A 72,089-nucleotide genomic window follows, 5' to 3' on the forward strand; every position below is an offset into this window, starting at 1 on the left:
TCTTATTGTAAAACAAAAACTAAACTAGAGAGATTATTCTAGAGTCATATCTCTGACATCACTCTACAGAAGCTTAAAGTCCTAAAATCATAAAAGACAATTAAGCAGACATAATTGAACACATGCAGGGAAAGTAGGAGACATTTTATAGAGGGAAGGATGCCCCCTTGGGAAATCCACTGTCTTGCTCACCTTTGTTATGGTGTCAACATGTGTCATATGCTGGAGATGCCATCTCAACTCTAAAAACTTCATGGGACATTAACACTAGTCTCGAGTAGGGCCCACTCCTGATCCGCCATCTAAGCTTTCATATCAACATGTGTGACTCTCATGTTGATTGTGCTATCCACCTCAGCACTGGATCTGGGGCACCATCTGGATCTGGATTGTTTACAGGACCTTGATCTATACAAACCCAACTCTCTTCTTTAAAATTAAATAGATTAAATACTAACATCTAAACCCAATGACCTGCTACACCACCTCCATTAGAGAGAAAAATTAAAATCCAAAGAATGCCAAAGTAAATTGGGGTTGATTCTGGATTGTAACAAACCCTAACCCTTTTCTCTCTCCCCCTCTCTCCTTTGTGGTGATTCTTGTGAAATTATCTTCCATCATTTTGGCAAGGCTACAGTATCGTGTTTGTCAACTTCTCAGTGTTTGTCAACTTCTCGATCTTTCAGTTAGGTCAAAAAATGAGTTCCATATACATTGTTTCTTACCATTTTAAGTTTTTTTAGATATTATATTTAATATGGCTTTATAGTTTTTGTGTTTGGTTGTTGTCGTGGAACTTTTAAGTATGTTTAAATGTATTTTATTTAATATTTGGCACTAGATTTTGTTTAAGGTTAACTATTTTTAGGGTATATATATATATATATATATATATATATATATATATATATATATATATATATATATATATATATATATATATATATATATGTTGGTATTATAGATGACTTATGTTTGTTTTGTTGTCCTTTAATTAATATTTGGTGGTTTTGTCTTGAGGCAATGGGGTTGGGGTCTACTCTGAACAAGAATTCAATTAGTATGATAAGATTGGGGTTGATTGTGCATCAACATTCAATAGGTGTTAGGGTTTTTGTAGCTAATTGGTTTTAAGAGTGAAGTGGTTGTTGTAGGTAGTTCTATTAATTGATTGTACGAAGGATATATGGATGGCCTTTTTATCACATGCTATTTTCATTAGATGAATGATAAAATGTGTGGTTGGTGTAGGTAGTCAATGATGATATCTGAAACAGTTAAAGTACACTACCATAGCACTGATCACACTAATTGGAGATCTGTAGTGATCTTCAAAATAATAGCTTTAAAAAATTTGTGGCTTTGATTTCTCGTAAAACCAGATATGTGAAATAGTTATTATGCCTTTGGTATAGTTATCCTCCAAACGTAGATAACCAACAAATATGAATAGATGTTTTAGATGATAATAATGCATAATCAATATTATTTAGTGGTGATATTTACTTGGAGACTCACAAATTTAAATAAGGAGAAATTGCTTATGTATCTAAAGAAACAATAGTTGAAAATGATGTACAAGTAATTGACAATGAGAATGATGAAAATCCTGTGGAGAATGTGCATCTATCTCAGACACCATCTATTGAGCTCAATCCATTGACAAACATCCAACTATCCCAAACAGTGAACAATATTGATGTTCTTATGCAATCGCCCAAACCAAACAGGTATATAAATATTCGACATGAAGGAAATAAAGAGCTTTCACGAATCCTATTGTCCAAAAAATATTTTTTCATGTAGTGGATATGCCACCCTCATGCAACTTGTTAATAGGGAGGCCTTGGATAAATGACATCAAGGTTGTCCCTTCCACATTCCACCAATGCGTCAAAATACCATAGCAAAATCAGATTGTGATGGTGTATGTTGATGACTGTACCATTAAGACAGTACAACCCATGTTGTCTAAACCTAAGGGAAAAATTGGCATGTCAACCGTTTGGTCAAAGGAAGCAATGACTCCCTCATTAAGCTCACTCATGAGTGTGACATCATTTAGTTTAGGCTAAGTATCAATTGTAGACCTCTGCGAAAACCTCAAGATCTTTAGTCTCAGAGGAAGGATAGATGATTTTCATATCAAGTGGCACCCCCAATATCAATAGGTTTTAAAGTATATTAACGAATGGAGAATGGACCAATACATGGGGTATGAGTCTTTTAAGAAATTGAGGAAAAACTAAAAAGGGTTAAGAGTACCTCTCACAATAGCACCCAAGGTGAGAACTCATGGTCTTGATTATGAAAGGCCTAGAGGAAAGGAAGACCAAGAAGAGCTTACATGGGTCTTAATTGATCACTTTAAAAAGAGGGCTACCATCATCAACTCAGTAAAGGGTCTAGTTACATTAGATGACATATGATTGACATCCTCTATGCATGAACTCAACCTTGAATATAAGAAGTTGAGTGGTAATATGAACCCTCATATCTCTCATTCTGCAGCACACTCAGAGCAAGACAATAACAATTCAAGGCATAACTGCAACAATATGGACGAGAAAAGATGTCTGACATGGGTCATCATTCCATGGCCCCAGGTTAGCCTTCAAAACCTAGATTATATCAATAGTCTTTTAAAAAAACTCAAAAAATAAAAGATAATAAAATTCCTAAAAAAAACAAAATCTAAAAAGATAAAAATATTCTAAAAAATCTAAAAAAATAAAAAAAAAAACTAAGAAAATCCAAAAGATTTCTCTTTATTTGGGTTCAAGTTATTCTCTTTGTTACAGATGTATATTATTCCTATTGACAAGACTAAGAAAGCTTTTATCAAATCTCCTATTTTTATTTTCTCTAACCTATTCAATGATGTCTTTTTATCAAAATCACATTGGGGCGAGTCAACAGAGCCTGAACCTAAGTGTGAAATCGAGGATGCGGGTATCATAGAGTTACTTGAATTTAAGTCTCTTTTTGAAAGGTAGGAAAACCCTTCTCTATTGGCCAAAAATGATAACCTTGAGGTAAATTTAGGGGCTCGTGAGAACCCCAAGATGATCTAGATTGGAAGTTGCTTGACTGAAGAAGATAGAAAGAAAATTATACAAATCCTAAGTCAATATACTGATGTTTTTGCTTGGACATTTGAAAATATGCCTGGGTTGGATTTTGATCTAGTAGAACATTGCTTCATATTGCACCAGAATACAAAGTCGAACAAGTAGAAATTGAGGAAAAATTATCAAAAGGTGAAATGGCAGATCATGCAGAGCCTAGAAGATATGCTCAAGGTTGGCTTTATTCGACCAATTGACTACCCTGATTAGTAAACATAGTGGCTATTATGAAGGCCAATGAAAATGTTAGAGCGTGTATAGACATTAGAGACCTGAACAGAGTCACTCCCAAGGATGACTTCCCACTGCCTAACATCAACCTCATAGTTGATAGCACCGTAGGCTATGAAATATTGTCTTTCATGGATGGGTTTTCTGGATATATCCTAATTAAGCTTGCTATAGTGGATTAGCCTAAGACAATATTTACCACTCCATGGGGCATGTTTTGTTACACGATCATGCCTTTTAGATTAAAAAATGCATGGACAACATACCAAAGGCTCATAGTTGTTTTCTATGATCAAATCCATGATTGCCTGGAGGTATATATTGATGACATTTTGGTGAAAACTAAAGCCTAGGAAGGTCATTTTGAGTCATTAACCAAATTCTTCAAGTGCCTTCAAAAGTAAAAACCTAGGATGAACCCCCAAAAGTGTGTCTTTGGAGTTGAGTCAGGTAAGCTTTTATGATTCATAGTCACTAAGAGGGGCATAGAAATCGACCCGACCAAGGTTAAAGTCATCATTGACATGTGTCTTCTGCAAAACCTCAAACAACTTAGGAGTTTTCAGGATAAGATTCAAGCCATTAGGAGATTCATCTCGAACCTAGCAACCCGTTGTGAACCCTTCAACAATCTCTTTAGGAAAGGTACCATGTTTGAGTGAAACCAAGAATGTCAAAAATCTTTTAATCACCTAAAGCAATACATTCTCAACCTTCCTGTCCGATATAGATACTGACAACATTGCTTTCTCCCACTCGGGTAGGAATGGTAACCAGTAAGTTTTTTTTCTTGTTAAACATTTTTCATTTGTTTCACAAGACATTTCCCATTTTCATTTCTCTATCTGGCAACCTTGGGAAGAATAGATGGTCAGCGGTTTCCTCTGACTCTTAAAACGAAGGACATTGATTGTCTACATTAGATCCCAAAAGTTGTAATTTTTCCTAGGTAAATAGTCTCTAGCCAATGCAAGTTCACATGATAGCTACCTGAGGAATAAGAAACTTGGGCAAATCAAGTCTTAAGATTCATCCCGATTACCTTTTCTTTTATTACATATGATGCTTTCTTTGCCAAAACATTGGGCTGATAAACGAGATGAGCACCTTGTGGCTCGGCTTGAAATAGGTTTGGCAAAATTGAACATGATCAACAAGTGTTTGGTTAGGCTCCATTTGTATAGTCTCACTGACCAGTAATAAAAATATTTTACTTTTATTTTATGCAATGGAGTGTAGGTGTTGAAGTGTTTGGCTTGCAAGTAATAAGCTTAGAGTTTAAAACCTTCTATGCTTATAACTTTAAAAGAATGCAATTATTCTATAAATGAGTTGGTTCGAGCTTCAATAAATAAGTTTAGAGTCTAAACTCTATGATTTTACATTTGAAAAAAAAAAGTATTTTATTCACAAATGAGCCAGCTCAAGCTCGACTGGGATCACATAAGCTTGAACCCCTCTATTTGGTTCGTTCAGCTCGCTTTTCAGCCCTGTTAAAAAGAATATTGATCCAAACTAAGTAAATTTATCTTCTACTAGCTCCAATAAAGGTTGATTATGGATATTATTGATCATGTATGCTATCTTCTAACGCCGACAACACTTGACTATCAACATTAGGGTTATCAAAGATAAGCCTGGGGTAATTATCCACCACCCATTGCACTAATTGAAACCTCTGCTCTTTGTACAAAGTTCTAGTGTGCATTTTGGACCAAACTAGACTTATGTGTTCACCTATACAATTTTCAACTAGCAGATCTTCCGAGATTATTTCAAGGAAACCAAATCAACTCAAGAACCATATACTTAATCAGAACCAGATACATCCAAGGATTAATTGTTTTAGAGGCTGATAGCCATCCCATCTTTGTCAAAACTGCAACATTGGTCTCATGAAGTTTGTGAATGCCTAAACTTTCCTCTGAGTAGGTTTCACATGCATCTTCCCAATTTAGCAGATGCAGTTTCTCACCACCTAGAAAAATCCTCATAATAGTTTTCAAGATAGGAATGTGAAATAAAGCATTATGAAGAGGTAAATTGAGGCCAGAGAGAGATTTACGTGGTTTGTCCATGAAGGCCTACATCCAGGGAAGGCAAGCAGTCAAACTCCATTACTAGAACATACCAAGGGACATGGGTTACAAGGCATACATAAGAGTGCCAGGTGATAGGGATTGGGATATCCCTATCGCATCTCCAAAGAATAAAAAATTGAACTCTTATCTAAATACAGTTGAGCAGCTACAAGTCCTGATCATTGAGCCACCAGCCTCTAGCTAATATAGGAAACATCTATGAGGCTTATGACTTATGTGCTGGAGCTGACTTATCGGCTGAGTAGCCTCCAATGTCCCGCTAATGTAGGCAACATCCCACAAATGGAGGAGGAACGGTTGCCTTATCCAACACTCCCCTCAAGTTGGAGCTAATATAGTCATCAAGCCTAGCTTGTCGAGAACACTAAAAATTTGGACTTTGGTGATGGGCTTCATGAAGATATCAACAAGTTGTTCTGAACTTTAGGTATATGGCATGAAGATTTCTTTTGATTGCACTTTTTCTCAGATAAAGTGGCATTCAAGCTTGATGTGTTTTGTCCTTTCATGAAAAATGGGGTTGGCAGCAATGCGAATGGTGGCTTGATTGTCACAGTGCATCTTAATAGGAGTGTTAACCTTGAATCTGACCTATGTGAGTTTGCAGGTTGTGGATGCCATGACTTTATACTCGGCTTTGACACTGAATTGAGGAATAATGCCCTTCTTCTTGCTTTTTCAAGAGATTAAATTTTTTCCCAACAAAAATGCAATATCCCATGGTGGATTTTCTGTCGATTTTGCTTCTTGTCCAGTCAGTGTCGAAGTATCCCACTATATTATGATGTATATTCCTTTTTAATCAGATGCCCCTTACGGGAGTTTTCTTTATGTATCTTAGGATACGATCCACTGCTAGCATATGCTAATGTATTGGGGCGTGCATAAATTGACTGACTAGACTCATGACATATATGATGTCGGGTTGGGTGACCGTGAGATAAATGAGATTTAGTACTAACCTTTGGTATCAATGTCCTTGATGACTTTTCTTTTGTCATTGAACTTGCTGTTTTGTTTGATGGGGGTATCGGTGGGTTTGGCCCCCAATTTTTTAGTCTCTGAGGAGATCTAGAGAGTATTTCTTTTGGGACAGAAATATACCCTTTTTGGAGTGATCAACCTTTATCCCGAGAAAGTATCTGAGCTTTCCTAGGTCTTTTAAGTCGAAGACCTAATTGAGGTAGTCTTTATGATTTTGAATTATTGTTTTAACATTCTCAATTATAACGATATCATCAACATAAACTAATAGAAAAACTTTCCTATTCCCAAAGATTTTATAGAACATAGTGTTGTTTGCCGAGGAACATTTATGTCCCTTTCTTAGGAGGATTGACTGAAGCTTTGAGTACCAAGTCCAAGGAGATTGTTTTAATTCATAGATTGCTTTTCTGAGCCTACACGCCAGATTGGGGTTTCTCTCTTGAGGGTGTCTGGGAGGGAGGTAGGTGAATATAAACCTCTTCTTTGAGGTCTCCTTATAGGAATGCATTTTTGATATCGAGTTGGTAGAGATCCCAATTATAATTGCTAGTGATAGAAAGAAGAATTCTGATGAAACTCATCTTAGCCAGTAGTGCGAACGTTTCAAAGTAGTCGATGCCCTGGGTTTGGGTGTACCCTTTGGCCACAAGTCTAGCTTTGTGTCGTTCTATAGACCCATAGCTGTTGAACTTTATTTTGAAGGTTCATCTGCACTAGACAACCTTTTTCCCATTTGAAAGGAGATAATATCCCAAGTGTGGTTTCTGTCAAGAGCACTTATCTCCTCATCCATGGCTTTTTTTCAAGAAACAAATTCATTGACCTCCTTGAAGTTTTTTGGTTCTTGATAGGCAGATAAACAACTGAGAAAGGACACATATTGACTGGGAAGTTGATCATATGAGATCCACTCTTCTATAGGGTCTATGCACGCTTTGTAAGTCACAAAATCATCGAGATGTTAAGGAGGTTGAGTGTTCTCTCGGATCATCGAGGAGGAATTTGAGGAGTTTCGAGGACCTCTGCTTTGGTTTTTCGAGATCTATTACCCCCTTTGTAGTTGGCTGGAACAGGGGGTTGAGTAGACAAAGTCTCTTAGAAATTGTTAAGATTCGTTAGAGACTTCCAAATTGTTAAGATTAGGTAGAGGAAAGTGACACGGGCTCTCTCCCTGACCGTTGCCACTAGTAATCTCGGAAAACAGGAAGAGAGGCATTTCCTCATCAAATCGGACATCCCGAGAGATAATTAGTTTTTTGTTTTTGACATCAAAGCACATATATCCCTTTTTGTTGGCAGAGTATCCCAGGAACACACATTTTATGGCCCTGGAGCTAAGTTTGTCTCTCTTTTGTGGTAGAACAAAAGTGTACACAACACATCCAAATGTTCAAGTATGTAAAGCCTGCGAACCTCTTTGCCTTCACCAATCGACATCCCTGTCATGCAGTCCTGGAAGGTCACGTTATGGGAAGAAAAGACAATGTTGCAGTTATAAGACTTTGGTGATTTTACCGACGGACATGAGGTTGGATGTGAGTTTAGGCATACAGAGGGTGTTTTCCTCTTGTCCATAAATGAAAATTTTCATTTTTCCAAATCCATCGAGAGAAATGTGAGATCCATTGTTAATGATAACTGGGCTCCTGTAGAAGCTAATTTCCATGTGTGCCATATTGTTCACCACACTCATCATATGATCAGTGGCTTCAGAGTCTATCATCTAAGCATTATTAGGAACGACAGATAGAAATGAGAGGGATTTACTTGACTTACCCAGGGACGATTCAATGAGACCCCTATTTGCAGCAATGCCTGCGAAGCTGAGTTTGAGAACACTTTGCAGAATTTAAGCGAGCTTTTCCATCGCTAGAGGTGTCCCCTCCAAGTTGTCGTTAGCAGTGTTGGCTGCGGGCTTGGGCTTGTCTTTGTCATTCCTAAATGCTCCTGGTTTCCTGATGAGCTTCCAGCATTGGTCTTTGATATGTCTGTCCTTTTTGCAGTACGAGCATGTTAGTCTCTTCCCTTTGTATTTTGGACGGTCGAGGAGAGGTCCTTCTAGACGACTGTCTCTGCTCTTGTCGGCAATGAAATCTGACTTATCTGGTAGGTCTTGTCTCAGGATTGTTTATAACCATTAATCAAGTTTCCTCCTTCAGGTTGAGTGAGCAGACAGAGTTAAAAGAAGGGGTCTCTTGAGACATCAAAATGTGGTTGCGGGTGGCCCTGTAATCGGGTCTAAGCCCGACGAACATTTAGAAAATTTTGGTTTGCTCCCGCCACTTGAGAATAGTTACAGGGTCATAGGAGGTGGTTGCCTAGGAGTCCATTTCATCCCATATGGCTCTAAGAGTTCCCACGTATTTGCTGAAGGGATGGTTCATCTTCTTGAACTCGTTGATCTCTTGAGACAGTTGATATTGGTGGGCAAGGTTGTTCTGCTCCCCCGTACAGTTCCTTGGCAGAGGACCAGATATCTCCGTCAGTGTTTTAAAAAAAAAGTCCTTCGACAATGCGAGGCTCCATTGAGTTGAGCAGCCAAGACATCACGAGACAATTCCCATTCGTCGAACCATGGGTCACATGCTGTAGGGCAGGGCTTGTGACCGTTGATGTGTCCCAGCTTGCCCTTTATGCTTAAGTACAGAGTGATCTTGAGAGCAGGATTGAGTTGCACTTGGACAACCAACTTGGGTGTGGTTGGCTGGGGATGGATTTCTGAGGCCATGGTTAGGAGTCAAAGTCCATGAAAGCCTACCCACGGAAGGCAAGCGGGCATACATAAGACGAGAGTGCCAGGCGACAGAGATTGGGATATCCCTATCTCATCTCTAAAGAATCCAAAAATGAACTCTTATCCAAATGCAATTGATCAGCTGCAAGTCCTGATAGTTGAGCCTCCGACATCCCGCTAATATAGGAAACGTCTGTGAGGCTTATCTACTGGAGCTGACCTAGCTGCTGAGATGCCTCCAACGTCCCGCTAATGTAGGCAACGTCCCACAATTGGAGGAGGAACGGTTGCTTTATCCAACACATTCAATAGATAGGGATAAAAGCTAGAACATAGTTAATAAGCATAACCGGCTTGCCATTGAAAGGAATTGACCAGTTCAACTCTATAATTTAGCTTGAAAATTGGTAATCACAGGTTGACAATAGTGAGATCTAAAGCTGCCATGAAAAGTACAACCCCCAAATGTTTAATAGAAAATGTATCAATTTTCTAGAGTAATCTTTTCTACCTTTATAAGGCAAGCTTGAGAAATATTAAAGCACGTTAAGAAGTAAGAAAAATGTAGACAGCGTGGGTGAGAAAGACATTTTTCTAAATCAATTGTTTCATTCTTGTGTAAAGGTAAGTCATTTTATGGTAATGAGCACAAATTTCTAAAAATTCCTCTTCGCTCAGCCTTCCCATGTGAAAACTTTCTTTAAGGGTAGGGTTGGTTGGAATCAAGTGATGGAAAATCACCATCCATGGAGATTTTTTCAATAATCACCACACATCACGGTGGTATGGAGATGACCTCGTGCCGGGATGTGATAGATAATGGTGATTTTCAATATCATCTGAACCCAAGATAGGAGAGGTATGAAAAAATTTACATAAAAAAATTGATAAGTGGTGGAAAAAACTGGGGCCTACCTGTGCTTGGCACTTTTTTACCTTGATGATTTGATGTTTGTTTTATCATGATGAGAAAGGATTATATTAGGATTGCCAGCTTAGTAATTTTCCAAGTAAGTTGCATCAAACAAACTATGTAAATGTCTAGTCTTTACAAAATGAGCTTTTTTTTTTCAAAAATCATAAGTTTTTCATTTGAAAATCTCCTCCACTAGAGGTGGCTATCGAACGGAAGAAAGCGAGTCAAGAACGATCTCATCCCTTGCTCAGTCAGTAGTCGGTTCAAAGGAATGGAGTAGTTCGATTGACGTAGCCGGTTATAGACACGGAAGGAAGATAGGAACTTTCCCACCTGCCCCAACTGCATGCACTTGGCTCATCGCATCTCTCACCCGGGTTCCTAGGAGCCGGGAATCTGACACACCTATAATGATGGAAATCTCTCTCTCTCTCTCTCTCTCTCTCTCTCTCTCTCTCTCTCTCTCTCTCACACACACACACATACACACACACCAACAACAAGACCATCATCGGACATCCTCTTCTCCCCCGGCCCTACGGCTGTGACAGCACCACCACCACTGCTACTGCAATTAACACTACGACTCACACCGCTCATGTCCTATGCTTGAAAGACTTCTCTATTTCCCTCTTCTGTTTTTTATTAAAACCAATTTCATATAAGCAAACGAAAATCTTTCAAAAAGAGAAGTTTCACTACAAGAAAATTGTTAATTAGCGATGGAAATTAGCGACGAATTTTTTCCGTCGCTAATTAGCGACAGATTAGCTAGAGATAGAATCTGTCGCTAATTCGCGACGGATTAGCGAGGAAACAAATTTTATCGCTAATCTGTCGCTACTTAGCGACGGATTAGCGACTAAATTTTTTGTCGCTACTTTTTATTACAAGAACACCATTTTAGCGATGGATTTAGAGAGGGAACTCTGTCGTCGCTAATCCGTCGCTAATTAGCGACGGAGTAGCGACAGAATATATTTCGTCGCGGTTTTTGTATTTTGATTTAGCGACGGCTTAGCGACGGAATGTTTCCGTCGCTAAGCCGTCGCTAAATATCGCGTAAATCCCTAATCTCATCCCTCTTTCTCTTTTTCCTGTTTCGCTGTATTGCTCCCGCCCGCCGCCCTCTCCCTCCCGCCGCTCGTCGGCTCTCGCCACCGTCCGGCCGCCGCCGCCTCGCCGACGATCCTCGTTGCCGACCTCCCTGCTTGGCTAGCGGCTGCGCCAGGGACCCCGAGCACCGGCGACCCGCCGCCGACCTCTTCCTCCTCCCTGCTGTTCCTCCCTGTGGCTGCTGCCGGGAGGTGTTGTCTCCCCTTCGCCGGCGACTCGCAACCGGCGTCCTCAGCCGCCGACGACCGACGATCCTCCCTGCAGCCACCTCTTCGCCTCCGCTCTGAGTTCCGGCGACCCAGTGGCCCCCGAGCTTCGCTCCAGGTCTCCCCCTCTCTGCTGTCGACTACGCCGGCCACCGGCAACCTCGCCAGCCGCCGCTCCCCGTGCTTTCCGGCAGGGGGGTCGACCCCCTGCGTTTCCGGCAGGGGTGGTTGACCCCCTGCCGGAAAGGCATGGGGGGTCGACCCCCTGCCGAAAACGCAGGGGGTCGACCCCCCCTGCCGTAAAGGCACGGCAGGGGGTCAACCCCCCTTGCCGGAACTGCCTTTCCGGCAGGGGGTTTAACCCCCTTCCCTGCCGGAAAGGCAGGTGGTTTAACTGGCTAGGTTGAGATTTAAAATTCAAAAAAAAATTTAATTATAAAAAAAAAATTCAAATCGAAATCAACTGGCTAGGTTGAGATTTAATCAACTGTGGTTAGTTAGAGTATTTCATAAATTTTTATCAATTTGTTAGTTTGTTCTAGTTAGAGTAGTTCATAAATTTTTATCAATTTGTTAGTTTGTTAATGTCTACTGGTAGTTAGTTTTACTTCAATTTGTTTTCTTGAAATCTGGTTAGTTAGAGTATTTCAATCTATTAGTCTTTTATAATTATATTTTTCTTAGATAGATTGGTATTTAATGTTCTCACAATCAGTTAGTTAGATTAGGGCTATTTGAATTCTTTATGATAGTGGTGGTTAAACGGAGTTCACATCTTTTCTAGTAAACTAATTGATTGATTTACTATTCCTTTGCTAAGTAGTTCAGATTAGAAATTGTCTATGACTTTATGTTAGTCGACTGGTTCAACATGTTATAGCTGGTTTGTTAAATTAGCATCTTCTAGTTAGATTTGGCTTAACATATATACTATTTTTCTTTTCTCTTCTTTCAATTAGTTAGAGTTGTTTTAATTTGTTTTAATTTTTTTAGTTAGTGTTTCATCTTGTTTTATGATTAGTTAGTTTGTTACTTAATTTGTTTTGTTTTTGTGCAGATTTTTCAACGGAACCAACTCGTGCTCGGCCACCTGTGGTAAGTAAATGACAAAAACAATGCAAATCGGGTAAATACCCGTGGTGAGTAAGTGATGCAAACGTATCACATGTTATTTAATTTATTGAATGCAGCACTTTATTGTTCACACACTCACTTAGTTGTTGATATCTAGGACTGCTTTGTTGGAGTTCGAAGATCATGCTGAGCATGATTTTAATGTAGAAATATGGAAGTGTTCTTATTTTTGGAGTATGGAGTCCATGCTAAGCATGGTAGTAGTTAGTGAGATATTGAAGTGTGTTTGCTGCAGGTACATGTTTGCCATTTATTTGATATGAATGATTATGATGTATTGCAATGTTTGATGTAATTGTATCCATGCTTGCATGTAGTTACTTTCAATTTGATTTTGACTTCCATGTGAAATTTTATAATAAAAGCATGCTTCAAATGATTGTATCATGTCATTAATAGTTTGCACATGAAAATATTAAGTTATCAATGCATGCATCAAAATTCTTGTTATTGTTTGACATAGTATATTGCATGATAAATTTGATATTTTCTTCATCGTAGCATTCTGATTGTTTTTTTCTTAATTCGTTAGGATACTATTCGTAACATCATACGACAGAATGACTGCAAACCGTGAATGGATGTACCGTAGGATAGTGGACAATGAGTTATCGCATGAATATATGGATGGTGTCGATAGTTTTATTGAATTTGCAACGGCGAGTGTCAGTACGGTAGATCCCACAGGTCGGATTAGGTGTCCCTGCAAGATTTGTAAGAATAATCGATTTGTAGAACCTCATGGCGTTAGACATCACCTATACAGGAAGGGTTTTGTGAGTGATTATCAGAACTGGACGTTTCATGGAGAAGAATTTAGAAACAATTTTGATGCACGGGTGAATGTGGTGCACGATAATCCATATACGAATTTGATATTTGATGCTGCAGGAACAGAACTGGGTTCTGCTATGAGTTCTAGTGATGTAAGAACTGCCGTAGATGAAGAATCACCAAATGATGCAGCTAGTAGATTTTATGATTTACTTAAAGATGCTGATGAGCCACTTTGGAACGGTTGTGAGAGTCACACTATCTTGTCTGCAGTTCTTCAACTAATGAATTTGAAGTCCGAGTATAATTTGAGTCAATCATGTTTTGACCGTTTGTGCATGATTGTGAAGAGTATGTTGCCTAAAGATGAGAAATTGCCACAAAATTTCTATCGTGCGAAAGTTATGGTCAACGCTCTAGGTATGGGTTACAAAAAGATTGATGCTTGTCCAAATCACTGCATGTTGTATTTCAAGGAGCAGGAAAACGACATATCATGCCCGTCATGTGGGCATCCTCGGTTCAAGCCAAAGACAAGAGGCAATGGTAGCACGAGATCAAAGGAAGTTTCATACAAGTCGCTCCGCTACTTTCCTATCACTCCTAGATTGCAGCGATTGTATATGTCTTCAAAGACAGCTAAACACATGAGATGGCATGCAAATAAAGTTCGACACGATGAAAACAAGATCACGCATCCTGTTAACGCTGAAGCTTGGAAGCACTTTGATCGTACTCATCAGAACTTCGCAATGGAAGTGCGAAATGTTAGACTCGGTCTATATACAGATGGATTTAATCCATTTGGGGGTAGATCAACTCCATACTCATGCTGGCCAGTATTTGTAACTCCATACAACCTTCCACCAAGCTTGTGTATGAAACGTCCAAATCTTTTCTTGTCTCTGTTGATCCCTGGTCCGACCTCACCTGGCCAAAATCTTGATGTATATCTAAGGTCATTGATTGATGAATTAAAAGTACTGTGGGATGACGGTGTTACCACGTATGATGCCCACAAAAAACAAAATTTCAACATGAAGGTCGTTGTTCTATGGACAATCAGTGACTTCCCTGCATATGGTATGTTATCTGGTTGGAGCACACATGGGAGGTTGGCTTGTCCGTACTGCATGGAGGATTCCAAAGCTTTTAGATTGAGGCATGGAAGGAAGCCTTGCTGGTTTGATTGCCATCGTCGATTTCTACCCAGCGATTATCCGTTCCGACGTCAAAAGAATGCATTTACAGCAGGCACAACTGAAATGGAAGGTCCATCCTCAAGATTGTCTGGCATAGAGATTTTAAGAAGATTGTGATACTTTCCAGATGTATTAACAGATGCCCGCAGTCCTACACCCTTCCGTGGATTTGGGAAGGAACACAATTGGACGAAAAAATTTATTTTTTGGGAACTACCGTATTGGCCGACCCTATTGATACGACATAATTTGGATGTGATGCATGTAGAGAAAAATGTGTTTGATAATGTGTTCAATACAGTAATGAATATTAAAGGAAAAACGAAGGATAATCTGAAGGCCCGTATGGATTTAAAATTAATATGTAAAAGACCAGAATTGGAACTCAAAGAGTATAATGGCAAAGTACTGAAACCAAAGGCGAAGTACGTGCTCGGACCTGATCAAATAAAACATGTATGTCAATGGTTGAGACAACTAAGATTTCCAGATGGATATGTCTCTAACATTGCTCGGGCTGTGAAGATTGACGATGGACAGTTATATGGGTTGAAGAGCCATGATTGTCATATCTTTATGCAACGATTGATACCCCTAGCATTCCATGATATGTTAGACAAACCTATATGGGGGGTATTGTCTGAGTTGAGCGGATTTTTCAGAACATTGTGCGCATCGGAGGTCATTGTATCAGATGTAAAGAATCTCGAGGACTCTGTCATCACCACTATTTGTCTGTTAGAAAAGATATTTACGCCAGCATTTTTCGATGTTATGGAACATTTGATCATACATTTGCTATATGAACTAAGGGTTGGTGGCCCTATGCAATATCGATGGATGTACCCATTTGAAAGGTATATGTTTTTTTATATTTGTCTCTTTAATGACAGATATTTAAAATTTGAAATGTATATTCTTGTCAGATGCATGTTCGACCTAAAAAAAAAGGTTCGTAATAAAGCAAGAGTAGAAGGCTCTATTTGTGAGGCGTACACTTTAGAAGAGATTTCAAATTTCTCATCTATGTACTTCGAACCTCATATTTCAACACGTTACACATGCCCGCCCCGTAACGATGATGGAGAACAAGTAACTGTAGCTGACAAGCTGTCGATATTTCAACGACTTGGGCATGCATTTGGTAGTTGCCGATCAAGGCTATTGACAGATCGAGAGCAAGATGCAGCACACATCTATATTCTTTTTAATTGTTCAGCGATCGACCCATACATCGAGTAAGTATATGTATATGCAACTCAATTATAAATCCTTTTATGTTCTATATGTGGATACATGGCTCGGTAATATAAGTATTTGTGGTTTGCAGACGATTTGATCTGGAGTTGCAAAACAAAGTTTCACATCTCACTAATGCAGAAGTACAAAAAGAACGTGAAACTAAGTTTGTGGAGTGGTTGAAACAGTTGGTAAAGAAGCTAACATAAATTTTGTACTTATAAACAACACTAAGTTACTTAATTGATCGTGATCACAATAATTGTTTATGTCTGTGCGTAGGTTTGCCATGGTGATGTTAAAGATCAAGGAATATGTGATTTAGAAAATGGTCCGACCAAAGTTGTGCAATGCTACAACGGGTATATCGTAAATGGTTATCGATTCCATACAAAAGACTACGGTATAAACAAATCAACGATAAATAGTGGCGTGTGTGTCAAGGGTAGCAGCTACGGTGAAAATGAACATGATTACTACGGTGTTATAGAGGAAATAATGGAGTTGACTTACTTAGGCATGAATAACAGGGTTACGGTATTCAAGTGTCATTGGTTTGATCCAACTGCAACAAGACTCGACAAAGCTTCAGGCATTGTGGAGGTGAATCATAAATCCAGGTTTGGAACATATGAACCATTCATATTAGCCTCGCAAGCTCAACAAGTTTATTATACTTCATATCCGAGTATAAAAAAGTCAGATAGAAATGAATGGTGGGCAGTTTGCAAGGTGAAATCCAAACTATACCCCGAGTATGATCAGTTACAGGAAGATGAGTTAGCTGAAGACAGTGATTACTATCAATCAGATGATGTCTGTGACTTCGCTTATGGTCACGATGTTGCGCATGATATGCATGTCATATCTCCATTGGTTGATGAAACATTCATAGAGGAATGTGATCCAAATGATGTATCAAGTGGATGGGCAAACAATGAAGAAGAAGAATAAAAGAAGAAGAAGAAAGTCAAACTAGTGACGAGGAAGAATTCTCAAGCTAGTGAGCAAAATCTTATACTACAAACCTCTATTTAAATGCATTGTAATACTTGATGTGAGTTGTATTGCAATACTTGGTGTGAATGATTAAAAATTTTATTTCAATGTATTGTAATACTTGATACGAATGATTCGAATGCATTGTAATACTTGATGTGAATGATTTCAATTATCTGAATGTATTATAATTTATGCAATTAACGAATGATTTGAATTAGTGCAATACTTGATGTCAATGATTTGAATTATTTGAATGCATTGCAATGCTTGATGTGAATGACTTGAATGCATTGTAATACTTGATGTGAATTATTTGAATGTATTGTATGACATATGTTATTTGTTAGAATATGGTTCGTGGAGGTTATAGTGGTCGCTCATCCAGTAGTAGCCAGGCTCAACCTTCATCTTCACGGGCTCCTGTGATAGGTATATCATATAACTAATTAGATGCTTGATTAGTTCAAATGCACATTCTGAGAACTTGGTGTGTATTTTTTTACAGATGATGTTGCGCCTGTACACGACCCACCTACACCAGTTGATCGCACAAGTCAACAGCCAACACAGGAAACAGGGTCTTCTCAGGCTGGCACAAGAAGACTCATTCGAATAGTGTATATCGATAATCGACCGTAAGTATTTTGTTTTCAATTATTGCATATCTTTTAAATATTTTATATTGATATTTACTGTGTAACAATTCATGTGCAGCACGAGGTTTGAGCCACAAGAAGTAGTACGGGAGATTAGGAATTCACTTCTTCAACATCTACCAGGACCAGTTGCTCAATGAAAAGAGTACCCAAAGGAGGTGTTAGACAGATTGTGGTCCTCATTCATGGTATACAGTTGTTCCTCATAGTTAATGTGTTTCATATATTAATTTATTTAAGCAATGTCTACTAATTTTCTGAAAATATTTGTAGGCTTCGAATCGCTTTGCAACTACGGTGGAAGAAAATGATGCAAGGAAGGTGTGGCAGAAGGTGGCTGCCAATCGACTTGCAGACATGCTGCACACTATGAAGACTGCAGCAAAAAAAGCATCTGGCGTAGTAGATGATCCATTACTGTGGAAGGGCCATGGTCCTATTACTACCAGGAGAGATTACTGGGATGAAATGTGCGATATGTGGGCGGGAGATGCATTTAAAAATCGCTCTGCGAAGGCTTCACAAAATCGATCGAAGATGCTCGAAGCCCATCTACACACAGGTGGATCTAAGACATTTGGGAGCCACCTAAAGAAAATGGTAACTCATCAATATATAATATTAATTTTATAAGTATTGTTGCAAATTTGTGTACTAAATCTTTTGTCATTTAACTTCGCAGGAAGCAGAAAAAGGAGGCAGTGTACCATATAAGGATGTGTTTGTAGAAACACATAAACGGAAGACCACGGGAGTCTTCGTATCAGAGAAGGCGAGAACGACAACGGTATGTATTAATTCTATTAATAATCATTGCAATATATATGCAAGTCATCATAATGTTATCATTAATTATTAATGAATACTTTAAACATTATTTTGTAGGAGGCATATGAGCAACAGATGGTAGAGCGATATGGCGAAGACGCTACTCAGCATCCATCATTTGATCCTACAGCATGGGTGACTGCAGCAGGTGAACCCAAAAAAGGTCGCGTGTTCGGGTTTGGGAGTAATATGAACACTTCACCAGTTATTGGTTCTTCCAGTTACGGCTCACCGACTTCTTGCGCCGACATAAGCTCCAAGCAGCCGACTATTCTTTCCGGTGATGATGTACGCGAGATCATTAATGAATCACTGAATAACTACTTTCAATACACCGTCGCCCCCTTTCTCCGAAATGAGATCAAGGCCGCTGTTCAGGATAGGGGATCTTCGATTCCAGGTCCCTCTCAGGTATAATCACATATATAGTTTTTTTGACTGTCTTAAAGCACATCTGAGCATGGTAGAATCACATATAGAGTTTTTCTAGATGCCTTAGAACATATATGAACATGCTATAATCACATATTCAATTTTTTTACTGCCTTAGCACACATATGAGCATGATAGAATCACATATAAAGTTGTTTTGCCTGCCTTAGAGCACATATGAGCATGCTATATTCACATATTCAATTTTTTTACTGCCTTAGCACACATACGAGCATGATCGAATCACATATATAGTTTTTTGCCTGCCTTAAAGCACATCTGAGCATGGTAGAATCACATATAGAGTTTTTTTATATGCCTTAGAACACATATGAACATGCTATAATCACATATTCAATTTTTTGACTGCCTTAGCACACATATGAGCATGATAGAATCACATATATATATATATATATATATATATATATATATATATATATATATATATATATTTAACTTTTTGTCTGTCTTAGAGCATATATGAGCATGATAGAATCACATATAAAGTTTTTTTGATTGCATTAGAACACATAAGCATGCTATAATCACATATTCAGTTTTTTTACTGCCTAAGAACACATATGAGCATATTATAATCACATATTTTGTTTTTTGACTACCTTAGCACACATATGAGCATGCTATAATAACATATAGAGTTTTTTAACTGCCTTAGAACACATATGAACATGTTATATATCATTTATGATAGAATCACATATAAAATTTTTGGCTTTGCCTGCCTTAGAGCACATATGAGCATGCTATATTCACATATTCAATTTTTTTACTGCCTTAGCACACATACGAGCATGATCGAATCACATATATAGTTTTTTGCCTGCCTTAAAGCACATCTGAGCATGGTAGAATCACATATAGAGTTTTTTTATATGCCTTAGAACACATATGAACATGCTATAATCACATATTCAATTTTTTGACTGCCTTAGCACACATATGAGCATGATAGAATCACATATAGAGTTTTTTTATTGCCTTAGATCACACATGAGCACATGATAGAATCACATATAGTGTGTAATTTATTTCATTATATTTTGTTTATCAATACTGATTGTTCTTTTCTTGTGTAGGCTGCTAGCGATAATCAGGGTAGTGGAGCTGAAGGGACAGATAAAGACAATGAACAAGAAGACGCACAAAATCTTGGCGATGATTAGAGGACTGTGTTGAAGAAGTTCTATTTTTTTTATTTTTCCTAATTGTAATTGTTGAATTGTAAATAATTAAATTTCTTAGTTTTAAGGTGGAACGATTAATTATTATAAATACTTGTTATATGAATTTTTTTGTATGGTTTGTTTTTTATTTACAGGAAATATAAATTGTACAGTTCTCGGTAATTAATTTTTAAATAATTTTTTTTTTATTTTTTTTCGTTTTTGCGATGGATTAGCGACGGATGATTCCGTCGCTATTCATATTAATCTAGCGACGGAATTAAATCCGTCGCCACTCCTGGTCGCCGTTTAGTACCGGCGGATTGGCGACGGAATATAGCGCTCGTTATTCCGTCGCAATTAGCGACGGACTTGGCGACGGAATAATTCCGTCGCCAGTTAGCGTCGAAATATTCGCGACGTAAGCATATTGTCGCCGCGTTGTCGCTAACCATGTTAGCAACGGATTAGCGACGGAATGTGGTCGTCGCTAATCTACTGCTTTGTTGTAGTGTTTTCGTATGAGAACATCTCATATGTAGAAGTTTCTCTTCCCATGAGATCTTTCTCATTTTACAACATGCCTTAAAAAGAAATAGGTTTTCCTTACTTTTTAGCTCAGACTTGCTTTAAAAATCGTGAATGGTGGCATGGAAAAAGCCAACTTAACTCGCTTTGCCTTTAATTAAAAACAAGACATCATATGCATAGAAGGCATTGTTCCATCTAAAAGATCTGATAGCACCAAGAATAGTGTGGCCTGGTTCTTCCTCAAGCTGAAGTTTTCCAATAAATAAGGAGATAACAGGTCTCCTTGCTTAGTTCCTCAACTACTATGGAACATGTCTCCTAGTTAGAAGAGTTTCATGTGAGGAAAAAAAAAGCTTCGATACGTAAAAAATTTCACATTTTTTAGTGATTTCACCAACCGTACATAAACAAGTTTCATCAGCTATAGATGCAGAGAAATGATGGTGAAATTTCTCATAGTTGTGCGTTTCATGCTTTTTTTGTTGTACAAATACTCACAATTTTTAAGAAGAATTTGATCACTTGGCTCTAAGGAGGGCCAAGTAGTTGGAGCCAGGATCCATTAAGCCATCAGGCCTGACTTCGAGTGAACCGCTGAAAGAAAATATGAAATCCATGCACAGGCTAAGCCACTATTCTGGGCGTATTTCAGTTGAGGTCCTACTCATACCATCATGGACTGACTAGGCATTCAAGCGTGTCTTACTTTTAGACCTCTATAAAGCGGACCTAATGCTCACCACCAGCAGGCACTTAGCTCAGCCTACAAGCGCCAAATGGGTTCGAGTCATCTCTATCTTCATACCCGATTTCATTAATGCAAGTTGTTTTGATCAAATCTGACTCCACGGATGTGATCTACATTATTCATTAGGGAAGATCAATATTTAAATCGCCAAAAACCAACTTGTGTTCATGATCTTTTGGTGATTCAAAAAAACAACCGTTGGCAAAACACAAAATTTTGTGGTTTAAAAAATCTTTTTTTTGTTTGTTAAAAAAATATGATCTAAGGGTTGATTCTTATGAAATCCGCCATGTTGAATCTACAGGTTCAGATTTGATCAGAACAACTGGCATCCTAAGATTTAAGAGGGGCAAGGGCTCTGCCTTCTTGGTTAGGGACAACCGTGACCTGTCATCTGACATGGGACACCCATGGAAAGTGTCCCTGGTTGAAGCTGAGTGTACTCTCCAGTAAGCAGGAGGGACCTTAAGGGTCTTTTTTTTTTCTGAAAGGCAAGCTGGGGTTAGGTGGACCCCTACCAGAACAACAGCCACCCCATGTGGCAGAGGGATTCGATCCTGGGCCTTCAGCTTGACACATGACCTTAAGGGTTTTACCTAACAGAGACCTGCCAAAGTGCTGTCAGCGTTTTCCCTTGGCCCAGCCCCCCCAAAAAAAAGAAATTTAGCTTACTATGGCTAAGACCTACTTGACTTAGGTTGGGACACAACTGCATGAATGAAGTCCCCATGAGCCTCCTAATCCAAGCCTCAGCCAAAGCCCATGTCTAAGTAAGGGTCCAAGCCGATGTAGAGAGGTGAATACTTGTCCCATTGAATCAACTCCCTTGTAGCACCCCACCAAATGCTAGTTACGTTTACCAACTCTCTTAGGCTCTGTTTGAAAGCCAGCATTGGGAGGGATATGGGAAGGGTGACGAGAACAGTCATGGATAGGGGACGATGGGATTGGATTTCACAACAGCCTTGAAGGGATGAAGTTGAGATCCGAAAATGAGAAGGGATTTGACTTGCCAAATCTCCTCTGATCTCCTATTTCCTTCCTTCCAAATATGTAGAATAGCGGCAGGAATTCCCAAAATCTGCATCTTCCCTGCCAACACCAGTAACAACCATATCTCAATCGTGAGTTGGACCTAATTACTCGGTCACGAAAAAATTGAACTTAGTCCATGAACAACCTAGCTGAAACTATTAGAAATGGTGTCTTCTAAGATGAGATCAGTAGTGGAAGACACCATATGCAATTTGCAACTGGACTTTACGACTTACTCACCAGAAGGGTGTGGCCAAAGACTCAACATGCGCCCCACCTCATCACCACACCCGTATCTGATTCATCGGTGAACCGAATTAAGAAAAAGCCCTTCTCCGTGATGGAGAAACACAGTCCTTGCATATTCGGCCAGAAGGATCAGAGGCAATAAAAAACATAGCTAAACTCCATTTGTTTCGAGCTACATCCTGCTGCAAAGCATGCCAGGAGGGTACGTACATCTGAAGGGATCGGCCTTATGCGCATGCTCCTCTGCTTAAAACAACGGATGCCCAGGACTGGGTGCATGGCTGGCTGGCCGGATGGGTGTCATGACTCTGTTGCACCATAGGAGGCGACAACTGGGGCTCCTGATTTGAGGAAGAGCCCGCACCAATCCCACGATCTGCTCCATCAGGAAAAGGACTAGGAGAACCAGGCCCTACCAGCCCTCCGTGATGGTTTGGCAATGGTGGAGGGGGTCGGGGAGGACGGCCCCCCGAACGAGCTAGGGTTTCATGGTGGGAAAGAGAAAAGGGGATTTCGTCGGAGTTCATTTTTTCTAGGTGACGGGGATATTAGATCCATTTTGCATGCAAGAGTTAGATAGCTTATACCTGGTTCGTACAAAATCGTCAAACCGGTGCACTGAGCTCAATGGGATTGATGAACCACAAATCGTATACACTCACATTGAGCATATTTCAAACGACCAGTTCTTGAAGAAGACCCAGCCATTACCATCAAAAGGGTGCCCCTCAGAACATTCTCTATCTCTCTCTCTCTCTCTCTCTCTCCAAGGATCCTTGGACAAAGTTACAAACCTGTGCATACCCTCTCTAAATTCTGATAAGGACCCGGCGACAGAAAGAGCAACCATGTGCACCCCATGGCATCGAATTGACCAACACCCAAAAAATCAAACAAGAGAAATAAGACAACCAAAAGGTTTAGCATAACGCCAAAGGCCATGAAGCGATAGTTACTAGAGATAACCAGCAACCATCAGCACAAATGGAACCAAAAGTATTTAGAACGCAACAGAAATAGTATTATCAAAATTCAAACAGTACCAAGCAGATTGTAAAAGTGACAGCTCGGATCCAGATGCACCCTAAAAAGTAGCCTTTTACATACAGACTGTATAGACCGTTGCAGGAGACCTGTCAACCCAAGTTTCCTAGGAGACTTTCACGAGTTAATTTACGTGCAGCTTTTCGACAACTAAGGTCAAAATAGCTATGTGTAGCTTGTATCTAATCAATTTTCACGGATGAGAAGAGGTAATGGACAAAGTAGGAGGAGGTAAGGAATCCAATGGTGCCTGTAGAAAGCATGATGGCGAACGCCATGATCATAGAATACCCGAGGTACAACATGGCAGAAACAGGACCGCTGAGGCTGTTGAGATCAAAAACTAGGTAGTTAATGGAGTAAAGGAGCATGTAGAGCGAGACAGAGCCAGATGCAAAGAAGGCCTTCCACCACCATCTCCAATCCTCCACGCATAGGTGCATATAGGTGAGCACCAATGATACCTCGGCACAGACTATCACGAGCAAGATTAGTACAATGAGGAGGAATCCAAAGACATAGTAGAACCTGCCAAGCCAAATGCTAGACATGATGAAGAAGAGTTCAATGAAGAGGGTCCCAAATGGAAGAGTGCCAGCTCCAAGGACAAGGAGCCAAGATGGGTATTTCCTTGCGGGGATTTCTCTGGGAATCTGGTTCGTCCTCACAGGGAATTGGATGTGCTCAGCACGGGTGCCGAAGAATCCACCCAAGAGCGTTAAGGGCACTGAGATGCAGAACCAGAGGGATAAGAGTGTGAAGTATAATGAGATTGGTATGGCACCAGTGCTTTTGTTTCCCCAGAGGAGGAAATTCAATGCTGTGAGGATGACGAAGACTATTCCTGGAAAGAAGCAGGCCACCGACCATGAAACAGACCTCCAACCTTCAGAATCACCTGTGATCGTTCTCCAAAGTCGAACAGCAACATAACCAGCAGCTATTCCAAGGAAGAGGTATAGAACTATCATTCCAGTCAAGAACATTCCTCTAGATGCAGGAGACATGAATCCGAGGGCAGCAAACACGATCGTGACGACAGCCATTCCAGTAATCTGTACTCCATCTCCAACCATCACACAGAGAAGTTTGGAGTGCTCTGGAGCCCTAAATACATCACCCACCACAAGCTTCCAACCAGACAGCTCTTCTTTCATCTGAGCTTGTGCCTCCTTGTCCAGTTCCTCATATTTGGTAAGGTCCCTCCTGACGGTTCTCAAGAATATCACAAAAACTATGCCTGCCAAAAAGAAGACTACCATCAGAGAGTTCAAGATGGAGAACCAGTGGACCCTGGCTCCTTCCATTTTCAGATAAGCATCCCAACGAGATGGCCACCTAATATCGCTCTTGACAAACTCAACCTCATATGTGAAAGCTACACGCTCCCGCTCCCTTATGATCTGGAAGTTATCACGATCTGATGGGCAGATTTCTGTGGGTTTGATATTATCATACATCTTAAGCTTCAGCATGTCCTCTGGATTTCGCTTGATGCTGCATGGAACAACCTCAAAGCCTACAATCTCGTATCCTGAACCTTGTGTCTTATCAACTTCGGCCAAAACACCCATTCCCTCATCTCCGGTGACAATTACTGGAGTACCACTGCCTTCATACTCATGCACTAAAACCTTGAACTTGAGGTGGTTAATAATGTAGTCCTCGTTTCCAGGTTGGGGTGTGAAACCCACTGGAAACCCGGTCCACTGAATCTTGATGCCCTTTTGCTCTGCAAACCGCATGGCTGGTAGATTATCCAAGATCACATTCACCTGATACAGATCACGGGTTCTCTGCTTCAAGACCTTAACTTCATCCGCCTTCAACAGCTTTGTAACGCATAGGAATAAAGACTCATTCTTATTCATGCGGAAAAGATAAGGAGAGTTATCAATCTGATCTCCCATCAACAGCTCACCTAAATTTTCAGCGCTTTTCTTTATCCCATTTTTGGGTTGGCAATACGGCAGGCTGTAATAACTGAAAGGAAGTTCAGTCTCAATTGAGGTAAGTGAATTAACTTTGACATATATCTCCTCCCCAACTGAGTATGTATGCATATAACTCCCGGGCAGATAAAATGCATTGCAAAAGTGTGACATCAAAACCAATAAAGAAAAGATCCATGAGACCAAGGTACTCATCCTTAAAGACAACAAACCCATGCTTGCTCAATCTCCAGAACCCAGATCCAACCTAGAAAACCTACTGTTACAATGGAATTCCCTCTTGTAAGGGTTCAATTAGACATGTAATCAACTAAAGAACTTCAAGCCTTTGATCTAAAAGGCGTATAGATTGTAAACAAGACACTCAAATCCAAATTTCAATAGCCCGCTTCAATCTTCCTCCTGCAACATAAATGAGAAAAAATGTATGAGGTGATAGCTGAAGTAGTAGTTAATGTCTGAATCTCTTGAGATCGAATTGTGCAACAAGTGAAACTCCTAGATCAGCATAGAGAACACATATTTAAAGCTATAGAAGTGTGTCTAAATGAGAATTCAGTGTTCAGTGAATTGACCAAATAAGAAAAAAATAGGGCATAACATCTGCACCACAAAATTCCTATAGTACAATATAATTCCTTGAGAGATCAAATGGCATGATAATATGAAGGAGATCTACGAAAGTCCAAAATATTCCACGTAAAAACTGGACACATTGCTTAGGCAAACATATCTAACAGTCTAAACCAAAGACCTATGACATGCTAATCAAACAATGGCAAATCAACGAAATATACTCTATTCTAAAAAAATGGAAAACATAACGAAATTTAAATTTTTTTCGCTGTTTAACTTGCTTCTCATGGACAGGTCAAAAACTGCAGAGAGGCGCAAGGAGACCAACTCACTCAACGTAAACAGAGCAAGAACAAAAGCAAACCCCAAATCATAAAGAGATTATTTTTCCAACGAAGTGTCGTGCACCACATGATCTAGCTGCATCAGCAAATATCATCTTCGTATTCAAAGAAACGGTAGGGGAAAAAATAGAACTTGTCAAATGACGATGGAAACTTTATGAAAACAAAACAAACTTCCTAAGACGACCCCGATTTTCAGATATAATAAACCCCAAAGACAAAACCACAATAGAACCTCTCGTTTTTGGCCTCCAGATAACAGATCTAAAAGAACATTAATCATCGACCATTAAAAGGAAACAATGAAAGGTTTCACGAGACGATCTTCTCCCAAACAACCAGATCTAACAAAATTCTCAGAAATCTCAAAGAAGACGCCCTAAAACCAAGATTTCACCAGAAAAACGGAGGAATTCTCAGGCAAAAGCTCAATGCATTTTATACCAGACTTATTAAAAAAACTCACATCTACGAATGAGAAACCAATAGAATCAGATATCATCAAAATTGTGCAAGATCTAAAGAAAAACAGTCGACGCCAAGCCAAAACCCTGAATCTTCCCGCGAAGCAAGAATCAGATCGGCCAAAATTAGGGTCACATAAATCGTTTACGCGTTGATTCCGGCCGTTGTTTCTGTTTCGACTAAGCTTCGGGCCAGGGTTTCGCCTGAAATCAGGCAAAAAAAAAACCTAGTTTTTACGCATAAAAGAAGAACCAGAGATGAACAAGGGCCATTGAACCACTCACCTTCTACCGGAAAATGGAAATAACCGGTGCGCGCTCGATGGAAAAACTATTTCACGGAAGCTTCCACGGCACACTTCGTGTTAGAGAGCGGAAGAACTCCGAAACTGACACACGATCGAGCGTCTAATGGCGAAATGTGGCACCTTGAGGGCCGGGCACCCGCTCGCTAACCTTGGTTAATTGTGGGGTTAACTTTTAACCACGTAAATGGTTAACTTTCATTGAAGTGAAAATTTAATAGGGGAGCGTTTCGAAGGTGGGAAAGTTCGGTAACAGTAAGATCAAGATGGGTTAGCTCGTGATGCCCATTTGGAGCCTACCCGTGCTATGGATCCAAGTCCGACTTAATTAGATATAGCATAATTGGGTTCTAAATTTGGATTCTGAGTCAGATGAGCATCAGTCGAAACCAGGTCCAAATAGACTTGCAAATTTTGATACTTAAACCAGATCTGATTAGTGATCAAATCTCATTTTGGCTGTGGAATCTAAATAAGGCCCCTTTTGAAGACGGAGTGGGAAGCGGGGAATACCCAGCACCAAAGTTGTTTGTTTGGGATGGATGCAGTTGTAGGAAATGTGAAATTTGACACCTGTTTCACATTTCATTTTCCAACTAGATGAAGTGGTAGTTGCCAAATACTACACCACAGACCACGCCAGTGACTGCTCCGACCATCTTCCCAATGCTATTTCAGCTTTAATTTAGCTTTTCAGCTGCACAAGTAGAAGTGATAAATCCACAGTTGAACCGTTCCACTTATCCCAAACCACCATGTGAATTTGTTAAAACCATAAGTTTTAGGGATTCCATGGTTGCATCCTTAGCCTGGCAGTTTCCAAATAGGGCCTAATGGATTTGGATTTGGTCATATATCTAACTTGAATCCCAATTATCCGTCAGGTGCAAAACATTGACCCAAATGAACCAGAAGCCAATCAAACCTTTTAGCAAAACTCCTACTACTACGTTTGAAAATTATGCCTAAACAAGAAAAGGGGCGTCCATGACCGTTTGAGAAAGCACTCAGCTTCAAGTCTCTCTCTCTCTCTCTCTCTCTCTCTCTCTCTCTCTCTCTCTCCAATTAATTTATTAACTGAAAAAAAAAAATCACCCAACATCTGTGACCTGGCTGCGCTGGTTTTAGCCTACCTTCTTGGCAGTGTAAAACTCTATGGGTGCACAGAGCCTCCTACTTTGCCTTGTGGAAGAAGATACTCACAGGAGGATTCAAACTTGGGGTAAGGAATATCTCTCTATCCACAAGCTTGAGGTTTGGGGCACGCCCTTCTCTCAACATACCCAACATTACAATCAGCAAAGAATTTGTTAGTTATATTTAGAAAATTTTCAAAAAGGTACCTAAAGTTTAGGCATTGATAAAAAAGGAACCTAAGATTTGCAAAAATTTACAAAGGCTCCGAAAAAATATCATGGTTAATTAAAAAGGTCCATAAGTTTACTGTCATCAAGTTTGCATTTGAATGTGATATGGATTTACCATTTACCCTCAACATCATATTTTCAAAGATGCATCTACGAAAGAGAGGAGTCTTTGAAGGGTTAACTAGTAAATTAACCCTCTTAACTCATTATGGGTTAGTGATAACCTAGGTTAAATAGATGAAAGTTTGTTTTTTATTAATGATACAAAAATTTAGGTGCCTTTTTAAATTTTCCCAAAACATGTGTATTTGTTTCGGAAAATAACCGTACTATCCTTGCAAAATATTGTGTTTCCCAAAATACCTAAAAAATTTATAAAATTATCTGCATATACAAAATTTTGATTCTCGATTTTATAAGACATTTTTACCCCACTACAAATATAGCACGACTATCACAACTCTTTAGTTGTGAATGTCCCCAAAATGTGTGAACCTCAATAAAAAAAATAGCACAGGGCAGGAGGATGCTTGCAAATACATTACGACATTTACGACTAATGGTTGTGAAGGTTGTAATGTATTTACAAATATCCTTCTACCTGTGCCATTTTTTTTTTCAGGTAGATGGACATTCGTTGTGACACCCCAAAATTTAATACCTGAAAATTCATCAAAAAATTTAAAAAAAATTCTTTTCGAATCTCGACAGCGAAAAATGATGTTTTCTAGTTGCTTCTGGGGTTAAACAATTATGAGCGAGTCACGGGTATGAACAACATCAAGCAAATCAGAGTATTAACAAAACCAAAGTATTATTTACAGAAAAATGTATTTTTCAAAGCTTGGGAACAAAACATTTATAAACAAAATCCCAAGTTGGGCCCTGGATCCTCTGGAGATTATTGGTTCTCATTGATGCTTTTGCTTTGCATCCAACATTGTGTGTCACCACTTGAATCTTAACAAACTCCTTTAAAGGGTCAGACTTATAACAACCTGGGAGGTATACACTAATTTTAAGTAACTCAAAATATTAAAACATATCCAGGTATCATAATTTAGCTCTACTTGTGCAACTCAGATGTCACATCATTCATTGCCACATCTATAAGTGGCTAACTCAACCTGTATCAGGGTTATCATTTAATATTAGGTATCGTACTGCAAAAACAATCACAAAGATCTACTCAGCATAATGTAAATGCCCACTCATGCATTCAGTATGATACAAATGTTCACTCAAGTATTTAATATAATATAAATGATTATTCATGCATTTAATATAATGCAAATAACCATTTGTGCATTCAATAATGTCAATGTCCATTCTTTCATTCTAAGTAGTTGCTCAAATATAAGATCTTTTGTTTTGATATGCATTCACCCTGTGGGTACTTGCAGAGTCACTTATTATCCTATCATCCAAGACCATTCAGGAGTTTATTATGTCATATATTTTCAATTATCATGAATGACTAGCTAAAAATATCTTAAAGAGAACGATTTGTAATCAAAAAAGAATTCTCCAAAAGCCACTCCCACTCAGTTTGAATGCATCTAAGACTACTGCAGTAGTTGAGGATCTATCACTTAGGATATGTTGATAGCTCTGGTCTTCAAAACCTCTAAGTGACTAGAGACCCATGGGATGCCTTGCTCCCTAAAACATTCATATGTTACTTAAGGCTTGTACCACCTACCCTCTCCAAGGTAGGCTCACTCTAAATACATAAAAGGGTTATCTTTTTAATGAGATTAATCATTTCATGTGTCTCAAAATAATAGGCAGATATCAAGGTTCAATAACCTAAGTACTTGCTCAGGGTAACTACTACATTTTGTTTCACTCGTATGTACCTAACCCATTCAGTATTGCTCTAGTACCTTTATCCCGTCCAAGCAACTTGCTAGTAAAGGTGAATAATCACTCATTTATTATGTTAGTATGCATTTTTCATAGCCTGGTACGCGTTCACACCTCATGGGTTTCCATCGAACCCTCACTTTTTGTGTAATCATGTCTCGAAGACTTACAGTACAATATCAGTCATTCATATGTCATACATACAAATGGGCTCAATGGCACTATCGAGGTTTCTTGAACTTCCAAGCTCCTACATGAGCCATAACATTTCATGCATGCACTTTATGGCATTTCAACATGCTAACACAACCAATAGAGTGTCGCGGCCCATCACTCTATTGAGCACAATCATTCATTGCATATATCAGTTATATGATGCAATATTTTAAGAGAAAAGCATAATTATCTATGCATTCACCTTACGTCATGCTCACATGAAATATCATAGTTTATCAAGTACATGGTCAACAATAATGCATTTGAAAACAAGCAGGTTTACTTTGAAAAATAATTACAGTCAAATTTGGCATTTATAAGAATGATACCCGGACCTCATGTCAGGATATAATAGATTTCCCAGATGACTAATGAGAACTCGATATATGTACGACTGCAGTCCACATAATTGAGGTTTCACAATTGAGCTATCAACATATTTCCATGTATATGCATAAAAATCTATATTTTTGGGTCATCTAAAGCATCAAAAAAGACGTAGATACTATTTTGGATAATGTTTGTTATGAATATATTTTTCTTCATAATTATACATGCAAATATGCAAACATATGTTTTTCCTCAAGAAAATAACAATTGTGATTATAATATACTCTTCTCAGAAACAAACACGTGAACTTTAAATCAATAAATGGGCATATAACTTAATGCACGAGGACTTTAAAACAATGTGAGAACAATAAAAATATGTGTGAATTATTTAATAATATTTTTGTACATAACCTCATGTGTTATAGTGAGAAATCATAAATATCTTTATACGTAAAATTGGGCCTATGAAATTATGCTTATACTTAAACTGAGGTATGTGAATAACTATCGTTTTATGTGTATCAAAACACATGCAAAAAATAGAGTTTGCACGTAAAACAAGGCATATGAATAAAATATTGTTTTATGCATAACAAACATGTGCGATATTAAAATATTATTTTTACATGTAAAGTGATGAATGTAAAAAATATTATTTTATACATAATGAACATATGTGATATTAAAATATCATTTTTACACGTAAAGTGAAACACGTGATATTTAAAACATAATTTCTCACTTAACATGATGCATGTGATTATAATATTATTTTATATATAGTGAAAACATATGTGAGAATATCAAAATAAATCGTACACGAGCACAAGCACAAGCACAAAGATTATATTTTTAACATAAAAAATTATGTGTTTAAGTCATGTGGTGAGGTGCATGAGTATAGCGAGATCAAACTAAATCAAGGAGGAGTGGGTCACAACCTAACTCGAACTGATTGAGAGGGATTTGGATCACGTGAACTGAGTAACGGGATTAGCAGGAAAACTGAGTCAGTAGGGGAACCGGGTCAACTTAGGCAAAGGGGGAAACATGTCATCTCAGGGGGAGCAGGGAACCGGGTTGGCAAAGGGGAACCGGGACGGTAAGGAGGAATTGGGAACCAGGTCAGCAATGGGAAATCGGGTCAACCTAGGGGGCAAGGAAGGGGGTGGTTGGTGGTGGCAACCACCAAAAATGGCCATCCTAAAAGGGGCTAAAGGGAGATAAGAGAGAGGGATGGGAGAGGTTGAGTGAGGCTAGGGGGGGGGGGGGGGGGGAGACCCTCCCTTTTATAGGGGAGGAGAGAGGCAAAAGGGGTACACTTGGAAAATCCCATGCAATCCATGGGCCTAAAACCATGGGCTTGTTGAGGAGTGGGTTATGGATTTAGGTCTTGGGTGAGACCTAGATCTAGTCCAATTAGATATTCAACCAGACCTAGTTCTGGTTTGATTGGGTTTTAACTTTTAGTTGGGATCTAGTCTTTTTACTAACTAGATCTTTATATTTCTCTTAATTATTATTTAATCCCAAATAGCAACTTATTTATGAAATGATATTTTATAAAAGTTAGAATTGACCTAAATGTTTATATATAGTTGATTGAGCTTGGTCAACAAGGGTATGGACGACCATGACCCTCAGGTCACCACAATCCTCGAAATTTTCTAAAATTACCAATTTGTCATTGAAATTGTCATAAATATTTTGAGCTCGTACGAACTCTGATTTTGACAAAATTATTTTTGTTCTTTTCAAAATTTTGGTGTGAATGCAACCGTGCACTAGAATAACATAAAGTAAGTCATAAAAAACATCCATTATGTTGATATTATAATCGATCAAAAGTACTAAAAAATTATTGGTTATTACATCCTACCCCTCTAAAGAAAAAAATTTGTCCTCGAAATTTGCTATACAAGGTCTAGACTAACAATTCAAGGTATTTTTCTCGCATATTGGATTCAGGCTCACATGTTTATTCATCTATCTCATGGTATTGCTATTTTACTTTTATGAGAGGAATCGTCTTGTCCTCAAAACCTAGTCCTTTGGATCCAAGATCTCTTCAGGTTTCTCCTCTAAGGTCATATCTTCTCGGATATCTATTTTCTCAAAATTTTCATTCTCAAGAATTGTTTGAATAAATCGAGGTATAAGCCACTCAGGGTCAATGAGGATGTTCTTACACAATAAGTATCAACCTACACACGCGAACTCTAAATAATGATCAAGACAACTCACAATGAGTCCCTGAGAAAAAAAATTTAGGTTGCCACTCGGTTATGCAAAATCTTATATGTGATCCCATTTATTCTTTTTCTTCAAACAAAAAACATTGCAATATTATGTGATCGGGCTACACTACACTCCAGAAGGCTTAACCTATGACTCACTAGTGTTTTGTATCTACTCGCTATCATCCATTGGTTCAGTTGTGGTGGCATTAATACGGCTTGCCACATCCTCAGGTTGTTGATGTTGTTGGTACTGAGATCCTCCAGCATTCTGCCTCTACTAGACTGCCGCATTCTTATGACAATTTTGGGCATAATGGCCCATCTTGTTGCAATAGAGACACCCTCCAGTGTCTTGGGGCATTGTTATCCCAGATGATAGTAGTTGCACTTCGAGTATCTCGCGTTTGGTTGTTGGGGTTGAGTTTCTTCTTGTTGCTTCGGCTTCTTGGCTTGTGAGTCACACTTCTCTCCTTCAAACTTCCTCTTAGTCCAGCTCTTCTGACCTCTAGACAATGGTACTTCAGTCGCCTAGTACTTTTGTGAATTGTCTTAGTCTTGTTGGAGCAATGTAGATACGTCTGCGACCTTGTCCAATGTTTTTGGGTCATGGGTGAGTACTTTGGTTATGAGGGCCAATTTCAAACCTCAGGCAAACTTTATTGCCCTATTCTCTTCTATAGTAAAAACATGGGGTGATACTACTCAAGGTTCTTAAATGTCAATATATTCTGACAGGGTTAGTCCTCCTTGCTGCAACTCTAGGAACTTCTGCATCTTACAACTCCTCTTGTGCTTCAGGAAGTAAGCGGCATATAAAATTATGATAAACTAGTTCCACGATATTAGCCTGCTATTGAACTTGACCCCTAAGGTGGTTGCCCACCAACATTCAACATTGTGTCACACAAACAATAGGCCCCAAAATATACCTTTCTATCCTGAAGGATGACCAGTACTCAGAAGATCTTTTCCATCTCTCGAATCTAGTTCACGGCGGCCTCAGGATCCATTTTTTCATGAAAACTGGGCGATCCAACTTTAGAAATTTCTCATATATGATCCCTCTTGGGTTTTGACACACCTCTGCAGGTGCAGCTGGAGCTTGCCTATTCTATTTTTTATCCCTGATAGTTATGGCCAAATTATTGAGGGTTTTCATGATAAACCCTAGATATTCTATCCACTCATTCGCCTTATTAGTTTTCGTCTGACGAGTCATCTTCAATTATCAACGAGACAGATTAATACTAAATTTCTTTAGCATGCCTTTCTATGTTATACTAAGTTTACCTAAAACCTATGCTATTATAGATATATAAACAATAACAAATTAACCAAAAATACTTATAGTGACATCGTAAGCAGGATGGATCGTGAACCAGACTTTTTCATACCAGAGCTCTTATACCAAATCTATGATGCCTCAAATATTAGAACCCAAAAATTCATCGAAAATCTTGAAAAAAAAATTAATCTAGACAACGAAAAATGATGTTCTTGGAGTTGCTTTTGGGGTTAAACAATTCTGAGTGAGTCATAGGTATGAATAACATCAAGAAAATCAGAGTATTAACAAAACCAAAGTATTATTTAAAGAAAAATATAGTGTTCAAAACAAAAGCTTAGGAACAAGATATTCATAAACAAAATCCCAAGTTGGGCCCTGGATCCTCTACAAAGTACTAGTCCTCGATGTTGCTCCTGCTCCGCACCTACCACTACCTGAACCTAAACAAACCCCTTTAAAGGGTCAGACTTATTACAGCCTGATAGGTCTACACCAATTTCAGGTAACTCAAAATATTAAAACATATTCAGGTGTCATATTTTAGCTCTACTTGTGTAACTCAATTGTCACAACATTCATTGTCATATCTATAAGTGGCTAACTCAACCTATATCAGGCTTCTCATTTAATATTAGGTATTGTACTGCAAAAATAAGCACAAAGATCTACTCATATATAATCAATATAACATAAATACTCACTCATGCATTCAACAAATGATCACTTGTGTATTATGTATGATACAAATGTCTACTCAAGCATTTAATATAATACAAATGACTACTCGTGCATTTAATATAATGCAAATGACCATTCGTGCATTCAATAATGCCAATGTCCACTCTTTCATTCTAAGTAGTTGTTCAAATATAAGATCTTTTGTTTTGATATCCATTTTGTTAGTGGTTACACATAGAGCCACTCATCATCATATTTGCCGAGACAATTAGAAGGTTTATTATACCATGTATTTTCAATTAGCCCAAATGACTAGTTGAATGGATCCTAAGGGTAACAGTTTGTAACCGAGAGAGAATTCCCCAAAGGTAAGTCCACTGAATAAGCATGCATTTAAGACTACTGCAGTAGTTGGGGATCTATCACCTAGGATATGTTGATAGCCTTAGTCTCCAAAACCCTGAGTGATTAGAGACCCATGGGATGCCTTGCTCCCCAAAACATTCATTTGTTGCTCAAGGCTTATACTACCTACCCTCTTCAAGGTAGGCCCACTTTGAATGGGTATAAGGGTTGCCTTTTTAACATGAATAATTATTTCATGTGCCTCAAAACAATAGGTAGATATCAGGGTTCAGTAACCCAAGTACATGTTCAGCATAAGCACTATATTATGTTTCACAACCCATTTGGTATTGCTTTAACGCCTTTAGCACATTTGAGCAACCTTTTGTGAAGGCGAATAAGGAATCATTTATTCTGTGGGTATGTGTTTTTCATAGCCTGGAGCGCGTTTGCACCTCATGGGTTCCCATCAAACCCCTACTCTTTCTACAATCATATCTCGATGACTTACAATACAATATCAGTCATTCGTATGTCATACATACAAATGGGCCCAATGGCACTATCGAGGTTCCTTGAATCCCCAGGCTCCTACACGAACCATATCATTTCATGCATGCACATTATGGCATTTGAACATGCTAACACAACCAGTAGAGTGTCATGACCCATCACTCTATTGAGAGTAATCATTCATTGCATATATTAGTTATATGATGCAATATTTTAAGAGAAAAGCAGAATTATCACATGCATTCACCTTACATCGTGTTCACATGAAATATCGTAGTTTATCAAGTACAAGGTCAATAATAATGCATTTGAAAACAAGCAGGTTTACCTTGAAAAATCATTAAAATCAAATCTGGCATTTATAAGAATGATACCCGAGCCTCATGTAGATTTCCTAGATGGCTAATGAGAACTCGATATGTGTACGACCGCAATGCACTTAATTGAGGTTTCACAATTGAGCTATCGACAAATTTTCATGTATATGCATAAAAATCTATATTTTTGGGTCATCTTAAGCATCAAAACAGGCGTTGATACTGTTTTAGATAATGTTTGTTATGAATATATTTTTCTTATGAATTATACATGCGAACATATGTTTTTCCTCAAAAAAATAACAATTGTGATTATAATATACTCTTTTCAAAAACAAACACATGTGAACTTTAAATCAATGAATGTGCACATAACTTAATGCCTCAAGACTTTAAAAAATGTGTGCGAACAATAAAAACATTTGTGAATTATTTAATAGTATGTTTTGTTCATAAACTCATGTGTTATAGCTAGAAGTCTTAAATATCTTTGTACATAAAATGAGGCCTATGGAATTATGGTTTATAAAACAAGGCCTATGAAATTATGGTTTATACATAAAATGATATATGTGAATAACTATCATTTTATGCATAGCAAAATACATGTGAAAAATAGAGTTTGCATGTAAAACAAGGCATGTAAATAAAATATTGTTTTATGCATAACAAATATATGCGATATTAAAATAATGTTTTTACATGTAAAAAATATTATTTTATGCATAAAAAACACATGCGATATTAAAATATTATTTTTACATGTAAAGCGATGCATGTAAATAAAATGTTATTTTATACATAACGAACACATGCAATATTTAGAACATAATTTCTCACATGACAAGATGCATGTGATTACAATATTATTTTATTTATAGTGAAAACATATGAGAGAATATCGAAATAAATCATACATGAGCATAAGCGCAAAGAATATATTTTTAACATAAAAAATTATGAGTGTTTGATATAGGTATCTACCTCAAAAATTCGTGTGGTTAGGTGCATGAGTGTAGTGAGATCGAACCGAATTGAGGAGAAGAAGGCCATAACCTAACTTGAATCGGTGGAGAGGGAGTTGACTCATGTGAATCGAGTAACAGGGTTAGCAGGAAAGCTAGGTCTATAGGCTCATCACGTTGTTGGGCTTTCTTCCAGAACCATAGTTCAGGATAAAGCCTCACAATTGAGCCACTTATTTGGGTTGATGCCCTCCTGCCACGTACCAAGGGCCATAGTCCAAAGTATATCAGCATACACTCAAGGATGTTGGGAAAACACAAGCCTAGAACCGGAGATGAAATTTTATGCCACGTGCTTCGGGTTTCGACTCGAGTATATCGGCATAGCATGATTGAAAACAGATGATCTAAGCCTATAGTCAAGATTAGGGTCCCACAACTATTTCAAAATTGATGCATTTAGAGTCAGCTTCTTAGGGAATATTGTATGTGCATAATTGTTTGTGCAAGATGTGATTGAATGTCTTTTCTTTTATTTTTCATTTATTTGCCTTTTACATCATTTTCCAAATCTCATCTATTTTTCCAACAGTTTTATCAAAACCCTGGATGATTTTCAAAAATCTTTTATTTTTTATTTCTCATTTATTTGCCTTTTACATCATTTTCCAAATCTCATCTATTTTTCCAACAGTTTTATCAAAACCCTAGATGATTTTCAAAAATCTTTTATTTTTTCTTAAAAGTCCAGGCGATTTTCCTTTTCCTACCTTTCCTCTGGATCTCAAATTTTTAGCTTCATTTTTATCCTGCCTGCAATTTTTCAAAATTTCTGTATTTTTTCTAAGTCTCATTCCAACTTCCCTTGTTTTCCAGTCTGATGGCATCTAGTCAGCTCGACTCTATCTTTCCTGAGGGCCACATCTCCTATGAAGTGCGGCAAAGTCTTCCCGAGCATCGAACTCTCAGCACCGGATCCTTCATTCTCTGATGGTATTATTCCTGGCTCAAAAAATTTTCCCGTATGTTTCTGAACCATTTGAGCGATTGTGAGTTGGAAGTGGCATCAGCAGTGGAAAAGCAGACAATCAACGACAATTTGATCAATGCACTGGCAGAGCAGTGAAACCCACACACTTGTACTTTCTGGTTTCCATGGGGAGAGATGACTCTGTTAATGGATGAATTTTCAGAGATTATGAGATTTCCCAAGCCAACCGGTTAGCCTGAAGATCCATTGGAGCAGCAGTTCTTGATCAATGTCAAGGGTCTGGATCCCCAAGACGCTTTAGCTCACATGACATGACGTAAGTCTTGGCCACTGATTGAGGAAGATGGGAATGAATATGTGAACTTGCTCGAGGTCTACCGATAGTATGGGACATTTGTAGAAGTCAACTCATTATCTCGTACAGCTCGAGAGAGAATTCAACATGTGATGGTCCTATGCACTATGGGACTGACTTTCTTCCCAGACAAACAGAATTACGTGGATATCAGGATAGTTCAGCTCTTGCAAAGGTGGGGAAGTCAACAGACCAGTCGCCTCTTTATAGCCATGGTCGCACTTGCTTTCTTGTACCGAGGGTTGACTCGTTTCACGCTTGGAGAATCGATTCTAGTCGAGGGGTGTACCTATGCCTTACAGTCCTAGTTCCTCCAGCATGTGCCAACTAGAGTTAGCTTATTCAAGTACAATGACAAAGAGCTTCTTCCAGTTGCATGATACCAATTCTTGATCGACAACCTTCAAGAGGAAGAGGCCGTATGGGACTATTTTGATCATCACGAATCACCTCCCAGACATACTTATGTATATGGCAAGCAGTTCAAGCTACTTGGCCCATTCTTCTGCACTTATTACCATCCAAAGCGATGTGTCAGATAGTTTTCTCAAAGGCAGAAGCGTGTAGAAGCTCGACTACTATCAAGGGTCATGCCAGAGTTTGATCTCACATCAGCGCAGTGGTCTAGAGCATACCATTCTGCCAGATATGGTTGGGATTCTTTTATTACTCTCACTCTTTTTTCGGGTCCTCTTGTGTCTCCTGATTACCAGGAGTGGTGGAAAATTATTTGTCCGCCCCCTCTTTGTCAAGTCTATTATTAATCATGTCTTTATTTAATAAAATTCCTTCATTTTTTATTCTAGCATGGTTTGATGACCTCACCTAGGTAACAAGGCATATTTCCAGTTGTTTGTTCTCTTTACAAAGAATGGCAATGCAATTGTTGTGATTTTAGCGACGACTCAATCCCTAGTAATGGGATATTCTTCCAATTGTCTACTAAATTCCCACCAAATATTTTTTCCTTATTCATTTTCATCCTGAATCGTCATCATCGAATTCTAATCATCCATCTTATTCTGCAAAGAACATCGCTATTCCCAAGTGGTCCAGACCAGACAAGAAGACGCTACTATATCAGTGCATCAGTGATTTCAGTAGCAAGCCAGAAGAGATGGAGTCTTCAAGATCTGCTAGAGGAAAGAATGAGACTGACAGGGATGACATCGACCCCGTTGTATATCAGTTGTTCAAGAAAATGATGATTAAGATGATGACTAAGCAAGCTGAAGACAATCCTAGAAAGGCTCCCATCAAGGAAAAAGTGTATGTTTCCTTCTCCAAGAATATCATTAGCAAGAGCAGCAATGCAAAAAGTTCTAAGTCCGACAGAAGCAGCAATGGAGGCAAAAAGGGAGATGCCTTCAAGCAAGACAACAAGTCCTTCCCGTCAGATTCTCACCAGAAATTCCAACAGAAAGAAAAGATAAAGCGATATGGTTGGGGTAACAATCGCCAGTTTACTCCTCTTGAGTAGCCTCTCGATGAAATCCTTGAATATATGTTGACCAAGGAATTGGTAAAGCTTCCAAGAGTCACAAATCCTCCCACGATCATGGGAAGATTCATGAGCCAGTTCTGTAAATTCCATCGGGCAATGGGCCATGATACCGACCACTGTTTTGTCTTCAAGAATATCGTCCAAGACCATATCGACAAGAATTTCTTCGTGGAGAATGAAAAAGAATATTGGTCGACTGCCTTGGCCGAGCCTCAACAGAAAGCAAACACTCAAGAGAAGATAAAGCGTGACAGTTGGGGTTATGACCGTGAATTCACTCCTTTAAATCAGCCGCTTGATAAAGTTCATGAACACTTGCTCGAAGAAGATATGATCAAACTTCCAAGGGTTGCCAATCCTCCAATCGCCCTAGGAAAATGGAAATATCATTTCTACAAGTTCCACCAAGCAATAGGGCATGATACTGAACGATGCTTCGTCCTAAAGAACATTATTCAAGATTGCATTGACAAAAAGCTTCTTAAGGTAGATGAAGAAGAAAACCAGTCAACATCTTGATTGAGCTTTTCCTCGATCTGCCTAATATTTTCTCCTTGCTTTGTTATTCTGAAGGGGCAATATAATCTCGTTCTTCTTTTCCTGATTTGTCATTTTCCCTTTAATGCATCAATAAAATTATCAATTTTTCCATAAGCTCAACACTGCCTTTTGTTTTCCTTCTCTGCAAAATGTCCTTTCATGGGGAATGACCCTCTCCAGAGTCTCTCCTGAATCAATCAAAAGTCAGTTGCTTTGTCACCTTCAAAGAGCATTCTTCAAACATCAATCATTTATCCTTCTGTTCAAATTCCTCTTTCCCCATTACACTGGGGCATTTTTTTTAAGAATTGATTTTCAAAACATCCTGTATGCAGGCAGGATAAACAAAACTCTCATTTTGCACACATGTGCATTCAGTTTGCACACATGTGCATTCATTTGCATCAAATTCATCACCCATTCAGGATAAGGGATAATCCTGAGACCCCGACAATCATTTATAGCAATTTAAAAAAATCACATTTCAATTCCAAAATATCTTGAGAGCGTCGATCTCCTTCCAAAATTCAAATCTCAAATAAAATCCAGTACCCATACTGGTACATTTTCAAAATCCAATTTTTATTGGTCGAACTTCCAAAATCCAGTCTTTATTGGTCGAACTTCCAAAATCCATTTTTTATTGGTCGAACTTCTCAAATCCAATTTTTATTAGTCAAACTTTCCTGCAAATTTAGTAATTGGTCTAGAAGATCTGAGTTTTGACTCAAATTTTCTTCTAAATCCAATTCAAATGCCAGAATTGGTCCAGAAGATCTGAGTTCTGACTCAAATTTTCTTCCAAATCCAATTCAAATGTCAGAATTGGTCTAGAAAATCAGAGTTTCGACTCAAATTTTTTTACAAATCCAATTCAAATGCCAGAATTGGTCCAAAAGATTCGAGTTTCGACTCGAATCTTCTTCCAAATCCAATTCAAATGTCAGAATTGGTCTAGAAAATCAGAGTTCTGACTCGAGATTTCTCAATTTTTCTTCCAAATCCAATTTGCCTAGTTTTCCTTTAAAGGTTTGAACTTCTACTCGAACTTTCTTGCAAATTTAGTAATTGGTCTAGAAGATCCAAGTTCCGACTTGAATTTTCTTTCAAAAACCCAATTCATTTAGTTTTCCCTTGAAGATTTGGATTCTGATTTGAATCTTCCTGTCGAACTCAGTTTTACACCGGTCCGGCCAAATCCAATTTTCAAATTGGTCCTTTTACAAAATCTAACCTCACATTGGCTCTTTTACCAACTCCTGTATTTGTGTTGGTCATTCTTTCAAATTCAATCTTTATACTAATTCTACATCAAACACAATACCAATTCTGTCAATCGACCTTCAGGTCATTCAATTCTCAATTTCGACCTTTGGGTTATTGAATTCCCAATTTGGACCTTCGGGTCACTCTATTCTCCAATTTTGACCTTCGGGTCACCCAATTTCCAATTTCCAATTTCCAATTTCCAATTTCAATCTTTGGGTCATCCAATTTCCAATTTTGACCTTTGGGTCACTCAATTTTCAATTTTCAATTTTCAATTTTCAATTTTCAATTTTCAATTTTCAATTTTCAATTTTCAATTTTCAATTTTCAATTTTCAATTTTCAATTTTCAATTTTCAATTTCCAATTTTCAATTTTCAATTTTCAATTTTCAATTTTCAATTTTCAATTTTCAATTTTCAATTTTCAATTTTCAATTTTCAATTTTTGATTTTCAATTTTGACCTTCGGGTCACCAAATTTTCAATTTCGACCTTCAGGTCATCCAATTTTCAATTTCGACCTTCTGGTCACCCAATATCAATCTCAATCATTTTCTCTTGCGAGGGACCCTTTTTATAGGGAGAGTTCGAGGGACCTCATTTTTTTTGCATGCTATCCTCTATGTTCACTTAGCCCCTTTTCAGGGAGAGTTTGAAGAGACTCGTGTCTTCGTGAACCATTTGCAAAATAATTTTTCAATTCCACACAAGGAACCCTTATTTCAGGGAGAGCTTCGACGGAGGTTCATTTTCCTTGTGGCCCCCTAAATTTCTATACTAGGCCATTTCATCATGGAGGACCTTCTTTCCAGAGAGAGTGTGAAGGACTTGTTCCTTCATGACCAATTCGTCGACCTCACCATTATCGGGCCCCTTTTCATAAGAGAAGTCTAATGTTAGGGAGCTTTAACGAAAGCTTAATTTCTCTTCAAAAGTTCATTTTTCAGACACCTCCTTATCAGGGAAGATAGGAGTATTTTCTATTTCCCATTTTGAATCTTCTCCTTTGGGAAAAGGAGAGGAGAATTTTTGTCATGGATGCATTAAGTCGGACTCTAAGTGCTCACTTTCACCAAGGATTTCAAGAATATTTTTGTCAATTTGTCATCAAATACTTGTTGATTTCAAAATCTTTATTACACAAATCGTTACCTCAGAATACCTTCAGCATTCCTTCCGAAAGAGCAAGGCTTTTGCGAATAGGGATTCAAAATTCAAATTCTTTCTCTGGGTCAACCAAAAGGATGAAGAATAAATCCTCGATATGGCCAACAAAGAAAATTCAATATTATTGCAAAGCCATAAGTGATTGATATTGATCGCAGTCAATGGCACATTTTTAAAGACCATTTTGTGGTAATAAGGCAGTAGAAATATCCTGTGTGATAAAGAAAAATTTGCCCAATTTCAACATTTCTTTAATAAATATTAAGATGCAATTATATATTCGCAAAAGGGATCTCTCAAATATCGTCAAGTTGAAGACGGTGGATGAGTTAGACCTCTAGAGCTAAAGAAGATTTGGATCATCTCCAAGATGAAGGAGTTTATGACGGATCCTTCCAGGGAAAGTTCAGATCACCGCCAAGTTAAAGGCGAATGCGAAAAACTTCCCGACAAACCCTAAAAGATATTTGATTTATGCTATCATCAAGAGATTTCCAACCAAAGAGACAATATCATCGGTATAATTCCTAAGACAAAGAAGGATAAGAACATCTCCAAGTTGAAGGAGTTTGTGACGTACCCTTCTCAAGAAAAAAGAAAAGTCAGGACATCTCAAAAATGAAGGATGATGTAATAAATTCCCCAAAAACCTAAGAAAGCTCAATGTCTCAAAAAGAGTGCAAAAATATCATCATGGAAAAAGTCCCAGGATATCAAGCTGCCAAATCTGCCAAGAATCTTTAATTTTATGAAATTCTATTGTCAATATTTGTTCACCAATTGCTTTCACAATATCAAGAATACTTTCTTTTCTGTTCATATCAGGGAAATTGATAGCTTCCTCAAAGAAAGCCAATGGCAAGCAATTTGAATTTAAATCTTGATTCTACAAAGTTAAGCTCAATTGAAGGTAATACTTTAGGTAGAAAAGAAAAAATATTTTTGCACCAATGTGCATCATTTTCAATTACTTTGAATCAACAAATTTCAACATTTTGACAATATTTTCTGGTTATCCTGGCGTGAAGTGAGAGCTTGAGGTTCATCTTTGATACATTCTGTCACCATTTGTCATCCCTTAGCAGGACTTGATAAAGGGAGTTTTCAAGATTCCTTCCCTTCTTTGTTATAATCTGAGAGCTCGGGCTCTCAGATTTGCACACTTCTCTGTGTCCCCACTGTCCCACCATAGACAGTCCCATTTCAGCTCGAGGTTGAGCCACCAATCATTTTCTCACAAAAGGTCATCAATTTCAAAAGTTATTTAGTCTCAGCAATGAGGCACCCAAAATCAACCTCTTTTCAAGCTTTAGGGACCCCCATTTTTATCATTTTGTAAAACCCCTATCGGATTCATTGTGTGAAAGTTCGAAGGTCCCATCATGGTCTCTTCTTTTGAGGATTCCATCATTTCTCAATCAGGTTAAGGGTTTAAACCTGCACCTCATTCTGATGAGGTATTTCGTTTCCCGATCAGGTTAAGGGTTTAAACCTGAGCCTCATTCTAATGAGGTATTTCGTTTTCCGATCAAGTGAAGGGTTAAACCTGAGCCTCATTCTAATGAGGTATTTCGTTTCCCAATCAGGTTAAGGGTTAAACCTGAGCCTTATTCAGATGAGGTATTTTGTTTCCCGATCAGATTAAGGGTTTAAACGTGAGCCTCATTCTGATGAGGTATTTCACTTCCCAATCAGGTTAGGGGTTAGACCTGAGCCTTATTCTGATGAGGTATTTTGTTTCCCGATTAGGTTAAGGGTTTAAACCTTCACATCATTCTGATGAGGTATTTCGTTTTCCAATCAGGTTAAGGGTTTAAACCTGAGCCTCATTCTGATGAGGTATTTTGTTTTCCGATCAGGTTAAGGGCATAACCTGAACCTCACTTCTATGAAGTGAATCTTTCTTCTTTATTCTCCATTTCATACCTACCATTTTTATCAGGGCTAATTTCTTCATACCCAATTAGATCCTTCTAACTTGGGCATTTTTTTTATATATAACCCAAATTTGGTGTGTTTTTTTTTGCTACTAAGCTCAGCCCTAAACTGACTTAGTAGCAAAGAGGGGCATCTGTAAACACCCTAAATTTTCCTCATCCATTCTCAGACAACCCCCCTCGTGTGGATGCCAACCCTGATAGGTCATTATAGAAGTCCAACCTCGAGTGTGTTTTAGAAAATTACTATTTTATTCACTTTCATTTGAAAAATTACCATTTTACCCCAAGGTCATCCTAGACCCATGTCAGTCAGAGTCGACCAAGCTCATTATTGGGCTCAGAATAGTTAGAATGTCAGTCATTTCTATCTCACCTAAGCTCACAGTGAGCAGGTCATGTTCATTTCTAATCATTCCTGCCAAAATGGAATCATTTCTTAAAAAATGAGCTCATTTTTTACTCAAATCCAAGTCAATTGTCTTTGAGACAGTCATTCCTAGTTAGTCATATTCCTTTGAGTCTAGCTTGAGCTCACCAGGTGTTTAAGTGCTCCAGTTTCAATTCAAATCCACTTCCAAGTGTCTAGGAGCCCATTTTAGCTAGAATTGAGCTAAATTCAGTCAGTTGAGCTAGTGTTTGAGCTCCAGTTTTAGTTAATCTCAGTACTACTGACCTTTGTTCCACCTCAAACCCAACTCATGTTCGTAATTCACTTCACTTTAGTAACCATTTCTCTAAAAATGGCAACATTTCTTGATAATTCAGTCTAGGAGTTCAGTTGAGTCAGTGTCCTATCAGTCCCTTTGAGTTCTGAAACCTTAGAGTCCACCTCATTCCAGTTCATTTTAGTTCAAACCAGCTTAAACTCTAATTTTCAATGTTACTCCCGGTCCGATAGAGACCAAAAACCATTTCTTGAACCATTTTGCCTAATTTTACCACTTTCTGAACTAGTACAACTGTCAATCAGGGTCCAATACCTAAAATTTTTTATCCTAGGTTAGCATTTCACATGGCATTTTATATCATTTTTCATCATTTCTTATCATTTTCCATCATTTCATAACATTTCATTTAATTTCTGAGATCCAAAACTCTAGTTTTGAAAATTTTAATCTAGGTTTGAGTTTTAAAGCTTTTCAAAATCAATTTCAAACCCTGTGTTTCCAAAATTGACATCTTTACCCCCAGGATTCTAAATTTGGAAATATTTTTCCAAAAAAATAATATGGATTCTTTTTAAACTTGGTTTTTCAAATTCTAAACTGGATTTGCTCTGCGAAGGGGTATAGAATCTCAAATTTTGAGTTTTAATTCAAACCTACCAAAAATAGCCAAAAGTTTTTCTGAGAAATTTTACAGTCATTTTACTCCTTTTGCTTTTGTCACAAGTGGGACCCACTCTAAGTGGTCTCACAATGAAGCTTTTGATTTTATTTTATTTTAACATTTCCTTTTTCTAGAGATTGTGTGGGTCCACTCAAATATGGCAGCCACTTTGAGAACTCTCTTTGAAAAACCATGTGGGCCCACTCCAAGGTGGCACCACATATAAAAAAAAGAAAAAAAAGAAAAATGATAATAAAAAATCCAGATCTTTCTTTCCTTTTCCCTCCCTTTTCTCTTTTTCTTCTCTTTATCTTCTTTCTTCTCTTCTTTTCTTTCTTTCCCTTTTCCTTCTTCTTTCTTTCTTTCTTTCTTTCTTTTCTTCTTCTTTCCTCATTTCTTCCTTCTCCTCCTTTTCTCTCTCCTCATTGACGCCAGCCCCATTCCCCCTTTTTTTTTCTTCCCTTCTTCCTCCTCTTCTTTCTTCCTTTTCCTTCTTCCCCCTCTTCTTTCCTTTTCCCTTCCCTTCCTTCTTTCCCCTTTCTTGCTTGTTCCCTTTCTAAATTTCAACACTCATACGGTTGGCCCATGGCTCTCTCTTCTCTCATTGACTCTCATTATCCCTCTTAACCCTAACTCTCCTCTCTCATTCAAAAGCAATCACATGGCTATTGCTTTCTTCTTCCCATTGTACTTTCCCAATCTGATTTCATGCCATTAGCTCTCCAACTCTTACAATCCTCTCTCTCCCCCTTTGGCTACAACCACCTCCACCATAGCAAGCTCTAGCCTTCACCTCCAACACAACAACCATCAACCACTGCTCCAGCCAATAGCCTCCATAGCAAACAACCTTGCAGCTCCACCTTCTCCAACGTTGAAGTATCTCCAGCCGGTGCCTACACCACCATTGAAGCAGCCTCTCCAACCATCGGTTCAGTGCCACCTTTAAAGCATCCAGCCTTTGCAGCAGCTGCTCTGGATCCAACCACCATTGCAGCATCCTCAAGCTGGTGCAAACTCACTCGGCTGCAGCTCCTTCCATTGTTGCACTGTAGCAATAGGTCCATCACCTTCAACCTTGCTGCCGACGCCACCTCTTCCTCCTAATCAGAGCAATACACCTCCAACTATGGTGGCCACCCCTACAACACCTACCTTCAACCTTGAACCTTGAAACAACCTACCTTTAATCGATCTAGGCAAACCAAGGTAAGTCCATGCTCTTCTTCATGAGATGTCCTTTTTTTTTTATCATTGCCGCACCTTGATATGTTATCCCCAAGTCTTATTCTCATAAGGGTGACGTGCAGCTAGTTCAAAATCAGATCCACAGTGACACAAGGATCTCCTTCACGGTTTTGAAAGACAGAAAAATAAAAAAGCATACATTTTATGTATGTGGGCTAAACAAATGGAGAGATCCGTCCATTCGATGGATTGGATCTCTTATTTTGAGAGTCACATCAAAATGAATATCATACCTCCCAATTTTTTTGTTCCATTTCATATAGTTTTTTGCATTCAAACATTGCATTTAGATTCATTTTAGTAGTTGAATAATTGTTTGATACATATAGTATAGGGTTTTTAGTTTTGTCTAAAATTTATAGGTTTTCATTTATGTGTAAAATCCAGTTATGATTTCATGTGAAATTTTTTATTTAAAAATCCTGGAAATTTTATGATAGTTGTGATTATTTGTTTGTGGTCTCCTGCAAAAAATTCATATCAATTTGATGTCTACAACACCATTAGAAAAACCACAAACCGAACTGGGTTTTTAACTCTGTGAAAATTCCAAATCTCCTTGTAGCAGATTTGTTGTCTCGAGATCTCCCCCATGGGAGATCCGATTCATTCTAAAAAAAATGCAGTAGATTTGTGGAGAAATATACTATTTTTCTGTATTTTATGAGAGTTTTATAAAAAGGTTTGATCTTTGTAAAAAAAATGGATTTTGCAAAATCCGGTGAAACATCTGCTATATGCTTGTCAGTCTCTAGACCGACCTTAATCTGTTGTGGCACTCCAATCCATAGGTTGGATGCTCCAACTATCAAAACAAGAGTTGTTCCCCATGAACTCCTCTATCATTTACCAAAATTGCAGGATTTTAAGACTTAGATTTCTATTTTGTCTAGATTTTAGAAATATGCCTATCAATTCCCTGTTAGTTTAATTTTATCAGAATTAGAGGTCTAATAATCCATTGTATCCTATGTAACCATAGGGCCAATGCCAAAACTGTCAAAAAAGGATTTGTTCCTCTGTGTGTTAGGGACATCCTCCTAAAAGTTCAGCCATTTTAGACATTGTTTTCCATTTGTCTTTGATTTTGTGTGAAAACCTGTCAGTCTACCTTAAGTTCTAGAGTCATCGGAGCTGTAAATCTCCGACCATAGGTCTAATTCCAAATATATAAAAGGAAAAAATCCTTGCCTAACTGTCTTTTGTCACCTTATAAATTTTTGAGCATTTCTATGGTAGGTTAGTACCCAAAACCTTGCTATCATTAGGCTAGGTCTAGGTTTTTAGGCAAAAAACATGTTTTATTAACATTTTTAATTAATTTCTATATTAAAAAATGCCAAAAAATGTATTTTCAGATTTTATTCGATTCTTAGGGTTAGTCTAGGTGTCCATGCCAAATTTGGGGTAATTCCAAGTTAATTTGCCTTTTGTGTTAGTTAACTTTTAAAATCAAAGGCGAAATTCAGAGCTTTTATGATATTTTTGCATTTTTAGGGTTTTAATATGTATATCATCATCTCATGTCATATTATAGTCAATTTATATATCATTTGCATTCATTGGAATTTCAAAATTTGCAGTTTTATAAAAATTATTTCTGAAAACCCTGATTTCAAGGCCATAGTCTTGTTATCAGGGGCATTTTGATCATTTTTTTCTTAATTTCGAATTTCCAAACTTTAATTTTCGTATTTTCATCATATCATATCATATCATCTTGTGTTTGATTTATCATTATTTGAATTTCAAAATCTCATTTTTACAAAATATCTTTCTAAAAAACCCTGATTTCAAGGCCATAGTCTTGCCATCAGGGGTATTTTGGTCATTTTCATCTCAATTTTGGATTTCCAAGTCTTATTTTCATATTTTCAATCCATTTTCATTGTTTATTTCCCATGTTTATATCAGGAAGGTATGAATTGAGTTTATATTTGGATAATATCTGATAGTTTCTCAATATTTTTGGATAAATCTAGATAAACCTACATTTTTGTGCTAAGTTATTTTCTAGTTTTGCGGAGATATTCAGAAAGAAGACTTTCATTTCTTTTTTTTTATTCAATTCAATGTAATATCAGATGTAATATTTGGAATAAGATTTACATTTTCTGCTTAAAATAGGATGCATTGCACATAGTTTGCTTTTGTATAATTTCAATATCTGATGTATGATTCATGCATATTTTTTTACAAATCCACTATGGTTGACACGAATGGCACGCACACAAGCTCTTAGGGAGTTGACAAACTTGGTGGAATTTATATTTATGGCCATAGTCAGAATACGAATAAAACCCAGATTTGTGATCTTCGTATTAGCCATATTCAGCCCACACTCTTAGGCTAACTTCAAAATGCATTGCATTTCTCCAAAACCAAAAAGGATTTTCTCAAATTCCTCAAAGAAATATCTTTCAAATTCATATTCATTCATTCATTTTAATATTTCAAAATCATCATATGCTTTCATTTCAATTCAGAGAAATCGAATTTCTCAAAATGTTCTAAGTCTTTCTCAAAAAATGATTTTCTCAGAACTATGAATTTTCAAATGATACTTCAAGTACTTTCATAGTTCAAATCATGATTTTCCAATGTTTTAATATTCTGAATTTCAAGGTTCAAAACTCCAAAATTGATTTTCTCAAAATACTTGAATTACACCTGAAACTAGTTTTCTTAGAAATCCTAAATCCTCTTTAGAAATCGATTTTCTCAAAAAGAGAAATTCAAATCTCAAAAATCGATTTCCTCAAAGTTCCAATTTTTCCGAGAATCAACATTCTCTTCAAAAGTTATTTTCCAATTGTGAACACCCCAAATTTTTCAAAATTTTGTAAATATTCCCTTTTTGCCCCTGGCCCCCATTTTTTTAGTAATTGAGTCAATTTTGATCTAAATTCCAGTTATTTCTCGAATTCACTGGAATCCGAATCCATTTTCTACATCTGACTCAATTTCGGATCTGGATCCAGTTAAAAATTCAAATCTGAGTTCGTTATCCATTTTTCAAACTAAAATTTATAAAAATCCAAAAATAGTTTCTGAATGGCTCAAACAGTCCATCCGATATCCATTTGGATCCATTGTTTTGTATTTCTTGATTCGATGTCCAAAACTCAAATATTTCCTCAAAACCCGGATCCAAACCTGTTTTCTGAAGAAATTTCCAAATGATAACCCCAAATTCTCAAAAAACCCATCTTTTGTAAATATTTTTAAATTTTTGCAAAAATAGTTTAAAATCCTTCGTTTTCTCATAGTTTTGAAGTTTTTATTTCAAAAATACAAAAAAAATGTAGAAAACGTCAAGAAAAGAACAAAAAAATTAGAAAATTGAAAAAGAAAAATACGAAAAAATGGCTTAGAAGCCCCTTTTAAAAATTGTTCTTTTAGTGCAAACCTCTCTTTGAGAAAGCCTTTTAGAAAGAACCACCTCTTTGAAAATTTTCAAAAGTAGAAGGGACCCGATTTGAAAAAAATGTAACAGTTTTTACTTATATAAGTAGACCTCCAAGGATCGAGTTTCTCATTCGCGATTCACCCCTCCACTTCACAATCTCCTCTAATCCGTTTTCACCCTTTCCCCTCATTCTTCTTCACACTTCTCCTTCTTCCTCTCTCCTTCTTCTTCTTCCCCTTTTCATTTTCTACATTCCCCTGGTGTCTCCTCTTTAAGTGATTGAAGGTCGACCGTGATTCTGAAATCCACGGTAAGTGAATCATCCCCTTCCCTTTCCTATTGTTGTTTCATCGTATTCATTTCTGAATTTTTTTAAGCATCCTTCTTTTTTTGGGGGGGGGGTTTAGTAAAGATTTCGTATTGCCGCATTTTCTCTATTTTAAACTTTGTTTTCCTTAAAAGCATAACAGGTAGAATCGACCTGCACATAGCAATGTCGATCCACCTAATGCTACAGCAAATGGAACAATCGTGTTCCAACATTTTTTTTTTATATATCATTTTATTTTCTCCATTCATATTATTTTGTATTTCATTCGGATCACGATTTACATTTGGGTTTATCCCTCCTTTTCAGTTTAGATTTCCTCTTGGATTTTCAATTCCCTGTTTATAGCTCGATTTTCCTTCTGATTTTGATCTCTTGTTTATATTTTGATTTCTCTCGTGATGTCTTACTTCTTGTTTTCATCCTTCTTTTAAATTATCTAACATCCATCCCCTTTTTGTAATTTTCCCTGGATTTTCTTTTGATTTCCCATGTTTTCTTGTTTCTCTGGATCTTTGCATTTACTTTACTTTTTCCCTTTTCTATTTCGATCTTTCTGCAGAAGTTTTTATCGTTTCAATTTATCCTCTCCTCATCTTCGTTTCAATACAAGGCATCGAGGGTGGGGATCGACCTGCACATAGTAGGACCGACCCCCCCCCTTAATGCAATATCAATGGAACATTTGTGTTCCGACATTTATCTTAAGTTCTTTACAATTACTCTTAGAATCTCTTTAATTTCCCTTTATATATTTTAGCATGATTTGTCAAATTGTTTTTGTATCTGTCTCTTTTATAGCATATTATCTATTTGGTTTTTACTTCAACAGTTTAATATCTATATGATCTCTGATCAATGCTACTGGCTTGGTTGGCATCCATGTTTTAGTTTCGCTAGCTTTCAATCTATCGGCTCTTGATTTTTCCATTTATGCGCTTGCAATGTTCTCATTCAAAAGCATCATTTCTACTTCAATTCAAAAAAATATTCACTCTGTGGATATTTTTTGATTTTTGGAGTTTCGTTTCCTTTTGTCATTAATATCCCCCCATGTTCCATTAGCTATAGATCCCCTCTCATCCCTGGGCCTACTTAACGTGTCATACTAAATTAGCCATCAGTCTAAAATCAACGGATATTGTTGATGAGCCAACAACAGCATAAGGAAGGTGGTGGTGCTTCATCAAGTGTTTTAAAAGGGAACCAATAAAGGAAAAGGAGGCCCTGAGAGGGTTGTTGTAAAGAAGGAATAGAATATGGCTGCAGCCATGAGGATTGGTTCCTTTGTAATTGATCAAGGGAACATAATGACAGTAACCTGACCACTGGTTCTGGTAATATGAATGCAATGCCAATCAAGGTTGATGGATTCACTTATGTTTCCTACTCTTCCGTCGTGAGAAGCAATGAACCTAATGATACATCTGATAAATTGATTCTTGGGACCATCATGATTGATTCTAAGGCTCTAAAAGAGCAGATTTTTTGTTTCTCTACATTCTCTTTACTGAATTCAGATGAGATGGGTGGTATGGTATTGTTTATTTTCTTCTTCTTTCTCTACAAAGTATATTTGCAGTTCTCTGTCATGGCATCTTCCCCTGCTGTGGTTTTTCAATTCCTACCTATGTATTCATTTATATAGCCATTGTTGCATTTACTTACAACATTGTGTTTCACTCCTTCCATTTCACTGGCTATATATCACCATCCTACATATTCAGCATTGCATACCAGGTTTTTCTTTTTTTCTTTTTTTCTTTTTTTTTATACATGTATGCATTCCATTTCATTAGTTGGTTACACCTATTTTCTTTATATTTTGTATCATATGCCTGTCATTGCTTTTGTGTGCATCATGTCAATAGCATGTGCCATCATCCTCTGTATATATTTGTGCATTACTCATCGTACATGCATATATAATTTCATCATCAATTTGTTTACTTGGACTGAAAGTATCTGAGTGCCCTGTAGCGTGGAGGCCTACTGTTGGACATGTGTTGTGTTCACGTTGCACAACAAGCATATGTCCCATCACAGTTCACTCTGGCCATGGAGTTCATAAGACAAAATTATTAGGGGTTTTGGAGTTGGAGTCCAACTCAGTTACGATTGATGATCCTCATCTCCCTGTTGAAGCCAATATACTCACACCGAGTGCAATGGTAGATGAGGTTGCAAAGATAGTTTCCACGTTTAGTGGTGTGTCGACAGCAACAACACAGGATGCTGAACAATATAGAGAATAAAAAAATGGGTTCCCATTTATGTGTTACTGCCACATCCACATACCCCCCCATCATTCATCCCCTGCACTGTTATACACATCAGTTACTAACCATTTCGCAGCATATGCCTTGTTTCCAACCTCTCTCTGGAACCCATGTTGCAGCCCGCTTGCATGTGCTGCCAACAAGTCCAGCAAAGTTTTGTGATGAATGTGGAGCTCCCTATTTACAAGTGACCTCCAAGTTTTGTTCAGAATGTGGTGTTAAGTATCTTGGTATTTGATTGGCACATTGGCTTTATTGCTTTTATTTGGAAATGTGTTGTGTTGTGCATGCATTCTCTATTTATTTGATATGGAATTGGAGTTGAGGGCCAAATATTTCGAGATCTATTTAATGACAATGAGTTCTGGTGCAAATCACATTGCTTGTCCACCACAAGAGAAAGGAAGAAGCTTGCTCATCGAAATCTCATCCTAGGACCAACTGATGTTTCAAACAGCATTCTGCTAATGGTACCATGGAAGATCAGTAAGTCTAACAATGCAGTAACTTGCACGCCTCATTTTCATAACAGTGTAAAGTGGATTTTTCATAGAACTTATGCAATAATAGGTAACAATATGTGGGTTTATTCCGAGAAGGTGACTACTTTCTATTGTTTTTCTCATTTTGTTCTTGTTCCCTTTCAGCTGTCAGAATCTTACAAGTCTTGTTTGTTACATGATGTAGAAAAGACATGAGGTCATTGACCCTCCTTTCAAATGCACCAGGACACAGACCCTCCACTTCTAGAGGCTCAGTCGTTGCCAAAGTCTCAGATATCAGTGGGACCCTTGACTCAAGAAATGGCATATGCTCAACAATTATCATGCACATAGGCTCCTGGGAATCTTAGAGACACTATTTTCATCAAAGCCACCCTTCGTTGGAACAGTCCCAATGAAATAGTTGCAGTTGCTATGGTTGTCACTCATGTTTCTGGGCTGTTTAGAAGATCAAAGCCTTGCGTACATGCATTAAGTTGCTCCAACGAGACATTGAGGCACAAGTACTGTGCACACCTGATGTTTACTACAAGATCAGAAAGTAGTTGAAATCACCAAATATTCACAGTTCTAAAATAGATGAGAGATCTTCCTCCCAAAGGGAAGGAGATAATGCAACAGTGGCATTCTTAAAGGTAAGAAGGCAAAACTTTTGATTGATGTCATGCTAAAGGCATCTGGGAAAAAGTATGACAAATTTTCCAGTCAATGCTTTAGATTATGCTAATTTTCTAACTATGGGTGGATATGTGGGATTTAGCTATAATACATAAATTCTTTTGAGATATGTGCTTGTAGAAGAGCAAGAATTATGTTTTTTTTTTTTTGTTATATCCTTGCTCTGGCATAAGTCGATTGGTGAACTTGATTACAAATGAATGTAGAAGGTGAATCTACCCATTCCCCCTACAATCACTCATTGCCACCTATAACATTCATGCTTACCTACTGTCACCTACAACTGCTACAACACACCTTGCATTTGTGCTATAACACCATCTGCCCCTGTTGCATATGCATAACATCCATGACTCCTTTTACATCTGTTGTAGCATCATGTATTGTTTATCTCTGTTTCACTACTTTCTGTACCTTGTTACAAGAGCATGGATCTGTAAATTTCTGCAACACCCTCCATATACTACACTTAATTTCCACCCCTCACAGCTGCATTGTTGTTGTAACCTACAGCAACATCCATGCTCAAGTACATTACCCTTTACACCTGCATTTATCTTATTTTCTGTAACATCCTCATTAACCTCTACATAGCAGCTAACATTTAGTATGTATATCATTGACCTATTAACTGTGTGTGAATGAAGCATTAATACCACTTTTGCATCATGCCATACCTGCACCTTCTTCACTATTGTCACACTTTCATGTCTTGCATCGCACCACATGGCACGCCATTCACTATATTTAGCCCATCACCTACCATAACCCCTGCACTTACTTCTTTGCACTTCCACACACAGCACACTACTTTATTTCCTGTATATCTATCACCACCTGTGCACCCCTTTGCCACTCTCCACATGTGCACAACATTTGTTGCACACCTCCTGTGTTCACCTTCATCCCCTGCACCCACACATATCATCCTTTGTTGCAAATATACTACAGTATCCACACTTGTTCATGTCATCGGCTACCTTCACAGTAAGTTAGTTTATTTTCACTTGTGATTAGCACGTCAGCAACACCATCACAAGCCATAGTACACTCCACCTCACTCCATTACATTCCAGCCTCACTTACACTCTTGCACCCACCACCTCCCATTTACCTCATTGTTGGTAAGCATCCCCGCAGTAGTGCATTTACAACATCTCTCTATTGCATATACACAACAACTTTTTCTTTTTAGGCCATCATATTTTTTTTTTACCTAATGTGATCATTGTAAATAGATAAGCATTGTGTTTAAGCAAGGCATGGATAATTGTTCACTGAACATATATATATATATATATATATATATATATATATATATATATATATATATATATATATATATATATATATATATATATATATATATATATATATATGTGCTTAGGCAAATATCCATGGATTTTTATTTAGGTTTTGAATATGTCTTCCTACATACGGATTTTCATTAGCCTGAGATATCATTTTCCCATATAAGCATGAGCATTTCATCAACATAACCTGTATATTTCCTCATTAATGTGATATATTAAAATGTTATTTCAATATAGAGCACATGCATGAATCTTTTATCATTTTGCATTGTGGATTCAAGATTATATTTTATGAACTTCCTTCTATATGCATCTTTTACTTCATGCTAACTTGGATTTTGCAGGAATTAGGCCAATTTTTCTTCTTAATTTATGAATGTGAATTTCAATTTCAATTCAAAAATTTGTAATAGCTAGATGATAATGAGAGTTTCTTTACTTTTCAGTATTAGAATATAATGTATGAGCATAAGATTACTTATTTTCATATCATTTTCTCTTTTATTTCAAAATTCATGAAGGGGAACACGTGCACCATTCTAACAAAAGGTGATTAAACCCTAAATTGATGATTTGCATCAATGACCATAGTCAAGGTGTGAACAAGACTTAGGATTTTTATTTTTTATGGAATAACATTGGATCCACATTGGATCGTTTTTCACAAATCATCATATTTTTAAATATTTTCTTCCTTTATCAGAATTTAACTTAAAATTAACTCAAAATATATATCAATGGCCATAGCCCGGATATATTGAGAGTTAATTTCATTTTAAACTCTATAAAGGCTCCAAAATGTATTTTATTTTTTACTTGAATTTAAATATGATTATTATATAATACATTTTATGGCCATAGTCAGAAATGTATTATATCTTCAATCTTATTTCAATTCATTTAAATAATGAAATATGCTTTTCAAAAAACCAATTTCAAATTCTTTTAAATTCATTCATCATTTAGGATAGAATTACATCATATTTTCAAAATTCTTTTCATATTATTTTAAAATCCAAGTGATTTGGTGATAATTCTTCAAATATCTTCTTCACTTCTCAAATCAAATCTTATTTATAAATTCAAATTCATCTTTCTGTTCTATCTCATTTCAAAAATTCAAACTTCAATTTCAAAGTCTGATTCGACTTTGAAATTTCAAATTCATTTTTATATTCAAAATTCAATTTCCAATTTAAATCAAAAAGTTCAATTCAACTTTGAAATTCCAAATTCATTTTCAGGATTCAATTTCAAATTCAATTTAACATTTCAAATCAAATTTCAAAGGTCAATTTAACTTTGAAATTCCCAAATTCATCACCTGATTTCAAAAATTCCAGTTTTAAAATCAAATTTTATTCTTTATTCTTCACTTCAGGTGCCCAAATCTTCCAGATCATCTTCTAAATTCAGAATTTAAGTCAGAATTTAAGATTTACTCTTTATTTCTCAAAATTCTAAAATTCTAAGTCTTAAACCAGACTTTAAAAATCAAAACTTGGTATTCACTCTGAAAAATCAATTTTTCCTAAATTCTATCTCCCTTTTAAAATCGATTTAGGATTTCTCATATCCAATTCCAAATTTCATCTGGATTTTCAAAATCCAAATCCCATGTTCGAAATCCATTCCTTATTCCAGAGTTCGGATCTAATTTCATATTAGATTCCGGATTTCAAATCTCATTCCACCTTGGATTCAGATTTTCAAATCCAATCCCATTTAGGATTCCAGATTTCGGATTCAATTTTATCTTGGATTCCAGACTTCGAATCCAATTTCATTTAGGATTCAAGATTTTGGATTCAATTCTATCTTGGATTCCAGACTTCGAATCCGATTCCATTTAGGATTCCAGATTTCAGATTCAATTCCATCTTGGATTCCAGACTTCAGATCCAATTCCATCTTGGATTTCAGACTTCGGATCCAATTCCATCTAGGATTCCAGATTTTGGATTCAATTCCGTCTTGGATTCCAGACTTCGGATCCAATTCCATTTAAGATTCCAGGTTTCGGATTCAAATCCTTCTTGGATTCCAGACTTCGGATCCAATTCCTTCTAGGATTCCAGATTTCAAATCCAGTTACATTTCTAATTCCCATTTCTAAAATTATTTTCAAATCTATTTCTCAAGTCCAAATTCAATTCCTCTTTCAGGTTCTGAAATTAAAAATTCCTTTTTCAGAATCGATCCATTCAAATTCAAAGTCCATTTTGACTTTGAAACTCCATTTTTTTCAAGATTCTATCTCAAATTCCAAAATCTCCTTTTCTTTTATTTCTTCAAATTCAAAGTCCATTTTCCAAACTCTGATCATTTCAAAACTTAGAATTTTAAGTCTCTTCTTCCAGATCTATTTCAAATTCTGAGTTAGATTCAAAATCTAACTTTTTCAAATCAATTTCAACCCTTTGAATAATTTCTTCACTCCATTATCAAATTTATTTCAGAATCACTTAGAAAATCCCCAAAACTTCTAAATTATTTTCTCAAAAACATATATTTTTGTATTCATATTACACAAGCATGATTATTTGTGCATTTTTAGACTTAGAATAAATTCTTAGATAATATTTAGGCAAAGCAAAAGGCATAAGTTCGATCCTTGATTCGATTACCCCTAGTAAAGGCACCAGGAATGGTCGAATCTCGTACCGACGAGCGAATCCCGTCTCTCCATTTTCCCATGAATTTTTAAAACGGAGGTGAGTAATTTCAAAACATTTTCAAAATTTAGGTCAAGTGAGACCTTTGCAAAAGAGTTCATCTCTCTCTCTTATTTCTTTTCTTTTCTCTCTTCTTTTCTATCTTTTATTCTCTTTCAAAAAGGTAATAGAGGTTAGAAAGGGAAAGAGAAGGAAAAGGAGGGAAACAAGAGAGGAAAAATTTTGCAATGATCACACCAATGCAATTCTTGATTTCCAATAAAATTCCTGATTTTCCTAGAATATCTTTTCCAAAGTATTTTCCAAGTACATTTCAATATTCCAAGCATTTTCTAAAAGCATCAGAAGCAAACATCATATTTCTCAAAATGTGCATCTTTTCAAAACTTCATAGCACATGCCTGATTCTCTATGCATTTTAGAAAAATAGAGCATATTTTAGATAATTGAACTTAGTTAAATCACAATATTGATCCTTGGTTCAATTACCCTCGGTAAAGGCGCCAGGAATGGTTGAACCTCATACCAACAGGCGAATCTCATTCCACGGAATATTCCCGCAAAATTTTAAAACGGAGGCGAGTAATTTTCAAAACCAATTTTCAAAAATTTGGTCGAGTTTGACTCGCAGAATCGTTTCTCTCTCTCGCAGAGGGAGGAAAAAATTTTATGATGATAACAAGGGGGTGACTCTCAGCGATCGAAGTAATCCCACATAATTTTTTCTTCATGGAGGTTCTCGATCAAGAATCTGTATCAAGAAGTAGGTAGCGGCTCTTTGCTGTTATATCTGAATGAGCTGTCTCGAGTTGGCACATGCTGGAAGAACCAAGACTGTAATGCGTAGATGCACCCTTCTACTAAGATCAAATCTTTGAGCACAAAATGGGTCAACCCACTGTATAAGAAGGCAAATGAGGCCATGGTGATCGAAAGGCGATTGGTCTGCCAACTTCCCTATCTTCGTAAAAGTTATACTATTCTGATGTCAATGTAGTTTTGTCCATCCTGAAAGAAGGCTAGTCCTACTGTGAACAAGACAATTGCATGTTGAATCCTTTCTCGCATTGCTCAGGATAAGGAGTCAACTTCTTCAAATTCCCCATATTGTCGGTATAGCTTGAAAAAGTCGACACACTGACTCTCATATACTTCTATCGGTGGCCAGGATCTCCATCCAGTCATCCGAGCTAAAGCATCTCAGGGATCAAGTCCCTTGACATTGATAAAAAATTGTTATTCTAATGGATCCTCTAGCTGGCTCAGGTAGACCCATAATCTCTGAAAATTCGTCTAATAATAGAGTCGTCTCTTCCCATGAGAACCAGAAGGTGCAGGTGCACGTATTCTACTACTCTGCCAATGCTTGAATCAATTTGCCATTGATTATCTTCTTTCCCAATAATGAAATCAGTTCTAGTCTGCAGTCGCTCATATGGTCCGAGAACATACGAGACAAGTTTTTGAGCCAAGAACAGTACCACCGGGGAAGAAAGGGTCCGGTGTTCAGAGTTTGATGATCAGAGAGACCTTGCCACACCTCATAAGAGATATGGCCCTCAGGAAAGACCAAATCAAGTTGACTGGATGCCATAAGGATAGACTGGAGAATAAAGAAGAAGGACAAGACTTGAGAAGTATACACAATTTTTTGAAAAAAAATTATAGGCAAGATCAAAACGAGGCTGGAAAATTGAGATTCAGAGGAAAGGAAGGAAAAGAAAATTTGCCTAGAGTTTTGAAAGAAAATAGAGGATTTTCTTAAAAAATCATCCAGGGTTTTAATAAAATCTTTATAAAAAGAATACAAAGTAATATAAGAAAATAAATGGAAAATAACGAAGGTACATTCACATCACATCCTGCATAATACAAGTATTCACATACAACAATCCTTAAAAGGCTGACTCTAAATGCACCAAATTTTGAAATGGTTGTAGGACCCTAATCCTAACTCTAAGGTTTTGATCATTTGTGTTCAATCATGCTACGTCGTTATACTCGAGCCGAAGCTCGATGTATGTGGCATAAAAATAATTTTCTTTGGTTTTAGGCTCATGTTTTCAAACATCCTTGAGCTCCTGCCGATATACTTTGGACTATGGCCCTTGGTACGTGGCAGGGGGGGATCAACTCAAATAGGTGGTCCAGTTATGAGGCTTTGTCCTGAACTATGGTTTTAGAAGAAAGCCTAGCAACATGGTGGTCAAGTAAAAGTAGGTGGGGTTGTTTTTTAAATATGATCAACATGCAAGAAAAACAGAAAGCTCTAATGACCTAAAGAATTAGAGTTTTGAAAAATTTGAGAAGCAAACATTGTTTTCAATCATATCCTAGATTGAGTAGGATTGTATTTGACCTAGGTCTAAGTTAGCATGAGCAATGCCTCCTCAATCAATCCTACCAAACCGTGCCTAAGTCTATATGCAATCCATGTCAGCTGGGTTTGATTCTAGGCTCCTAGGTTCACAAAAAATAGAGTTGACATTATAGAACACAATTTTGATAAGTTGAATAGAGCAAATCATAAGATTGATCAGGCGAAGACAGGTCTCATCTCGGTCGTCAAACATGTTAGCATTGCAAAATTTTACTTTTGCAAGTCAAACTGACCTTTGAAAAAGTTTTTAAAAATAACTCGCCTCTGTTTTAAAATGCAAAAAAAATTCTGAGGAATGGGACTTGCCTATCGGTACGAGGTTCAACCGTTCCTGATGCCATAACTAGGGGTAATCGAGCCAAGGATCAATCATGTGCTTTGCTTTGCTTTGCTTTACTCAACTATCTAAATTGATGTTCTATTTCTTAAATGCACAAAGAATTAGGCATGTGCTATGACTTAAAAAAATTTTGACTGAAAACATGATGTATGCTTGGAATATTTGGAATTTTCTTTAGAAAAAGGACACTTTGAAAATCGTGAATTGCATTAGGAAAGTACTTATGAAGAAAAGGAAATTCGACTTCTGAAGATAGCCTAATGTTTTGAGAAAATTAATTTTGAAGAAAACTCAAATGACTCTGAGAAAGTCAATTTCTTTAAACTTGAATTCTGAAATTGAGAAGTATTGAAACTTTGGAGAATCATGAATTAAAAGATTGAAAATTTCTTGAAAAACCAAGGGTTTTAAGAAAATTGATTTTGAGAAAAACTCAAGTGACTTTGAGAAAACCAATTTTTCTGAGATGGAATTGGAAAATGGGATGGGCATGTAGCCCTGTGAAATCTTTTTATGATGCACTCTAAACCTTAATGATGCATGAATGCAATTTGAGAAAATATTTTTTGAAGAATTTTTGAGAAATCATTGATAAAAAGACTTGGTTCCTTATAGAATTTAGATAAATTCAGCACAATATTCCTAACTATGGCCACGATTATGTATTGAATATACTTCACTTGTTTCTAAAAGAGGCAAACACATAGAAAACTTTTGAAAATACAATGATTTCTGAAAATAGCTTAAGAGTGTAGGTCATTTGTGGCTTAAAATAAGATGATAAATCTGGATATTGTTCATATTCTGACTATGGTCACAAATATGAACTCAATCAAGTTTATTAACTTCTTAGAAGAGGGTTCATATGCCATTCATTTAGACCATTGTAAATTTGAATATGGATGAATCATCATCCATCATACGATTGATATTATTGAAAATAAACTATATGCAATGCAACCGTAATCTAAGCAGAAAAATAAATTCTTATTCCAAATTTATAATTTACAGCAATAATAAATTGAAGAAAGGAAAAGAAAAATAAATAAAAATACAACCTTGAGTGTCCCTGCAAAATTAGCAAACTTGTTAATAGACAAATGTCGACTTTTCTAGATTTATCCAATAATATCCAGAATTGAGGGATTTATATGAATATAAGCCCTTTTTCGTGCTTTCCTGAAATAAAAATCATTAAATAACATGATGAATGATGTATAACTGAATAAATAACAAAAATAAACAATTTTGAAATTTGGAATTTAGAGAAAATTGACCAAAATACCCTTGAAATTTGACCTTTATTGCAAAACAAGGTTTAAAAATAGGGTTTCTTAGAAAATACTTTTATAAAATGCTTAATCTAGGGATCAAACGAATTCAAAACAACACCAAATGGGGTGGAGAGCACCCTAGCATGATTATGAACATGATCAAACCTTAAAAATATAAAGCGTTTCATAAAAAAATTAAAATATTTAAAAAAAAATCAAATTTTGCATGTGTTTCAGATGAATCAGGACTCCACGGGCATCCTGTTTTTATGAAATAACTAAATAATGCATTAAATAAATTCTAAAATTCACAACAATTGACATGGACACTCCAGACTAGAGTCCTAAACTGACTGAAACTCTGGGATAGAGTCTTAAAACTTTGAAATTTGGTTTTTTGAAAGACAAATGAAGAGGTTTTTGAAAGATTTTCTCAAAAATGAAGTCAGGGTTAGAGTCCTAAACCAACTGAAACTCTAAAACAGAGTCCTAATCTGAATAAAACTCTAAAATTTTGGTTTATTTTGAAAGATTTTGAAAGGTTTTCTTGAAAATAGGTAAGAGTAGAGGTAAAAGATAGAGTCCTAAACCGACTAAAACTTCGGGATAGAGTCCTAACCCGACTAAAACTCTAAAAAAAAGGCCAAAATAAAAGAAATGGGCAAGGGGTAATGCCACCTCTGATTTAAAACCAATAAAATGAAAGTTTAAAAATGTTTAAAAAGGTAAAAAGACAAAGTCCTAAATCAACTAAAACTTTGAAATAACTAAAATTTGAGAAATCTAAATGAAAGAAGTGATCTAAAAGTGATACCACCTAGATGGGTTCCATCCGAGAATTGAGATGAGTTAAACATTGAGTTTAAAATGAATCCAGATCACTTTCTAGGGAAAATATTTTGAAATAAAGGAATATAAGATTCTGGGGGTTAGCCAAATGGCAAATGTTGATTTTAAACTCATGTCTTTTGAAATTGATTTCAAAATAAGGTTTTAAAATCGAATCTGAATTGAAGATTTTGAAAAACAAGAGTATTGGATCTCGAGAATGACATGCAATATGATGTGATGTGATGCGATGAAATGACATAAAAAGACATGAAATGACATGAAATGACATGAAATGATACGAAATGATGTGAAATGATACAAAATGATTACAAAATGTAACCCTTGGATGAGGGATTTAAAGTCTCAGACCCTTGATAGAGACAAAGAATTGAACATTTTCGTTCGAGGGTGAAAATTGGATTCAGATCTGACATTGGATCTGATCAAAATATGAAATGGGTCTCATATATAACTAAGATTCTTAGAAAAGGAATTGATCCAAGCCCAGACTGGGAGTTGTACTAGATGGGGGAATGATAAAATGGAGTTCTGGACAAGAATGATTTCAGAAATGATTTTGGCCATGCAAGGCATAAAGTGACACTGAAAATGAGGTTTGAACTGGTCTCGACTGGTTTACATTGAATCATAAGGTTTCTGAACTTAGGGGAACTAAAATAACATTGGCTAAACCAAAATCCTAGGCTGGATGATCAAGAAATGGTATAATTCTCAGAGAAATGATGAGAAATGACTACTGGAGTGAAGTGGGTGACAAAAATATACTAGGTTTGAGCTAGAGTGAAGGCCAGTAATATTGAGATGAACTAAATTTAAAGCTCAAACACTAGCTCAACTGACTGGATTTAGCTTAATTTTAGCTTAAATGAGCTGAAATAGGCTAAAATGGAGTCCTAGACTGCAAAAAATGGAATTGAATTGAAACTGGATCACTTGAACTCCTGGTGAACTCAAGCTAGACTCAAAAGAATAGGGTCGACTGGAATTGACTGACTCAGAGACAATTGACTATAATTTGAGCTGGAATTGAGCTCATTTCTAGGGGAATGAACCAATTTTAGCCAAAATAGACAAAAATGAATAGGATTCGCTCATCGTGAGCTCAAGTGAGCTAGAAATGACAGACATTCTAACTGTTCTGAACTTAAAAATGAGCTTGGTCAACTCTGATTGGCAATGATCTAAGGTGACCTAGGGGTAAAATGGGAATTTTTTAACAAAATAGGGAAAATGACACCTAAACTGGACAGACATAGGGTTAGACTCCTACACTGACCTATAGAGGGTTGGCGTCTGCTAAAAGGGGGTGTCTGGAATTGTATGAGGAAATTTTGAGGTGTTTACAACCATGTATGTCGAAATGTGTTATATCAGAAACAAAGGAGGTATTGGAACACAACTTTATAATAAATAATTGGTGGGATTGTAACTTTATTTTTCTTTATCCCCAAGGCCATTTGGGTGGGATGCTAGTCATGTGGAGTGATTAAATTGAAGCAAATGATATATCTTTGATGCAGTTTTAAATTTTCATAAATTTCTCTATGTGAATTGAACATTCATTTTGTTTGACAGTGGTTTATGGCTTTGTTACAAGTGACAACAAAAAGTTGTTTTGATGAGAGATCCATCCTTTTGTTGAATCTGTCTTGGTGTTTAGAGGCAATTTCAACATCATTCTTAAATTGGAGGATGCCAACAATATTCACTCTCTAAACAGGAGCATGAGCAAGTTTGGTGAATTTATTCATAGGTGTTAATTGGTCAACATTCTGGTTAGTGGTGGGCAATTTACTTGGTCTAATAAAAGGCACCCACTTTGCCTATGAAAGCTTGATAGATTTATATCTTCCATCTCTTTAATCGAAAATCACCATGACCTTTTGGCATGTATAAACCCATGCACGATTTCCCATTACTCTATAATTTCTATGAGGTGGGGCAAGGAATGGCTGGTGCAATCAAAATATTTTTGATTCAAGCTTTGGTGGTTGCATGTAGAAATCTTGGATGATCTAATGAAGTCATGTTGGAAGGAGAAACAAAGGGATAAATGGGAAGCAATCAAAATGCTTAAGAAGATGGGTCATATGTGGAGAATGTTAATAGTTTGGTCAAGAGCAAACGGAGATGCAAAATTTTTGCATATTTCTCTTTGGTAAGAGAGCTACATAGTTTATAAAATTCAACTTCACATGTATCCAATGATATGTAGCATGTGGATTCCAAGGAAGAACAATTGAGGATCACTATTATTGAATGGATGGTTAGGGAGGAAATTAGATGACGTCAGAGGTCGGTGTTATAATATCTAAAAAATGGTGATGCGAACACTCAATACTTTCATGTGGTTGCTTTCGCTCGGCATTGTCAGAACCAAATAACAACTATATCCATTGAAGGGAGGTAGTGAAAATGAGAACATACTAAGAGAGTGTTGTACCCCCCAGAATTTTTTGGGCTCGAGTGGACCGACCAGGTTTGAGCCTAGTTTGAAGATCCAGATTTGCAATCGATGGGTATGATAATTTGAGTCCCTCAAGTGGATCGAACATGTTGGACTTATGCCTTGAGGCCTATGGGTTACATGTCTTAGGGTTGCCACCCATGTTGACATAGTAGAAAAGTGGTTGTAGGTCCATCATAGTTGTGGGAGAGGAGATACAATAGGACTAGGACAAATAGTTAGCTGAGTAAGCGCAATTTGGGATTTGGTGAGAGGTTTGGGTAGGCTATAGGTTGAAAACTTATAGGACCTAGTGTAGAGGGTATAGTTAAGTCTAGGGACATTTATAGGGGGTCTAGATAGGTGTTGGAATGTGAATAAGGTCGTTGACAGTATGGAGTTATCAGATCTGTCCAATAAGGTAGGACACTCTAATGGTAGGGAGCAATTTTGGGTTTTTGATATGAAAAAATAGGTAAGGGCTAGGCTAAGGCAAAGATTTGTGGATGAGAACCACTTATATGTCTGTAGCAGGTTGGGAATGTGTCTCCCATATTCTGAAGGGCTGACACATGATCCACAATAAAAAAATGTTGGTCGGTTCACCAAGGAAGCGAGACTTCATGCACCTTGGCATCAAAGTGTGTGCTCTTCAGACAAGGTGATCGATCAGCCTTAGAGGCCTGGTCTTTGCATGGATCAGTAGGAGAAGAGAAATAGAAGAAAATAGGAGAGAGAGAGAGATAGATGCCAAATACATTTTGGAGAAAAGAGAAAGGGGGGCAACTAGAGAGAGGAGGGATTTCTGAATTTTCAAATAGCATGACTAAGAAGGGGACCCCGGATCTCTATTTATAATTTTTGACCTAGGTTTGGGTTCAGCTCTAATCCAAAAATAAAAACTTATTCAAATAACACACATACGCTATAACTACTAAAAGAAGTCCTAACTAGTAGTTAGAACTAGACTAAGAATGCAGTCAATTAAATTAACCAAAGTCCCTTCCTAACTAAGCCTTATCACCATAGCCTTATTACAAAAAAAAAAGCATTATGAAAAGAAAAGAATGCCTTGGCTAAACCCTCTCACTATTTTGGAAAGGGGGCACTCCTCTCTTGCATTTTTTGGAAAGTAGGGGATGCCCCCACTTTCCTTTTTATTCTCTTCTTCTTTCAATTTGGCACCCCCTGTGGGCCCCCACTAACTTACCTCTCCTTCATTATGGTGCAGACATGTGTCCCTTAAATTTTCTTCTTGAAGAAGAGCCACATCACCTTCTTAGGCCCCACTTTGACTTGGAAAGATCCATTGATTGGATGAGGTGACACATGGATCTTAGATCAATGGATTTGACATCATCCCTGGATCTAGGACCGTAATAGCTCCACCACGTTCCAGTACACCTTTCCCCTAAGGTCTAAAGTTTGAGAACTTCTTTTCAAGTCAGATTTTTACTTCCACGATGTTGAGTCTTTTAAACTTTATCCCACTAGACTAGATACTTCTGCATCATCTAATCATATTTTCACAACCTCTTGGTCTTCAAGATGGTAGTTGGCTAAGGCTTATGATTCTCCTCATGGGGCACATCCACAACTGTTGGAGGCTCACCATAGAACGATTTGAGGTGAGATACATGAAAGACAAGATGAATTTTTACCTCTTCAAAGAGTGTCCAATTGTAGGCTATCTTTCCTACCCTCTTTTCAACTCGGTATGGTCCATAGTATTTTGACAAGAGTTTATGATATTCTTGTCCCAAGAGAGTCTTTTAATGTCTAGGCCTCCGCTTTAGCAACACCTAATCTCCAACCTCAAATGCTTGGTCAGAATGACTATTCTTGTAGATCTACTTAATGCACTATTGAGCCTTTGGGACACTTTGCACGAATGTGTCAAGAATCTCATCTTGCATCTTCAAATCATGGTCTACCTCAGGAGATCTAACAATTTCATGCTTATATGTAGCCACCAATGGGTGAGAAAACCCATACAATGCCTTGAATGAAGTCGTGTCTATGAAAGAGTAAAGACGTGTTATAGGCATACTCTACCTATACTAGAAAGTGGTGCCACTTGTTTAGGCAGTCCCCTATGAAGCAATAGAGGTAAGTCTCTACTGCCATGTTCACAATTACTGTATGCCCATCTGTTTGAGGGTGGTGGGCAGTGTTGTAATTCAATTTTGTCCCACTTAATTCAAAGTAGGTGGACCAAAACTAACTAAAGAAGATCGAATCTCGATCTCTCACTATGCTCCTAGGCATCTCGTGGAGTTTCACTACATGACTCACAAACTATTTTTCCACCAACTGGGTGATATACTTCCAAGAAAATCTGATAAAGTTGTCATATTTTAAAAATCTATCCACCATAGAAAAAATGATCTCCTTACGCTCACATGAGTGCAGGTCTTCCACGAAGTCTATAGATATATCCTGCTATGCCAACTCAAGAATTGGCAAAGGCCACAACAACTTAGGCAGTTTTATCATCTCGTACTTGTTATACTGATAGAAGACACATCGTCGCATATACTCACAAACACAACTCTTCATGCCTAGCCAATAGAAGAGAAATTTCAGCCTCTGATAGGTCTTCAACATGCCTCCATGTCCACAATTAGGTTTGTCATGCACTTCATATAAGAAATCTCAGATCATATCACCCTCTGGCGACAAATAGATCTGTTATTTATAGAACAAAACCCCACCTCTAACCATATGATTAGGGTGACTATCTGGATTCTTGCCCAACTCATATACCACTTTTTGGATTCCACCATGACCCGTTTGGGCATTATATGCCTTACTCCAAACATTATATTCAACTATGGTAAGTGTGTGCAAAGTCAGTGCATCTTTGAATTGTTGGGATAGTGCATTGACCACCTTATTTTTCAAGTCTTTCTTGTATTGGATCTCGAAGTCATGGCTCATCAGCTTTGCAACCCACCTATGTTGGCTGACTGTGGTAATCTACAACCCCAACAGGTACTTGAGGCTTTAATGATTTGTCAGCATAATAAACTTATGTCTAAAGAGGTAGGGGTGCCACTGTAAGAAACATTGCAAGCATTTTTGTGTCATAGATAAATAAGGCATGACTCTATTTGGAGAAAGGACTCGCACATAAACACAATAAGGTATCCTTAAGAGAGGACAATACCTACCCCACTATCATATGAATCCATTTCCACCATGCATACCTTAGAAAATTTGACAAGGTAAGAACCAAAACTTAGCATAGTTTCCTTTAACCTCTCGAATGTATTGGTGGCCTTATCGGTCTATGCAAAACTATTATTATTCAAGAGAGAGGTAAGGGATTGAGAAATATAGCTATAATATTTTATAAATCTCTAATAATACTCGATCATTCCCAAGAATCCTCTGAGTGCCCTAATAGTGTGCAACTTCGGCCACACTTGCATAGCATGAATTTTATCTGAATCGACTTAGTCTCCTTAGTCAGTGACAATGTGGTTGAGATAGCTCACTTGTGCATGTCCAAAGAGGCACTTGGTCATCTTAGCACTCAAGTGGTGCTCCTGTAAGGTCCTTAACACAACTCGTACATGCTTCAAATGTACATCCTAAGAATGACTATAAACTAATATGTCGTTGAAGAAAACAAACACAAACTTTTGGAACATAATTTTGAAAACATCATTCATTATGGCTTGAAAGGTTGTTAGTCAACCCAAAGGGTACAACCAAAAACTCATATAAACCTTCATGAGTCCTAAATATCATCTTGTGCATGTCATCATGAGCCATGCATACATGATGATATCTCAAACGATGATCGAGCTTTGCAAATAATGTGGTTTCATGCAATTCATCAAGTAGCCCCCATCTCTCCCACAATTGAAAACTTATAAAAAACCAGGATCGAGAACTTGTCTTTCATAATTATGTCATTTAAGGCCTGATAATCTGCACAAAACCTCCACATGTCATTTTTCTTCACCAAGTGCACCCATGAGGAGAAATGACTCACACTTGGACGAATGATCCCCTGGCTTAACATCTCTCCCATGAGTTTTCTTATCTTATCTTTTTTAGAATAAGTGTACCAATAGGGCCTTACATTCATGACTCTGGTGCCTACCTTCAAGGGTATTACATGGTCTTGAGACCTGCTAGTGGCAGACCATGTTGCTCATCTAATATCTCAGAAAATTTCTATAACAAATTAGCTATTTTGGGGGACATGTCTATGGGCACTGGGGAATTTTTTTGGCTCTACTACTTGGGTGATGAGAAATTAGGCACATTAGGTGTCATGCAACATCTTCATAACCCCCTTTTTTGCTCTACTTTATTTGTTGTTAGAGGTCTGATAGCAATGAGTTTGAATTGTCCTATATCCTTCTGAAAAGATAACTCCATAGATAATAAATTCTAGGCTATTTTCCCAAATTCGTAGTTAATGCATCCCAAGGACCATATCCACACCATGGATTGGTAGGACATATAGATTTACTATAAACTGCAAACCAACATCGGGACAAACCTGTCTCTAAACACTTTAGGTTCATCCCATTTCCAACCATCATATCAAAAGCAAGGTGATCTTTAAATTTGCACTTGATTTCTTGAACAACACTCTCACAAATAAAATTATGAGTGCTTCCAGTGTTAATAAGAACATTTAACTCATGAATGCTTTGGCAAACATGTAGTATCATAGAGTTGTGCATAGAGACATCCGAGAGTGCATGATAGGAGAATCCATGGCATGACTCATCCTTGCTTTCTTACTTATTCGACGAGTGGTCGTTCAGAGGTTCATCTTCCTCATATTCAAATTCTACCACTTGAAAAATGTGAAAGCACATGTATATGACCCTTGAACCACTTCTCATTGCAATTAAAGCATAAACCCTTATTGATCTTCTCCTCACGTTGTGTAGCTATAATTTACTCTACCTTAGGGGCTGATGTTGCCCCCTTGAATGAACCAGACTTGGATTGGCCACCCGAGGATCAACCATAGGAATTAATAGGCCAGTTTGTCCTCCACATTGCTTGGATTCTTCTTTGCTTCTCATCATGAAGCTTGGACACTTTGTAGGCTTCTAGAGAACTCCTCACTATTGCAACAAGAACCTCAATGTGTAGGTTCTTATGCAGCCCACTGACATATGACTCAAGAAAGGTCTCTTTGTCCACTTGGGACAACAATGTGCAAAGGTTCTCGAACTCTACTTGGTATTTGTCCAAGCTACCATATTCCTTAAGATTCTTAAGATCCACATGGTGGTTAACCAACATCGTGATCCCAAATCTTTCTATGATGCACTCTACGAAGTCAACCCATGTATGCTTTCCATGTACGATGTTCAATTACGCATACTATCAAAGGGCACCACCCTCTAGGTGGGCGATATGGCATGCTATGGCAGGTGAAGAAGTGCTTGAATTTTTTTTTGAATAAAGGACATGGGAGGGTTACCCCTGATTTCTATTAAAAAGTAAAAATAAAACTTTATATTGGATTACTGTAAACACCCCAAATTTTCCTCATTCATTCACAGACCCTTTCCTTTGCCACTGGGGCCCACTATCAGAAGCCTTCAGGGAACCAACTGGTCGACATCTGAGCCAGGGCTATTCAGAGCCTGAATTATGTATCAAATTCAAATACTTTATCTTGCAATCAAGATTTAATATCTATTTTGGCTCGATTTCAATAATCAATTCTTGCCTTGCGAACAGAAATGTTCAAATCTTTATCCTTGCCAGGGGTTCAGGATTTCAAATCCCTCATCCAGGGTTTGCCTTTAAAATATCATTTTATATCATCTCGCATCATTGTATGTCATTGCATGTAATTTCATTGCATTGCATCTCATTTTTGAGATCCAGCACTCCTGTTTTTCAAAATCTTCAATCCAGATTCGATTTTAAAACTTTTCTTTCAAAATCAATTTCAAAACCTAGGTTTCAAATCAACATTTTTTCTATTTGTTAACCCCCAGGATCTTATATTCTTTTATTTCAAGATAT

The 72,089-nt window shown here is 37.3% G+C and overlaps 1 pseudogene across 2 annotated transcripts; it reads right to left on the minus strand.

The window, feature by feature from the left end:
• Positions 1-23,439: 23,439 nt before the first annotated feature.
• LOC149848917 (transmembrane 9 superfamily member 12 pseudogene) lies at positions 23,440-27,222 on the minus strand (annotated as a pseudogene). 2 transcript variants are annotated; one of them, XR_016430564.1, is made up of 2 exons: positions 27,106-27,222; positions 23,440-25,838 (listed from the first exon to the last, which is right to left on the minus strand). The product of XR_016430564.1 is annotated as a transmembrane 9 superfamily member 12 pseudogene, transcript variant X2 (transcript). The 2 variants fall into 2 exon arrangements; XR_016430560.1 differs by lacking the exon at positions 27,106-27,222 and adding an exon at positions 26,823-26,954.
• Positions 27,223-72,089: the final 44,867 nt, after the last annotated feature.

The sequence above is a fragment of the Nuphar pumila genome, chromosome 1 (assembly GCF_984573655.1).
Source record: "Nuphar pumila chromosome 1, dmNupPumi1.hap1.1, whole genome shotgun sequence".
NCBI classification, from domain to species: Eukaryota; Viridiplantae; Streptophyta; class Magnoliopsida; order Nymphaeales; family Nymphaeaceae; genus Nuphar; species Nuphar pumila.